Raw genomic sequence first — 72,089 nt, forward strand, 5'->3', positions numbered from 1 at the left:
GTAGCACTCTAGTGAACCACATTATCTCCAACTCTTCAAGATTACATCCCTCCCACGACCACCACTCAAGATACCAAGCCCCGACACTTGAACCTTTGTAGAAATGTAACCTGAAGTTCCAGATCCAAGATGTTTGCAAAAGAATGCTCTTATTATCACTACCCGTGCAAGCATAGGAAAGGGCACAGAAGAGGGAGAAGTCAAGCTGTGCTACACACACAAAACTAACTCCTCCAAGAGATCTGGAGCAAAATAGAACAACTCCCCTAGCCAGAAAGCTCAAAATCTAGTTCTCCACCTCTGTCACTACCTCTGACTACTCGTCTGTGTTCGTTATTACTCCAAGTAATGGTTTCTTGTTCCTCTCATCTGGTTCAGCACATCTAAAGCTTTTACAAGCCTAGTATCCATGAGGAGTAAAATAATATTAGTAGAAAATCTATGCTACTGTACAGAAGTAAAGTCTCTGAATTGCATTCAAGTAAGTGAGACATGCTAGCTTTTCAATAGGGAGGCATGGCCATTGCAGAAGGCTCAGAAGTGTCAGAGAAATGTAGGAAATTAAGTTTGTGGGGTTAGCAAATTTAGATTTTTATCAAATTTCATCTGATTTTAACTCAGCCTATGTTACTTGTTCTTGTAAGTTTAATATCTCATATGTTCTCTATGCAACTATGATTCTAAACGTTGTATAGCAGACCTGCTGGTTTTCATTTTTATTTTTGTTTTCTAGTAGCAGGGGTTGAACCCAGAGACTCTGAAATGTTTTATAACTGAGCAAAGTCTTCAGCTCCTGCTTTGGCTTTAAAGTTAACTATGGAGGAAATTCTGTTCCCGTTGTGTAGCTCTCTCTGCTGTCTTACCAGATGTCTTTTCATGCTAGCAAGGATGCCTTCTTAGCTTTATGGGGACTTTTAATGTATATTAATCACTGTCAGTTCTTTGCCATATTCATTGAGTGACAGGAATTTAAAAGAGCACCTTAGAATAGAACCTAGGGTTTTTCTGATAGCTACTCCTTGTCCATTGTAGTCAAAAGCCCACTACACTGGTGCCAGTAATACATTCTTTTCCATTAGTCTGCATCCCAATTCAAAAAATGTTTACCAGCGGGGTGCCAGAGTTTACCCACGCTCCACTCATTGCCAGCCAGACCGAGCATGACCCTGGCCCAAAGCACCGCCTCCTCAACTGCTGTCTCAAGGCACTCTGGACACCATCTCTGCAGCTTCGTTTCTCTTTAAGTAGTTTTTGTTATAGGCTGCTCCTGGGACCAACACCTGTGGAAGACAGGGGAAAGAAGCAGTTTGGAATGAGGGAAAAAGCAAACTGAAATGTAGGCCCCAGTACAGCTTTGAATGATTTTGCTCAAATTTCTGTGGTTGGAATGGTGCATGGGAGTTGTCTTACATTGGGCTGCAAGAGCCTAGTCTTTATATTCCTGCCTCCTGTGAGGCACCTCAGGAAGGCCATGACCAGAGGTAATGTAGTTTTGTGCAGACATCATGCTCGCTGCTTATCTTACTAGTCTTTCCGGTAAAAGGTTTTGTTTTATTGCATTCAGTTATTCAAATAAGTCATTTAAAATGTAATAAATTAGTCAAAAAACCTAGAATTTATGAATCTGTTTAGGTATCGAAGACCTGGAAGGAAATGACCTATGTCACTTATATAAATTTTGAGATGAGTTTAGTTTAGATTTCAGCCAGGGCTTGGAGGACAAGAAGTCTGCACAACATCACCACCATCTATACACAAATGCTGAGCAGGCGCCTGAGGTTGACACGCTCAAACTGAATCTTTTCCTCTCCCTCATCTCAGTGATGACAACCCAACTGCTCAGGTCACAAACTTTGGAGTGACTTAGCTTCCGGAATTCTTGCATGTTTCATATCCAATCTTTCACAAACTCACACAGGAACTGCCTTTAAAATGAAGCAGGAATTCCTCCACCTGCCACCATATCCAGCACCACCTCCCTGGACTAGGCCACCGTTATCTCTCACCGTAGGTCTACTTGACTTTATTTTTTGATTGCTTACAGCCTATTCCTAAAATATCCAGTAAAGTGATAATTTTATAATAAAAATTCTGCATTGGATTCCCATTTTACTCTGAGTGCAATTTAAAACATTTCTCATGACCTACGAAGCCCAACTGATCTAGGTTCTTCTATCTATGTGACCTTGTTTTCTTATATTCCCTTGCTGCCTCATTTGCTTCTAGCACACAGGTTATTCTATCACATGTAAGAAGCAAGAAAGAAAACCACTGCTGGATGGAGCAGAGGATAAAGGGTGTTGTCTGACCCAGATGTGTGACTGGACATTTTGCTATTTAAGAATAGTGGAGATGCACTCACATGGCGCACACACCTATAATCCCGGTGCTTCTGAATGCTGAGGCAGGAGGAATATGAACTGAAACCCGCCTGCTTGGACACCTGAGTCACTTAGAGAGACCCAGCCTCAAAACAAAAACAAACAAAAAAGAACGGAGCTGTGGTGTTGCTCAGTGTAAGGGCCTTGGATTCAATTCTCAGTACCATGAAAGAAAAACTAATAATAGAGCTCATCATCATAACAAGGTAAGCCAGGCATAGAAATACAGAAGTAGCACATGATGTCATTCATATGTAGAATATAAAAGAAATTGATCAAGCGAAATTTAACAATAAAACAGGAGTCATCGTAGCCTGGTGGGAGGAGGAGAGTTTGTCCCATGAGTACTAAGAGTTCTGGGTTATTGCACAGTAGGGTGACTATAGATAATAATAAGGAACTGTATTTTCAAAAGCTAGAAAATGAGTGTGAATATTTTCACCATTATTAAATGTTTGAGGAGACAGAAATATTCAAGTTGATTAAAACATTACACAATGTACGCATGTACAGAAGCAGTGTCCATAGATATTTATGATTTTTATGTCTATGTATAATTTTAAATATAAATTTAATTTAAAACCAAAGAGTAGTGAGAAGCCTTTGAAGAACTACGAGCAGGAGAGTAAAATGATCCACTTCCTTTGTAAACAAAACCTCATAACTCTCATAAAGATGTTACAGTAGTACTGATGATGGGAGATAACCTAGGAAAGAGGACCAGGAGCAGAGATAGGAGAGAAAATATAGTCTGAGTTGTTGGGGCTCAAGAGTGTACAGGTTTGATGAAATGTATGATCTGCAGAGAAGAGGAATAAAAGGGATTTTCAGGGTTGTGGACCACACAGGTGAGACCACATAGGTACTTCTGCAAAGCCATACAAAAGAGGAACTACATGGAGACTACAATCCTGTCTGTTTAGGTAGGGCATGTTGTGTTGAATGTACCACATTGTCCCACAAGTAAGATGATTGAGAAAAAAATGTCAAAGTGAAGATAGAAGTCATAGAACTAAATATCAGGAAATAAGTCAATTGTGGGCATATAGTTATTGGGAGTGTTAAAGGAAACACTTTAAAATAATTAAACAGTGGTGATTATTTGAAAAAGCAGTTTATGAATCACATAGCACTCTAAACCTGAAGAGGTTCAGAGGGCTCAGCATTGTTCTGTGAGGAGAGAGTTGTTATAAGCCAAACACAGAAATAGAGAAATCAGTTGGTTGGCCACAGCCTGGCTGCTTCCTTATTTAGGCATGGAGTGATGAGTTGGCTGCTTATGATTGGATGAGACCCAGATTCTTCTTTCTGGTTACAATTTAGCTGTTTATTATATTTCTGAAGTAGGCATCCATTTGTTTATGTAGTGAATTATGTAGGATGCAATCAATATGACTCCAAGTTCAGAGAAGGCTAAAGTCCTTCTTTTAATTTAATTAAATAGGAGTCATCATAGAATAGCACTTGAAATCATGAGGTTATGTGGAGAATATCAGCATTTCACTACAAGTATAAGAAAGCCTCATTGACTAAAACTTGACAAGAAGTTGTTAAAGTTCTGAGTACAAATGAATTACATTTTGATTCCTCCAAATTCTGACCAGTATTTAAAAGATAAGCAAGGAGCGGTAGATCACATTACTTACATCTTGATAACCGCTCCTCAGAAAAGTTCTATTCATCTAAAATCTTCTTAAATGTTTCCCAGCACACCAATACGCTTCTGGCTCTATCTGGTCTGTGGATGACACTCATGGCACATTGAAGGCATCAGAAGAGAGAAAGAAGCAGTATTTTTTCTTTCTCTGTAATTTGGGGACACACGTTGATCATGGCTGAGATTCCCCAGTGGTTCCTCCCTCTAACTGGGTGCTTCCTTTCTCTGTGGAATGAAGCACTTGTCCCTACCTGATACTAGCTCTACCAGACAAGACCATCCTAACCCCTGGGCTTTATTGCATCACCTCCTTCTAGCAGCTTCCCAGTGTCATTGGAATATCTTTCTCTATTCTTTTTGCAATGCTCCATTTGACTTGTCAACTCTTCTATCACTTGTGTAACCAATAATTCGTATTACATTTGCATTACCTACAGTGGTCTCTGTTTTCTTGAAAGAATATGATGTTGACTCATACACTTTAAAATATTAAATTCAAAATATTGATGACCTTCTGCTAGCTCTATCTCTTTGACAATAATCACAGAAGAACAAAAACCTTCCATTTTTTTTGCTACTTATCTTGATCAGTGTTTTGTGGAATATGGAAAAGTGAAAAGCCACTGTCTGGATAGGCCAGAAAAAACAGATGAATTTTCCCCATAACTAGGAAAAAAAAGTTGAATTAATAACATCTGTGGGCAGCATGAGAGTCATGAATCCTTTTAGTTCTGAGAAATTATTTCCTGGTAAACAAAACTCAGGTTCTAAACTCTCAAACCAGAAAACTCACTCCCAAGGTGAGTATATTTATCCTCTATGTTCTCCCTATGAAGAATAAGGGTGAAGGAAACATGTTATGCTCAATTTTACACCATCTTCAAAGAAATAGGACAGAGCAGCTAGTGTATTCCTTCTCTTGAAAGTTAGGGCTAGAAAAATTAATCCTCTCCTGAAAATGTTGTAGACAGGGTTTGGGCAAGAGAATACATTTACTACAGGACACATAGTTCATAGGATTATTTTATGATAATTACCCAAAATGTCAAATGCAAAGGAATGCAAGAAATTAACCACACACTAGGGGCCCAAAGAATCCTGCCAAGGGCCTGCATCCAAGCAATGTCTCACACAAGTTCAGCTAAAGGCTTAGAGTCCAAGGCAGTGTCTTCCATGCATCCAGCCAGTGGCCCAGAGCCTAAGGCAGTGTCTCTTGTTTGTCTGTGATTGAGAATCTGCATCTGGAAGGCCCGAAGGACAATGGTGGAAACCAGAAAATCTACAACAGTAAGATGAAGAATCTGTGCCACCAAGCTGAGGGATCCACATTGGAACCAGGAAATGATGCTTATAGTTAAAATCAGAGCTTCCCCAATGAAACAGCAGCCATTCTGGTGACAATGAAGCACTGAGCTCCTCTACTGATGAGAACAGCCTAGTTCACACCAGGAAAACCATTCACAGCAAGCTTCTAGAAAATCAGTAGGCCATGATCTTCCCCTCCAGTTCTCTTTTTATAACTGTTGGTAACAATCCTCGGGTGGATCCTCCATGCCCAGACCATGCTGATTCAGTTCAGCTCCACATTGCAAGTTGATCATTAGTTAATTCATGACAGCAAGTAACTGGAGAACCAGGAAAAATCAGTATGGTTGAGTATAAAAAGAAAGTGACCTTTATTGTGGAAAAAGTCAATAAGATGAAATGTCCCAGAAAACTCAGGTTTAGATGGAAATTGAAAATTAGTTATTGGATTCACCAGCTAGTGGCCTCTGATATGTTTTGACAAGCAACTTCAGAGATATAATAGATATAATAGGTATTGTAAAATTATAATAGATATAATATCACGAATGACTTGGAAAGTGAAAAATGAAATTGGTTGGGGAGTTCTTACCCCGTATGAAGAGAAGTAAGGCGAACAGAAAATGTAAATAAAAATAAGGAATTTTTTAGTTGAAAATCCTTTATGTATACTTACATTCTTTATCTTTAATAAAGACTGAAGATACAGGTGAAAAATAGATTTGCTTCAAAGACAAAAACACGCTAGGGCCAAGGCAAATTAATGCACTGTACGGTGAACAGGAGAAACGTGGCAGGAATAAACGTCACCCTTTTGTAAGAAGACATTAAAGGATGCAAGTATGAAAAAATTATATTTTAAAAGAACCCCATAATAAACTATATGAAATGATTTTCTTCACTGAAAAATATATTGAAGTACTTGTTATTATCTTAAGACAATTGTACAAAGTGCAGTGTTCACCACTGTGACTAGATTAGAGAGATTTCTAAAAGTGACGATCACACAGGACCCAAGATCTAGGTAGGGCCTGTTGGCACTCCAGTCCCTGCCTCTGTAGAAAGGCATGCAAAGAAGCCTCTATCTGGGCCTTTCTGGTGAAGACGGTTTTGTTGATGTGAACATCTGCCCTGCTGTATTTCACCAGGGCCTTAAACTTCATTCTCCGAATCACCATAAAAATGTTCATACTGAAATACTAGCAACAGAGCACCTTGTCAAGAAGATGAAAGCAGAGATTTGAGCATGAAAACTGCTTCCTACCATCAATACACAAAATCTAAAATTCTGACACACAAAATAAGACAAGAGTTTAGAGCAACAGGATTTTGACCATTCATTGCTGGTCAAAATGCAAAATCTCCTAGCCAGTTTGAATGACAATCTGACAATTTCTTAGAAAAGTAAATGTAGTCTTGCCGTTGGATCTAGCAGTCTTATTTCTTTGTATTTATTTATGCAAAAGAGTTTATGTCTCACACAAAAACCCGCACATGGATATTTATAATAGCATTATTCATAATTGCAAAAGCTTGGAATCAACCAAGATGTCCTGTGGGTAAATGGAGAAATCATGATTGAGCTCTTACCAATTATTTCTTCAGGCCAAACAGTGTTGTCAACTTTTGGTTTTAATCAATCTCCTACATTAGAGCACATCTAACTCCTGTATGCTTTACACTGAGGGTCCAACACAACAAAATCATGGTCCAATGGGCACCCTGGTTCTATTCTAACCTGCCTCATTATTTGGTTACAGAGAATAAGGCAATTCTCCTATAGTTTGTGTCATCTGAGAAATGAAAGATTTTGACAAGATTATCTTCAAATTTCTTTTAAGTGAAAAAAGTTCTAGAAGAGCTCCGTTACTTTATTTTTAAAATATCCTCTCTGTAGTTGTGGCAATGTATGAGACATTTTCTCCTTATTCATTCATTGCAAGCTAAGAAAGGCTGGATATTATTAAAACTTAAGGACATTCTGTGAAAGCAACTCAAAGTATTTAAATTCTTGCAATCCATAAAAAGTATCTTATCTCCCTATTGCAGTATGCCAAAAGATTTCCATTTTAAAGCCTAACTCCAGTCTGACACCTTCATTAACCACTCAGATGTGTTGTTTGATGTGTTATTCCCTTCCAAAAAATCCCAGCATCCAACTGCGCAGGAAAGACAGATTGAGAGTGAGGCCAAGGAGTGAATTTTATTAATGATTGCTGCCTCGTTTGTGTACATATCTCAGCTCCCATCCTGAGAAATTCTTTCTCACTCAATCCATTTCTATTACTATAATGTATTGTGTAACCACCTTATTATCTGTCTGAAAGACCTTTCAGACTGAGGTTTAACATGCTGAGCATTTGGGCTGCAAAGAAAGAGCAAGATATCTTTATTTTTTTCTAGCAGGAAATTCCTGGGAGGTCTCTGGCCACTTTTCTTTTATCACTGACAAGTTGGTTTTGATATCTGACAATGCGGAGATTAATACCAACGTAACTGTCAAAATGACTCAACACAAGAAGCTCTCTAAAGTTGTGTGAGGAATTATATACCATATCTTTAAGACCTATGGTATGAACTTTTCAAAAATTTCCAAGCGTTCCCACAGGGGATCCCAGGGAATATCCTCAAGGTATTAAAAGAATACATTTTTTTTTTACCTTGTTCTACACCAGACTCACCCCTGGTTCTCAGAACTGAGTGTAAATGGTATCATGGGGATATTGGGGATTCAAGAGATGCTGCTCTTATTTTAACTTGCCTATAGAAGAATGATATCTTAGGGGCCACACTACTGTAAAATTTTAACAAATCATTTCAATTGTATTTGATCTGTCACTCAGGTCAGAAGCAGTGATTGGAAGATAATTTTTAGTTTTTTTTTTTTGAAAATGAAATAAATATTATTTAATGACTCAGTTTAAATGTTAGCCCTCGGTGTTATGCTTCTTGATCATAGTGGGGGCATTTTTCAAAACACTCTGAGCTAACACTGAAAAGGGTACATTTTATCCAGTTGTCATGGCGCTGCGTGCTTAGGATCCCAGGATTCAGGAAACAGACAGGAGGATTGCTAGGAGTTAGAAGCCAGCCTGGGCTACATAGCAAGAACCTGTCTCAAAAAATAAAAGCAAACCCAAAAAAGAGTACATTGTATCACATAAATGAAAAAAAAAAAACTTTATTTTTTATCCTTTCAAATCAAAGCAGGGGTAATACAGCAAAGCTTTAGAGCTAGAAATGGGATCCTGAAAAGTCTCTTTCCTAGAGGGACAACAGACCTTCGTACTCTGGGAACATGGTGGGGAAAGAGACCATCTTGATTAGAATGGAGGAAGCAAAGAATCTCAGCAGAGAGAGTCTCTGCTGTGCTGCAGTCAGGTGACTAAGCAAACACAATGGCCCAGTTATTTGGAGGGAATAATGACGAACACACTGACAGGAAGCAGAACCGAAAAGCTAACATCACAACTGATACTTCATTCCAAGGGGACAAAACCGAGGTGGCTTAGGACTAAGGGACAAGGTGGAGTTTACTTAACTGGAAGTTGATGCAGAGCCTGAGTTGTAAAATCAAGCCAAGGCTGGATGTGTTTTGTTCTGTTTCTAAAAGGTCTCTTCAAGCCATGGAGTTCTAGCTCCCTGCTCCGTACTCACAGTGTGAACTCGTCATGCTATTGGACATTTTCTTTGCATCAAAATGAGAACCCTGGGAGAGATCCCCTCCTAGTCCCTTCTGGTTGAGAAAGCCATGTGAAATGAAGAAGCACGTTTTCTCTCTTCTCTAATCACTGACTCACTGATATTGCTAATGTTGGCATATGCAAGCCTTCTTTGAAATTGAAATAAAAAAAAACACTTGTTTATTACCCTTAAGCCTGCCTGCTTTAATTTCTTTCTGTGAAGCAAATAAAGATATATAGAGAGAAGATGAATCTGCTTCCCACCCTTTCAGTTTTGCCATTTTACTTAGTTCATTTTGAAAATGGCAGGTAGGAAGTGTAGATTTTAGACAGGTTGGATCCGTTCTTGGCTGCGTAACTGTTAGGTCTAAGCCGGGTTTCATCAGTTTCACAAATGGAGCCGTGGCTTATGTCTAGATGTCACCCCAAAGCCTCAGGTGCTCATAGGTGGGTTTTAATGCTGAGTGTGATGTTTGGAGGTAAAGCCTGGTAGGAAGAGGTGGTCAGTGTGGAATATATATCCCTCTTTCTCCTTTCATCCTCCCCTGCTTTCTGACTGCCAAACCTCGAACTGTTTCTCCTCCACCTTGTCCCTCTGCCATGCCACTCTGTGTGGAGCCAGCAAACTATGAACTGAAATCTCTGCAAATGAAAATAAATCTCTCCTCCCTGAATGTGTGGGTGCCAGATATTTTGCGCCAGCAATGAGAAAGTAACTAAGACAAAATGGAGATATGTGGAAACCAAGTCACTGGGAAGACAGAAGACATTTGAGTAAATCACTGCTTCTGCTGATATCTGTCCGAGGACTTTCATACTAGCATTTCCTTTGATCTTCCTAGTTTCTTTTTACACAGAAAATGAATTCTTTGCTTCAAGATTTCCTATGCCCAGACTTAGAACACAAACCTGAGAACATGGAACTGTTTTAGGAAAGCCCATAAGTAAAAGGTGAAATTGACATATTTAAACCAAGAATCACAATAGTGGCCATAGTCCTGAGAATTACTGGGAGACTTTGTGAAATATAAGAATTTTCAGATCCTCACAACATATTTTGGATCTAGAAAAATCAAGCCTGGGCTTGAGCATAGTGTCATCTCTTGGTATCTGCGGGTAACTGGTTTCAGTAATCCTGACAATACTCATGTCTGAAGATGCCTAAGTCCCTCATACAAAATGGCAGAGTGTTTGTATATAATTTACCCATGTCCTCCCTTATACTTTAAGTCATCTTTTGATGGATTACAATACAATTATAATTTAAATGCTATATAAATAGTTTTTATTTTTCATCATCTAATGAATAAAAACAAGAAAAGGTGTATATTTTTGCTACAAACATAATTTCTAAAAATATTTTTGATCTGCAGATGTTTGGATCGGAAGATGTGGAACCCACAGATAACAGAGGATCCATTGTAATTCTGATGTAAGATTTACTGCTTTGCTTGAGAAAGAAGAGGTCATTTATTCAGGCCACATGTAATAATTGTGCCTCATTAAAGAAAGTAATATGGTAAGTTGGATGTGGTAGTGTAAGACTGCAATCCCAGCACTTAAATGTGAGGCAGGAGGATAGAAAAGGTCAAGTCCAGCCTGGGCGGCTCAGTCACTCAGCAAGAGCAAAGCTCAAGGAAATGACAGGTAATAGGTAGATAGGTAGGTAGGTAGAGAGAGAGAGAGAGAGAGAGAGAGAGAGATGGCTGAGGATGTAGCTCAATGTGAAGGCTGAAGTTCAGTCTCCAGTAGAGAGAGAGAGAGAGAGAGAGAGGAAGAAGATGGACGAGGAGGAGGAGGAAAGGAGGAAGAAATGAAATAAAAGGAAGGATGAAAGGAAGAAAAGAAAGAATAGGAAGAAAGGAGGGAGAAAAGAAGGAAGGAAGGAAGGAAGGAAGAAGGAAAAGCCATTTAGTCATTTTGAGTTATGGGGAGTGACATCAAGAGAGAACTTGAAATAAACATTGTCTTCTACTATATATCTATTATAACAGCTAAAATATTAAATTGACAATACTGAGTAACACCACATACTTGAAAAATATGTGAAAAAATAATTCCTATTTATTTCTGGTGAAAACAATAGAGTACCTGCTTTGGAAGAGACTTGGTCAATTTCTTCACGAAACTAGTCATGAGTTCACAATCCAATCTAACAATTGTGCTTTGAAATATTTGCTCAAACGAGTTTAAAATTGATATCTACATGAAAACTTGTACATAAATATGTATAGAAACTTTATTCATAATTGTTCATATTTGGAAGCACTCCAGAAGGCCATCAATGGATAAACACAGTGTATGCAAGCATATAATCGAATATTTCTCCAGAATAAGAAGAAATGAGCTAACTAGCCATAAAAGTGATAGGGAAACGCTAAATTCTATTACTGAGTGAAAGAAAGCAATCTGAATACAGCTACATGGTATATAATGTCAGCTGCATTGTATTTTAGAAAAGGCAAAATTAATTGTTGCCAGGGGAATATGAGGTATGAACAGATGGAATGCTGATGATTATTAGTGCAATGAAATTATTCTGTCTGATGCCATAAGAATAGACACAAGTCATAAAAATTTTGTTAAAATCGATCTAATAATAATAAAGCAAGTTAACCTCGATGTGAACTATAGACTTTAATAATGTTATATCAATATTGGTTCTTCATTTATACCAATGTACTAGACTCATACAAAAATATTAATAATAAGATAGACTATGTCGGGGGTGAGTGGTACTGAGGTCATACATGGAAACTCTGTACTTTCCATTTGACTTTCTGTAAATCAACAAATACTCTAAAAAATAGACTTTGGTCTGTTCACTTGAAGAAACAAAAGTTAAGCTTATATCATTTAAAAGCCAAGCTTTTTAAAACCCTACCTTAGATTACCTTAGAAAACCCTGTCTTTCTCTTGGTGTTGAGTGGTATCTGACTGTGGTGCCCTTAAAGTTTGTCTCAGGGAGTCTCGAATTGTTACAGCTCTGGTTCTCTTAGGTACCACTCTGTGAAAAGCCTAGGAATAAAATCCCTTTCCAAGCATACTGAGCTTTCCCACCTGTTAACAGACATGTGCTAAGTGTATCTCTCCCATATCTTTCTTCTTCCGGGGATTCTGATAGAGCTGTCTATCAACAATGCTTTGATCTTTTGCTGCATAGTAGGGCCTCCTTTCATTTCTTGTGCACGCAGTGAGATTGGACCAGGGAGTAGAAGTCGACCTAAACTGGACCCATCACAGCACTTCCATAAGACTTACATGGAAAATTTAGAGGGACAGAGAGAGCGAGGGAGGGGAAGGTGGGGGGTGGAGGGGAAGAGAGGGAGAGGGGAATAAAGAGGAAGCAGAATTGAGGGAGAAGAGTGGAAAGAAGAAAACGAAACAGGGATTTTTTTAATGCCCATCCAGACAATCTGAATAAAACTAATTACAAAAAAAGGATGGAGAAAAATAGAGAAGGGAGAAAAGAGGCATGGAAAGAAAGAGAAAAAGAGAAATCATTTTTTATCACTATGAGTTTTAAAATTACATGAGGCAATACAGGTTTTTTCCCCTGTTAGTTTCTAGGTGTGAGTTTCTGTCATTTTCAGTAATCCTACCAATAAACGGGCAGCATTTATTCCCTGGGTGCATAATTATTAACATCTTTCCCATGTCTGAGATCCCTGCACAGGCTGAGCCTGCCTTCGTTCCAGCACTGTACAGTCAGAACAGCCATCAACTTCTGTTTCCAGCAAAGAGGAAGAAACGGGTTCATTACACCTACCGGGAAGACACGTTCTGAAGAAATTTTAACATTTAAAGATTGAACAAACTGAAGGAGACTGGTACCACATAAGAAGCCAATGTTGATCAGAACGTCAAAGGCGAGAGTCTAAGAAGCACAGTGGGCTGAAATGGTAGTCAGGTTCGGGAAGTAAATCAGCCTGGTAGTTGGATTCATATTTAAGGAGGGCTGTTACGGAAGAGATGCCACTAAATAGGAGGCAAAAAGGGAAGGGAACTGCATGACAGACAAATAAAACTAACAGACGGAAGGCTCGCCACTGCTCACTTTCAAATGCACTTTTAATTTTATGTTTAAATTGCACATCTTGTAGATCTTCCCAGGCCTGTTTTACATGTGATGAACTGAAGGTGCTGGAAAGATAAATAACATGCCCACTAATAGAGGGCCAGATCAATGTGTTTCATTAGATTTAGCTGCATTACAGCCTGTATGTTTTTTACTGCGTTGTGGTGGGTTGAAGGGAGGTAGCAGATGGCTGCGGAAAGGCTTTATGTACTTCTGAATTCAGTCTCATGAAGTTAATAGTTCCTAGCTTTTCTCCCCTTTTGTATCTGTTCCTGAAATTAGCAAACCATTCTACAGAGATTACTGTGTGTTCAGGGTGAGGGAGGGGGAGGGGGAGGGGGAGGAGGAGGAGGAAGTTTCTGGACGTCCCCCGAGGACCTGTTGTCTTACAGGAAAGACATAATTGCAGGACAGTGTGTGATGCAGAGTTATGCAAGTAGATGAAAAAAGCCAGGGACATGGAAGCACAAATGACTTGCCCTTGGTGGAACATAGAGCAAAAAATTCACACAGGAAGTTAGATTTGCAATCGTTCTTGAAGGCTGTTAAGAGATAGATAGATAAAATTTGACTTCTTATGGATTTATAGTGTTAAAAGAATTTCTGTTTTTGGTTAACCTCTCTGTGCTGAGCATATATATACATATATATATGTATCTCTCTGAAAAATTTTCTTCTAGGAAAAACTAACATTCTTATTCTCTCAGCCCATAAATTTTATTTCTCTCTAACCCCTGCTAATAAATCAGAATAAGACAGTAATTTATTGAGAAACTGAGCCACGACTCAAGTTTGACCAACTAAAACTCACACTCATGAGTTTTGCTTTCACTATCTGTCAGACAATAAAGACTTTCTCAGGACTTTAATTTGGGAAAATGTGGGGAGGGCTTGCCTGAGAATAAAGTGAATTAGAGAAGACACAAAAGAAAGAAATTTTTTTTGATGATTTCTTTTACATACATGAATCTATTAGCACCAGTTTTAACTCTGAATCCCATAGGCAAACTGGCCAATAAAAGTCTAATTTAAAAGATACTCCACTCTAATATGATGGATTCTATTTCAGTAACATGTATCTAATTTATGTGGGACTTTCTAGAGGCACCTTTGTATGCACACTAATGGTGCCACTTTTCTATACATAGTAGGCCTTCAAAAAGAAATTATCAGTGAAGTAATAGAGCATCATCTCTTGGGCCTACAGTGTGCAAAATGCTGACATTGGCCTCAAGTTGTAAACCATATCCGTAAAACGCAGAAACTCTCTACCCTGTGTCAATGCCAGTTGGTCAGTTTAAAACACATGTGAAAAGCATGTTGGAGTTTAGTGATGTTTCCATGTGGATGCTGTGCCAATTTTACCCTGTGGAAAAAATATAGACAAAATAAATTTGATTTTTAAAACAAGAATTTGCCAGGAGTGCAGCTCACTGGTAGTGTTGGCCTAGCACATGTCAGGCCCTGGGTTAGAGCTCCAGCACACCCTCCACAACAACAACAACAACAACAAAATAATCAAAAACCAAAGAGTACATTTTTCAGTTTTAAATTTCAGAAGATGATTTGACAGTGAGTCAGACAGAAGTTGCCTGGAGATAGGGCTTAAACACAAGGTGACAGTGACAGACCACAGAGAAGGGGCGTGGCAGACTGTTACAGTCATAACTCGGGTAAGAAGATGAAGGAAGAAAGCAGAAGGGGGTGAGAGGAAGGAGGACAGAATTTTAGGTGGAAAGAGGGAAGACATAGTTTTTATGCTTTGTGTGCACAAATTCATCTAACCTGCCAGGAAGTAGAGAACTTGTATGAACTTGACTCAGATGCCTTTAAGTAGGAGCCTCCCACAGGAGGAGTTTCAGTAACAGGCATGGTTTTTTGAATAGCTCACGGAGAGCCTCTCTTCTGTCCATTGTAACCAGAAATGTTTCCTGAAGACACAGGCCTGAGATAGTTTTTGTACAGAAATAGCACATAAGTCTCTCAGTTCAGGCTCCACTGAAGTTCCTACAAGGCAATCATGGTCATTTTCACCCTACACACACTTGTTATGGCAAAAAGACTGGACTCGACTGTGCTCCTCATGCCTTCTGCAGGTGATTGTCCCATGAGGTTCTCACACCTACCCCAGGAGTGAACAGTACAACTTATCTCCATTTTACAAGCTCAGTACATGTTCACGTGCAATTTTTCTCTTCTTCTACGAAAATTACCTTGTATGTGCATATTAATGTCTTCAAAAAACTCCAGATATGCTTCCACATTTTATGCAATATTTGGAACTGTATTGTAACAATTAAATAATGTTCTGGCCAATGCATATGAAATTTGGGGACTTTATATTCCTTTTATGATATTGTAAACAACATGATTGTAAGCATCCTCATTTATGTAAGAATGGGACTCTGCTTCTCTGAGGCAGTGAATTCCTAGAAATAGATGACTGATAAAAGCCATGCCTTGGTCATGGCATCTTTTTTCCAAGTTTTGGAAAGAGTGTCTCAAAAATTGTGCTGCAGCTCAGTGATATTGCAGACAATCAGTTTTTTTTTTTAAAAAAAGGTGGAAGAAAATTTCTTGGGTACTGAAACAAATATTTGTAATACAATTATGCTTATTACTTATTTCTTCTGATTGTCACCAAACCTTGAGCCTTAGACAAGAGATTTCCATTTCAAGAAATAAAGAGCTTAAGACCGTGAATCAGAGAAAGCTAGACGCTTCTTTCCTTAGATTGTAAATCCCCATTTATTTTATTTGACTTAATTGCAATATATGGTTTAACTATGAGTATTTGATAGTTTTGTAAGCCAGGGAAATTGTTTTAGAAAACCACACAGAGCAGTGGAAATGCCACCTAAACATTCTCTCCATAACATAAACTTCTTTCAAAAGGAATTGTTTCTATTTCTTCATGAGTTAAAAATTGTATAAGTTGTATTACAGATTTAGATGAAGATCAGTCTTTCAAATAGTTTCGTTGGTTAGAATTTCATTTTTTTGCAGTTAATTTGCATTGTTTTTCTCATTGCCAGGATTTTGGGTTTATTTTATAGTTATTCATCTTCAGTTCACCTTGAGTTTTTTACAAGCTTTCAATTAAGGGGAAATTAAATTTATAGAAAACTTACAAAGATAGAAAAGAATATTTCAACATGCTAGTCACCTACTTTCCCCTAATAATAATTATTTTCGTAACCATTTATCAAAACTGAGAAATGAGCATCCATACATCCCCATTAACTAATTTACAGAGCTGATTTGTGTTTCATTTCGTTTCCCGCTAAGAATAGATACTCTTCTACTTCAGGTTAGAATGCAGAACACTGTGTGGCACTTTGTCCATTTTTGGGTTTATCTAACACATCACAGCTCTGGTGCCCTTACTTTGTTCCCTTGAAATGTGGCTAGCAGGGGCTCACACCAAGTAAGAATTTCGTCTCTTCTGGTTTGTTGCTGTTGCTGTTGCTTGCCTTATCAGCATTATTTTCATCACTTTCCTTTCTTTTGAGGTATTTAAAAACTGGGCATCATTTAAATGTAGTTGATTTCATCAAACCCATCTTAAATAATCCCCAGTTCCACTTGACCCAGCAGCTCTAAACTGCGGGACTTCACAACACAATGGCAGTGAACAATCGCAAACTCATGGAGCTGGAGAACTCGCCCATCTCCCACCCCGCAGTCTGCATGCAACATTGTTTAAGATCTGAGACTGAAAACCGGAGAGTCAAATGGTGCCAGCTCCAGTTAGTGACTCAATACTATAAAGAAATGCACTTTAATACAAATGGGTATACAGTCATTTGTATATATGAATATAAAAATAAGTTCCAGCATTTCCTTTCTGTCTCCCCATTCATTTGCTTATGTGCCCTCCTAAGGGTCCTTGCCCCTGCCAGGACTCTTCAGTACTTCTGCCAGTCCTCCATGATACTGGCAGGAGGGAATAGTGCACACTGGGGCTGCCCCTGCCCTGTGCTTTTCTTTTTAGTCCTCACCTCTTTGGAATGCATCCTTATTAAACCACGCTCACAAGCTCAGTGTGTCTGCTCTGAGTCACAGAAAATGCTCCTGAAATATGACATCTGCAGTGTTCAGGGGAGCAGGACTTTGTTGTGCGAGATTTAAACTTTCAGCAGGATCATAGAACGTCTGTTATTTCAAGTTGGACTTGATTATTTTTTTTTAAACTGCCAGACTTTCAGACCACACAATACCAGCTTTCTTCAAATGTAACTCTTTAGTTCCTTTTATGGTAAAGTTTAATACTGTGAGCATATGGAGGGTCTGAATGTCTGCCAAATGTTTTAAAATACAAGGTTATAAATACCCCAGCAGCGAGCTTTGTTCCTTAATGTATGTCTCTGTTACTCCAAGTCAACATAAAAGATAAATCAGAACATAGAGCTGGCTTGGGCATTAACTTGATATTTCTGGCAAGTATTCATGGCATCTCATTTGAGAGAGAAAGAAAAGTGGTTGTTCTGAGGTAACATTAAGAGTGCAAAAAAATTAAATTTTATAAAAAGCTAAAAGCAGAATAGGAGCCTCATTGAAATGTCTAAAAGTGTAAATGCACAGTCCAATTTCTTACCAGTAAATAGAATTTTAAGAGTCATAATAACAATGTCTGTGGAGTGGGTGATCCTATTTTTTCCCCCTTTCATCTAGATTTGGAACCAATACCTCTCACTTTCTTTGGTGGTGCATCGCTTTATTCCACCCTTCGCCCACCCCACCCCCGCGCAGCTCAGCTCTTCGCTATTTTTCACTGTCTGAGTCTCAGCTTCTCCCCCTTCCGAATGTGGACTCCACCCTGGCTGACTCATCTCAGGATCCATTCTTCTCATCTCTGTGACTCTGCCATCTCTCTGGACTTAAACAGAGATTCGCTGGCCTGCCCTCTTCGCCCCAGGATCTGACACCACTGGTCCCATTTGTCTCTGGGCTGACAGCTGGCAGGGAGCTTGCCCACTTCCACAGCAGAGACTTGGCCTAACACGTCTTTGAGACGAAACGTCTAGGAGAGAGAAACTGTGGCTCGATATGAGGAAGTCCTCTGAATGGACCTCCCACGTCACTAGGACAGTGTTTAATAATTCACATCCTCTGCATCATAACTTCACTTGTATCCTGAATGGCTTACCATGGGTCTAACGAGTGCAGGAACTGCGTGGGATCAGTTCATTTATGTAGCAGGATATGACTAAGGACAAAGAACTAAAAGAAAAATTGACAGAATTTTGCTAAGCTTACTTTTTTTCCATTTCCAAAATAAAAATATTTTTTTAAATGTGTGCTGTGATAGCCTAGATGTTTCTGTCTCTAAAATGGGAGTGTTAAAAACTCTGATCCTCTTTATGTTTTAATTTTTATTAGTACATGTTTGTAGTACATAGTGACTACATTCATTGCGGGGATGTTCTTAGAAGATTAAAATGTAACTCAAGCGTCACTATGTATGAGTGGGCTTGTGGAAGTATCCCCTTGCTATTTGTGCTAAAGTGCTAGATTTTGCTATTGCAACAAAGAACTTTCAAATCCCACTAGCTTGGCATCACAGAGCTCACACTCACTATGTGTACTGATGTTGGTTGCTTGCCACTCTGATCCAAGATTCTTTTTCTCTTTAACGTCCTAGGTCACACTTTACATGGGATAATGTTTTCTGACAGAAAGGATAAAAAGCCACAGTGGAACCTCAAGGTGATTCTTGAACCTCATGCTCAAGGATGAACTGGGGTTCCCTGCAGCTCAGAGCTCATTACCCAGCATAAGTCATGAACAAATCTGACTTTGTTTAGGTGCAGTGGTTCATTCATCTTACAGGACGCATCACTAGGAAATAGGGAGAGAGAACAACTACTCTCTATTACTTTGGAAGAACCAATGACTATTTTGAATAAACAAAAGTGTAAAACTTAATGCAGAGTTAAGACCCAGGCAAGTCACTCAGAGATGTTCCTCAGTTACTAGCTATCTTGTTTAAAACACAAAAGTATACAAACAATTTGTATTTCTTTCTTTCCTGTGTTACCATTAGTCCTTAAACAACAACCTTGAGATAACATATAAAGAAAGAATTAGCCTGCAATAACATCAGCACGGAAGAAATAGAAAGTGAGGAATTTAATGTAGAAAATTAGAGAAAAATATAGGATATGAAAACAAAATAATGAAAGAAAACAAAACAACATGCCTGAGAACTATGTCACTAGGATGACTGAAGTGGTTTTATTTTATATCGAAAGCATTAGTGCTGCATTCTTAGGAAAAGATGCATTCACACACTCCATCTGTCAGTGACTGCCACCTTGGCTTAGACTTGGTGTCTCACTAAGCTTTGAGTACTTGGATATAATATGAGAAAAATTCAAGCAAGTACATCTCACAAATTTCAATGAGACAGCGAAGTGAATGTGTGAATTATAAATGGTAAGATAGAAATATATATCAATGCAACATTTTTAGAGAGTTGCTTATTAGGTTTTTCTTACTCTTAACAAGAATTGTGTTAGTTTGATCCAATAATAAACAATGATTGTTCTCTTTTACCCATCCAGCCCTCAGCTGCAGAAACATTGATCCAGTATTCTAACTTAAGTTTCCCTGCACCTGAGATTTTAGTTTAGTTTTGTTTTTTGTTTTTTGTTTTTGTACCGGAGGTTCAACTCCAGCCCTTGTGCTTGCAAGGCAGGCAGAGGCACCACTGAGCCAAACCCCTGGGGCTTCACCTGAGATTTTAAAAGAACGCAGGGCACAATGAACATAAAAGTATTTACTGAAGACTTTTTGTCTATAGCCACATGTAATCATGACCAGTGTTCAGTTTATTGTTATAGTCTTCAATATTTCCAGCTGTGGAGTAGATGAAAGAAAAACATATAGGCAACAGGTTGCATGAAGCTATATGTTGTCCTTTTCTTAGAATACATCCCTTCTCTGTCCCTTGAGGCCTCCCTCCAGACGATTAGGGGTCCTTCTGCCTAGAAAACAACCCTGTAGATTATCACACCTAACTTTCCCATACCTTTCAACTTTCTACTGAGATACACTCTTGTTAAAGACACCTTTCTTGAAGATCTTACAGAATATAACATTCTCATGGATAAGATTTTCTATGTATGTACACGTATACATAATGTTATGTACATATATAGTCTCTTACTAAATGCAAACTCCGAGGATAGAGACTATGTTGTTCACTGATCTAATTCTTAGTGGCTAGAGTATCATTTGGAGCAAAGTAGGCACAGACAAAATGCTTTGAATGAAGCCAATTGTTTATTTCAAGCTAAATGCTTGTATTCCTCAGCTTTTGCTCAAATAATGATATATAACCATCAGTCCCTAAAATCTCAGTAGCTGACAAATATTTACTAATATATCTGTAGGTAGGCTGTGCTTGACTCCCAGCATATTCCATCTGTGTAATTTTAATACTCTGGCTAAAGATGCTCAATAGATTTAGGGCATGATCTTTCAATGGGGGGAGATAGACATGCAAGAAGCCAAGTCAAGCCACACACACACACACACACACACACACACACTTTTGTGCACACATGCAAATACACTTACATTTAACACTTCCTCTTGGCTATGACATGTATAATGATTGATCAAATTCCATTAGTCAAAAGAGTTCACATTCTGAAGACCAAGCTAAATAAGTATATTGCCCTCATGAAGAGAGGGAGTGTATTAGAATTCTCCAGAAGAAAAAAAATCTATATTCCTCTGGAGAATCCTAATACAGTGTATTTTTTTCATTGGCTCACATGATCAGAGAGGCTGAGAACTTCCCCATTGGCCGTCTGCAGGCTAGAGAACAAAGAGAACCGGTAGTTGCTCAGTCCAAGAAGCTTGAGACTTCAGGACCAGAGAAAAACTGAGGAGACAGGCTGAGGCCTGAAATCCTCCTGGAGATCTGCTGATCCAAAGGCCTGAAGAACTTGGAGTCCAATATCCAAGGGTGAAGGTAGTAGAAAAATTCACCCACTTGGGAAGGGAGACTGTGCCAAGGAGGCTTCTCCCCTTTTGTCTTTTAGTTCCGACCAATTTTCTCACCCACATGCCAGTCTTCTCTGGAAATAGCAGCGCAGACATACTCAGAAGTAAGGCTTTACAAGTCTCTAGGCACCCTTCCATCTAGTCCATTTGATACACAAACATTAACATCATAATAAGAAAATGATAATATATGCTAATGTAGACAAAATCTGCCAAAAGGCTTCTTTTCATCCAGGAACACTCTGCCAACTCCTTGGACAGTGTTTCCCTGGGGCCGAGTCTCCTGTACATCCGGGCTTCACTGCCTTCCCAACTGCTTCTTGACCTGCTAACCCTACATCTTTTTTAGTCTCCTGAATAACTTTTCCCCTCTTTCTCTTCTCAGAGAATGATATCTCAACTTGGACCACAGTTTTGGTGGTCTGGACTGGCCTGGTGTTATTTTTATTATCGACAGGGAGTCTCAGGGCCGAGAAGGGCTTGCACTTTCCTCTGTCCTCATACCTCGTACAGCAAAGCGCGTGGCTATGACACCATCAGGAGCAGCAACTGTGGCTTTGAGAGCTTCTTCCCTTCCCACATTGAGCTTATTGCTAAATTAGTTGTGTTTGAGGTAGCTATTATCATCATTTGGCTTCCCTCTTGTAGACATAGATTCTTGCCCCCCTCACACCTTCATGATTTATGAGTGGCTACAAAAAAAATCAGAATCATTTCACAGTCAGAGAGAGAGAGAGAGAGAGAGGAGTCAAAGAGTATTTAAGTAGTGTGTGTGGGCAAAAGAAGCCTAAAGTGCATCAAGTTGGAGAGCTAGACTAGATATTTGGAAATGGGCAGGAACTTGTATGTATTGAAAATTAGAGGGTTATGCATCACTCCTCAAAAATAAGAAGTCACGGAGCATCTCAGAGACTGGTGCCTAAGTTGCCATCTTCAAGTCAAAATCTAAGAGCTAGTGGCTGCTAACTACAGTGAACTAGGTATGAGAGGGCTCCTCCCGCCACCACATCCTCACCATGAAAATTTCAAGATCTTTACTTGACACAAGGAAGTAAATTTCAACAACATCTGAGATTTGCTCTCTTTTCCCAAGTGGGTAAAATTTTCTGCTCTTGTCAGCCTTGGACATCAGACTCTGGGTTTTTTAGCCTTTGAACACAAATTTGCACCAGCAACTTCTAGGCCTAGACTAAGTGAAATATCTGAAATGATAAACTCTGTTTGAGAAAGGACAGCCAGGATGACATTTTTTGAAGGCCACATTTGGGATGAGGGGGCACTACCCACATTTGGAACACCACTCATGCAACCCTCATAATTCCACACGCTTTTCCTGTATCTCAAAGGACTACATATCCAAAATTTGATCATCTGTGGCCAATCCTGAGGCCTATCTTTGAGAAAGTCCTGGGCCACAGGTTTCAATTCTCTGATTGTTCCTTGTGGAAATCCATGGTGTGAAGCCTATTCAATCTCTACTTCTACCCAACTAAGATGACCAGTCTTGGTTGATCTTTCTTATCTTTTAATCACTAGCATCTCTGTGTGGCTTTCTTAGCCTTCCATTCGGATGTTGGGAAGACACCAACTTTCTTTTATAGGCCATAAGGTACATGAAACTGCCAAAAAATGCTTATGCAAAAATTTGCTAAAACCCCTTCCTAAATGTAAGCTCTATGTGTGTAAATGCCCACCACTGGAAAACTGGAGTTTAGGAATAGAAAAGGGAGAGAAATAGAAAGTTTAACAGATTTTAGTTTGGAAAGTCTCAAGAAAGAAAAAAAAATGAAAGGAATGTTAGTATCAGAACTCCTTCAGCTGGCACAGAAAACTAGAAATGAATTACATCTTTTAATGGTGACTCATACCCCAGACGCTTCTCAGTAGTTTTATTATCTATGACAAAATAAGACATATTTGGGCATATTGAAGCTAAAGAGAAAGACGGTCTTAAATATCTGCGACTTTACAAGGACCTTATAAGAAAAATCATAATATAGCATCAAATATTATTATTAACAGGTGTAAATGCTTTTATAATGTATTTTTAAAACGAATCTAACTAACCTTGTTTGGCTTTACATTTGTGAATTTATTCTCTCAGAGAGTTTCGAAGAACCATTCTGCACACGGGGGACTGAGTGCTCTAAGTCAGATAGTTCTGAGGTCAGACCCGGCACTAGGGTTTGGCCTATCCACATGAGCTCAAGTTCTGACAATCTGTCACTTAGTAGCTGAGCACATCTTACTGAACAATTTACTTCCCCTTTCCATGGTCTTGCTTCTTCATCTACAACATAATAAAAATAATAATAGTGCTAATGTATGAGTTGGTTAAATTAAAAAAAATTATAAACTTAGTTACCAAATGTTGAGTGTGTCATTTGACATGATTTTTTTAATCACAGCAATCTTGAATTATAATTTTTAAATTTAAATTTGTTAAAATTGTTTAAATTTGTAAGCATTAAGGATCAGTTTTATTTGTCCTTAGTTTTATTGATTCTTGGATATAAACAACAGAATTCACAGTCATGCCTAAGATGCTACCATCAGCGGCGGCATCTTTATCTTCTCAATTCTTCTTCCTTGCTTTCACTTTTCCATGTCTATCTATTCAATGCATCTCTGTAATACAGAAAGAAAAGAAATGTCAGTATATACGTCCATATAGACCCCTAGCTCCCTGGAAGAACCTGTTTGAGTCAGATAGTCACCATCCACACCTGTCTGTGTGGATAAACCGATGAGGTCAGCCAGTGTGTATGCCAGAAGCATGCAAGGCAGCCCATTAAAAAGCAAATGCGACACCTGCCAATGGAACAGGACAGACATAAACCAAAGATGTACTCGAAAGTTCCTGTCCATGTAATGCTCATAACTGCAATGTACTACTTAACACCAATGAGAATTTCTATCCTTACTCATCACCGATAACACTGAAGTAGTAACTATCCATGTCTCTAACATTAACCCATTGAAGTGAGCTTCCCACACCAGATTCAAGGCTATGTCAGGCTTTGAAGAGCTTCAGTTTACGTCCAACCAGCGCAGAGTTTGGAGGAGTCGAGTAGGTGGATAATATTGCTATTTGGTTATCAGTGTGACCCCTACAGAGAATGAACCCTTAAAATTTATAAAATATCACTTTAATCTTTTCATTTCTCTCCACTCTGGCCACCATGGGAGTTGCAAAAACTTGACAATTATAATTTCCTATACAGATTAAAAAATTAAATGAAAAGTACGTTAGGTTATAGTGCAAGTGTTATGGTGAGAAAGTTATTTTTAAAAAGCATCAGTGGTTCCCACACAGCTGGACCTTAATAAATGTTTAATAATGGCTATATTACTTTACTTCCCATAATGGTTTCTGCCATTAAAATGCACTTCTACCTTCTGGAGGAAAATAACAAGTGATACCTCGTTGTGAGAAAATGAAGAAAGCTAAAATATTGGAACAGTCTGCTGCTAAAATGAGGGTAAATGACATATTCTAAACAAAATATCTCAGGAATTATCACTTCTGGGCACCTTGTTTCATCACATATGTATTTCGTAGGAGGAATTTCAGGATTCAGAGGTCTCCACCACAACTGGTTTCCTATCATCCCCATTGTTATGGTTTTGAGTAGTCAGTGAAGAAATCAGTTCACCACGCATTTATAGACCTCCTACGAACAAATAAATGCATCTGAAGATGTGAGTAATGCAAGGATAAAAACAGCACCATTGATTTGTTGGGAAGGAATTTTGTTTTATCAAACAGGAGTCAGATTATGATTTTTATAGTATGTGTGTGTGTGTGTGTGTGTGTGTGTGAGTGTGTTGGGTTTCTAAAGACCCACATTCATGTAACACACAAAACTCCACTTTTTTGAGATATACTAACAAATGTCTATTCAAATTAATACTCCATTCTAAACCCAATCACTTGGTGAGAATAAATTCTGAATAGGTTGAATTCCTTATTTAAACATGTCTAATGTGTCATTGTACATTGGACTTTTGTGTTAACCTGCACACAAAAGTTGTCAGCTTCTCTTTTTCTTGTTCTTTTTATTTAACCAGCCATGTAACTGACATTGTTAAAAACCACAAGAACTAGAAATTGTAACTAGTCAGGGAAACAAGAAAACATGGAAAGACCATTCATATTTATCAAGTATTAGTTATTAGAATCCTTAGTTTTTTCACTAGATACAGATATCTGACATACTAGTCTATTTCATTGTTATTACAATCTCTAGAGTAACACACTGTGGTATATAGTGTCCTTCCCGATTTATAGCTAAACTGTCTCAATGCTAGTATATGAAAGATCTGAAATCAGAGCTTGTCTTTCAGTCCCTCCACGCAATTTGATATTTTGAAATGTTTGAAGATCTGCAAATGGTTGTCTGCCTATTGTCATATTAAATGAATGTAGAGGAAAAGTAAAAAGGGAAAAGAAAAAATACACGAAAAGGAAAAACATGGAAACAATATCTTTGTAAACAGGGAAGGATGGAGGGGTTGAAGGAAGGGTTGGGGAATGGGGAAAATAAGAAACAAAATAAATCATGTAAAGGTACAAGATCCCAATGACGAATGTAACTCTATTGAATTACCTAAAATGTAACAGTAAATTTAATAAAGATAAAACATAAAATTAAATGCATGAAGCGATAACTGAGGTAAAAGTGATGGACAAAAGTTGGTGACGGGCGCTTTACACATCATTACATAAGGTCAGCAATAGGTAGGCAGTGGAGAATTCCAAAGTCGATAATGCTCCAATGTGTCCCAAACATACAACTCTGATGATTAGACCAGAGGCAAGAGGGAGTAGACAAGACAGATTAGTCAGAGAGCAAGATAAATGAGTGTTGCAATATCACTGAAGAGGTATTTTTGAAAATCAAAAGCTATAGTACAAATGGAGAAAACACTGGATTTGAGATTTTCCATACTGCATGAAACATGTGACTCTAATTTGGAACTTTGGCTTGTTGATCTGAGAAATGGAAAAATTATACAAAAATACTCATTATGACACATTTTTTAAAGAATCTATGGTGCATGGGAACTACATTATGTTAGCAGAGACTGGGCATTTGTGAAAGTCTCATGTTTATATCGGTTTAATATCTTGATTATGAGTAAGAGTCTATCTCAAAATTGAGTCTCAGGATCCTTCTCAACACAAGGCTTTAGCTGCCATTCAGAAAAGACTACAGTATTACAGAAGATGAGTTTTATTTTCTAACCGAGTGGTAGTACAACATATGTCCTGTGAAAAAAATGTACACTTTTCTTTACATTTTGGTTTCTCACACCAGAGAAACAATGCTGTATTTAAGCATGTGTGTCTAATTTATTTCACTCAAGAATATGGCCTCAGGGTGCATCAGTTTAGCTAGAACTGTCTCATACTTATCTTTCTTTATGACAGAGTAGTACTCCATTGTTTTAAAAAGCCCACCTTTTTATCCATTCATTGTTGATGGATATTTGAACTGTCTCCAGGATTTAGCTATTACAAACTATACCACTATAAACATGGGTATACATACATGGCTGTGGTACGATGCTTTTAATTCTTCTGGGAAGACACCAAGAAGGAGAACTGCTAGATCAAATGAACCCCCTTGCTTTAGTTTTTTGTGGAATCTCTACACTGATTTCCACACCAAAGTGAATGATTGACAGATATTTAAAATGGGAATAAAATGTTCAGATGAGAAAGGGAACAATGGAAGGGGCAGGGGAAAGGACGGAAGGAACAAGAAATAAAAGAGAATAGAGGAAAAAATCCAAATAAAGGTTTTGTAAAGAAAGAGCAAAAGAGAAGTTGGGAGGGGATGAAAAAAAGAGAAGCAAGATGTATCATGTACCTGTACAAATTCCTTATGATGAATGCTATCATTATATATCTCTAACATGAACCAATCAGAATAAATGAAAAAGGAGAGAAAAATCACCTTTATCTTAAAGTACAGTGGACTCTTGACTTACAAAGTCAATTTGTTCACAAGGACTGGTCGTAACTCAAGTTGGCCAATTGAATGTTCAGGGCCTCTACACAGCCTTCACAGTCCCTCTCCTATATGATTTTATCTACATTTGCTTTCAGGAAGATCTCAGTGTCCTTCGACACTCAATGGCTCAGGACTTAACAGTTAACCCCACACAGGAAAGAATGCTGTAATATCCCTTCCAAAACTCTTTAGGGGTTAAATCTGTATCTGAGACCATTTGGAAGAACAAGTGGCTGGCTTTTGGGTCATAACTCAACACTTCGGTCCTAAGTTAAAGCTAAAATTGCAGTCATAACCCAAGCTGTTCATTTGTCAGGCTGGTTGTCACTCGAGGATCCACTGTATAACACTCATGTAAATCAAAAAGTAAATGTTTCTGCAAATATTTAAAGGGAAAAGCTATAATAAGCCATGAAGCAAGCCTCAGAAAACTGAGTAATTTCTGAAGTTCTATCTCTAGATATAATTATCTCAACACACTCTGTCTTGATACTGTTAAAAGATAAGGACCTGAGAAGTTTCTCTGCCTAGAAAATCTCATTCATTCTCTGAAAATCTATTTTTAGTGTTGAGATAATTAATAATAATGTTGCCTCAGCAGTAGGTGTTAGATTAAAAAGGAAGTTAATATTTGAGTGTGTTAATAGGTCAACAGTCATACTTTAGGACACTCCACCTGGTGTATTTACACCTTCTGTTCCCACTTAACTTCTACCACACACCAGAAAACTAGAAAAAGAAGCATCACAGAGAATTCCATCTCAGATCGCAGAAGATGAGGCACAAATCATGAATAGAGCCTAAAAATAAAAGCAAAATAAATAAGGATTCATAAACTGTTACTAGCTCTCAGGGACTATAGAGAGAGGTTTTTCAACCAGCAAATACAGTAAATGAGCCAGCCTTGGCTCTCTAGAAAATCACAGTGGTTTAGACCTCTAGCTTTCTGGACCAGACCCACACAACCCTTACCAGGTTCCTAAGAATCTCTCATTGAAAGGCAGATGGTACCCACTCTAAAACATGGGAGGAGGTGATTTGCAGTAGAGAACTTGGAAATGTGATCAGAGACTCATGCTGGAAGTGTCTATAAAAAAATGTCTGGAAAAAGAGAGGCCTTAATTGGTCACTACACATTTAAGATTTCAGGGTCAGAAAAGCAATTGGAGAATTTAGTGGACTCTTCAAATGTAGTCAGATAACAGGTCCCAAGGAAATGGAAATGTCCCTAAATCCCCAAATGATCCTTTTCTTTGTCTATTTTTTTTTCAGTCCAAAAAATGTACATTTCAAAGTAAGAACTGTAAAACCAAAACATCTAATCATGAATAAAAGGCTACAGCTCAGCTCTTGAAGAATTGCCCTAACTGGCTTGTTCTAGCAGTAAGAACAAATTCTTTTCATCAATACTCTTGTCAAAAAGCCAGCACTTTATGCTGAGGAGGGCAGGAGCATTTGAATCCCAGAAGAGACTTTCCCGACTTTAATTTTTAATTAAATCTTTGCTTGCCAGCAATAATATAGTTTAGGGAAAGGTCACCCACAAAAGTTGTGGTTTTAAGTGGAGCCAAGAGAATGAGGGTAGGAAACGTTTAAACTCTAATTCCTTACAATATTTTTAGAGGGTGATACAATGTTTAGTTGAAAGATATAAGTGTTTATCAAGTACACACTGCGTTTCAAATTATGTGCCAGGTGTTTCACATATTTAATCACCTATTATCTTCTTAAACCCCCGTGAGACAGATCCTAATTTCATTCTGCTTTTCCAGAAGAGGAAGTTAAATTTCAAAAGTGTAGTATTAAGTAATGTGTTTCTGGTTTTGCACCTAGACAAAAAGCAGACCAGAAGTTAAAACTTAGACTTCAGAATTGACTGCGTACATTCTCAGGCAGATTTTTCTTAGTGAAGGAAAAAGAAAAATGAAGGAAACCTGGAAGAGGCACAAACCTCCAGCAAAACATCCACCCAGAAAGTGATAGAAACAAATTCAATTTCAGTAATAATTTCTCAAGATGTATCACAATTATCTTTGCCCCTCTTTTTCAAAAGGAAACTATAATTCAGTGGCTTAATAAAAATTCTTATTTTACTGATATTTGATTTGTATTTTTTTCTCAGTAAATTTATTATTTTTGAATGCCTGTGAATATGAGTGTCTAACTTTGCTTCAAAAACAAAAGGGCCCAATATTCAACACTTCATGCATTCTTCAAATTTGTTATAAAGAAAAAGAGATTTTACCATGACAAACTGATTTATTAATTCTTTTCTTTTAATGCTAATAATGCTATCAACAAGATAAGACTATTCAATCCTTTGTTTCGATGTGGAATGTAATTAAATATCACTCTTAATTCATAATGTAGAAGAATTCTGCTCTGGCTACCATTTTTAAATTTCTAATTGTGTAGTAACTAATCATTCATTTAAAAGGGAAATTTTCTAGGGCTGGGGATTTAGCTCAGGGTGATGCTGCCACCTGCTTCACAAGCACAAGGTCCCGAGTTTCATCTCTGGTACAAAAAAAAATAAAAATAAAATAAAATAAAATAAAATCAATTACCCTAGATATTAACTTAATAATAAATATTCAGAAAAATATTAAAAAACACAAAACTACAAATTTTTTAAAAGGGGAATTTTCTTTGCAGCAAAGCTATATAACATGCTAGAAACACATGAATGAAAATACAGAAGAAAGTAAAGTATTTATGAAACTTAGAAAAAAGTAGTGAATAATTACTATATGATTATGGTGATTTTGGAACACTCAGAAACCTGACACACACTTAATATATTAATAAGATCATCATTGTCCCTACTCCAGCAGGGTGCCCTGTATGAACTGCTTTTCTAAACCAATCAGGACAACAGTTATCCATTGGAAATGAAAAATAGTAGCAATGTCTATGATTCCTACAGGGCTTTCATATTTTTAAGAGTCTATAATTTCATATGTCCTAGGAAAAACCCTAGGAAGGTAGTAATTATCCTTCACCAGGAAAGAAAAGAGAAATCTAAGGACCAACACTCACTGTCTAGTTGGAATTTGCTTGCTAGTGGCAGATTATAATATCCTCAATTCCTGACGTCAAGTCTATTGCTACACCTTCATTGTGGAGCACACATCACAGTTTAGTGAACAGACCTAAGTCTGAAACAGTTCTGTGTATCCGTAGTCGTCCACAGTCATGAAGTGAGACAATGAATAATGGCCCACTACATGCACGGGAAAGTGCTGAGAATTGAGGATTAACCATGTGGAGCAACACCTTTCACCATCTAAAGGGACACAGCTGAAATATCTCATGATTTCTCTTACATGAGAAGTCCAAACTGCAAATAAATCAGAGCCAAGTAAGTCAGGGGTAATAGGAAACAGATAGAGAGAGAACTTTTGCAAATGGAAAATAGACCAAGAGATGGAGGGAAGGAGGTGAGAAAGGAGGGGAGGCGAAGATGATAAAGAGTTAAGATTCATTATGTGCATGTACTGACTTCCCACAATGAGTGTAATTAGGGACTGCGAATGTGTCTCAAGAAAAATAATTTTAATGAAAAGACAAGTGCATTTTAACCAACACAGCCCCTCTGTACAAATAGCTTGGTTATAACGAGATGGTCAGGTAAGAAGCTGATTAAATGCTCAAACTTCTAAGGAAAAAAGAACAATTTAGTGGCCATTTGAAGAATTTAGATGTGTGAAGAAAGCCATGCATATGAAGTATGTGGGACTCAGAATATTCTAGAATAAAGAGGTAGAAGATGTGAAGACACCGTCCTACGAGGGACGTCAGTGGAGACGCCCACGGTGGTTAGAGACTAACCAGTCCATTAGGCCATTAAAATGTATTGTGTATCAAAACCAGGAGGAGGCAAGTTAAGATTGTTAACAGCTTGAACAGAGGAAGGACAATATCATTTCATGATAGACTATCAACAAAGAATATTCCAAGTTGGCATCTTCTGAAGGTAGCTAATGATATAAACATCATGCCTCAATTAAACTTTGCACTGTGCAGTAAATGGCTACTGGGTCAAAAATCAAGCCCCTTCTGTCTCTTTTTAACCAACAGATAGTCTTATAGTCTACAAAGGCTAGGACAAGACCATGGTACTTCTTACTAAACTCTACATATTAGGGTATAAAAGAGTGTACTTGATTTCAACAGTGAATATAATCAGAGAAAGGTTACAGTCCTAGCCGTTTCACTTTCCAGGCCAGGAAACCAAGGGTCAGGTTATCAAAACTCACAGAGCAAGTGAGTGTCAGGAGGGTGATTTCTCTGGCTGCCTGAGCATTTTCCATTACTAGGGAGATAGGAGCTATTTTCCAGGGGGACTAATTGCCCCTCTTCGTTCTGCACTGCAGGCAGCCAAGATGCTATGGCACTTTCAGATAACAATGCTCAATGGCTCTCTGACGACTGGTAAATATCCAGTTCAGTAGCAGTGGGAAAATTAAATGCAAGAGGCATGCACACATTTATGTATTTTCCATATCAGAAAATGACCTTGTTAACTGTCATCTTCCTACTGAAGCATCTCCCTCAGCACAACATATATTAAATTTATGGATACTAGGTATAAATATAGTCACTAGCCATTCATTCAGCAGCATGGATTAATCACTTGTATGCACCAGGCTTTAATTCAATTAAATTCAATTCTCTTTTACAAGAATTTAGAAGGAAGCAATAAAAAATATCTCACCAAATGCAATTTGGAACATTGATTTCAATATTTACCAGCTACAATGTTACAGAAAACATGTAATCCCAGTAAATTTCTGTTTCCTCATCACTTAAAGAAGGATGACGAATAATCATAATGGATGTAGGCACATCGGCCTACACTGCAGTTATAGACAGGAAGGTCTCGCTACATACTTGACACACGCTGCTTCATAAATGTCACCTAAATGCATGAGCAACTGAAGAAACGCTGTGGGTTGATGTTTGGTTGTTGTTGATGTTATTTTGTTTCGTTGGGGGTTGTTTTTGTCTCTTTGCCTTTTGATGATGATGTTTCTGGACAGATACTTTGGCTATATCTCTACTCGGGGACCTGTGGAAAAAAGAAGCCATCTACTACTTGGGGCCTGCAAAATGATCCCATTACTGTAAAGTACCCTCAGGGACTATGAATTAGAGCTGGCAGAGAGGCTGGGCTGTGCTCTGTCAGGCTTTAGCACATCTTTCCAAACTGGATGGAGACAATGGTGCTCCTTACACAGGCACTGAGAGGTGCTGCTCATATGATTATATTTTTATCATAAAGCAAAACTGATTCGAAGCCTTCTCTGCTCCATTCTTGCCACACAGTGATTTGGCCCCGTGGTGAACCGCTAACTGGCTACCCAGTGGGACTATCTGTGACCTAGAACTTAGCTCAGCTAGAGAAGTTGTGATGTCTAATTACATTAGCCATCACTGCCAGTGACAAGGATAGAATCCAGGAGCTGCTGGGACAACCATTTGTGACTCATAATCCATTGCCCTATATGCCAGGTTCTGTCCAGATTTTTTTGGACAGTGCTCACCTTTGAAATAGGGGAAAGTTTCATATTGGATCATAGTACCTGCTGTTTGATGAGTCATCCACTATTATTCCTCTAAATATATATTAAAAATCTATGGTATCATGGTGTTTGCACAAGCATAAATAAGTGTCTGGTGTCATGAGTAATACACCGAGCTTTCAAATCCCACAGATTGATATACTGAAGAAAACACAGGGCTACGAATTCATTCCTTGGATTGGAATTGACCCTAAACTCAACCTCTTGCCAATTTCATGGTTTTGAGAGGCCCTTCCTTGAGAGTCAAGTCTAGAGTGGAACAAAGGAGGTGGCTATGGTATAACTATTAAGGAAACAAGAGAGACCCCAACAATATCCTTACATTTTGCACCCTAAGCATCTTGCCTGCCTCCTCCTAATGCTGGCTCTGGTTCTGAACCTCAAGATCATATGAACTGAGACATTTAAAGCACCTGCTGCTCCACGTAGCACAGACACCTAGTAAAAGGTAGGCTTTACCCAGTAACTTTCACAAACACAAGCTTCTGCTACAGTGGAGCCACATCCAGATGTTATATCTGAATCTCTCCTTTGCAGGACAGAGTGGGTGTCCATGACCACCAGCCAGGGATTCTACCAGCCAGCAACCACTCACCAGCAGGAAGAGGCGCCCAGGCTCACATTAAACAATGTGGTGGTTCGTATTAATTGATAACTTGATTGGTGTGAAAGAAGCCAAGGAGACTAAAAAAGAACACGTTTGGCTATGTCTGGGTGGGTCCTGGGGCATGACTTTTGCCCCTTCATCTTGGGCTCTTTCCCTGCTCTCTGCTTCCCACAAGCTGTGAGGTGAATAACTCTGCTCTGCCATGCCCTTCTACCATGGCCTTTCAGCTTTGGAGCCAGCTAACCCCAGGCCCAAACCTCTGCAACCATGAGCCAAATGAAAACTCTGCTCCTTTAAATTGTGGATGTCAGGGTTTTGCCCCAGTGTTGGAAAAGCTGACCAACACAGAGAGTAACACATGAGCTTTCGTGGGCAGTCCTGCCAAGCCAGTCCACCCACAAGCAAAAGAAACCACATGGGTTTTTCTATAAAATGGAATACTACTTAGCCATAAAGAATGATAAATTAGAGTCATTCATAGGAAAATGGATACATATTGAGGATATACTTCTAAGTGAAATAAATAAGTCACACATGTGTAAATACCAAATAGTTTCTCTGGTGTGAAAAAATATAATAGTACATAAGATCCTAATGAGATAATTGATAATGTGAAATAGGAAGAAAAGGGCTAAAGGTATAGGGAAAGTGGGAAGGGTAGGGGAAAGGTAATAAGGGAAAAGAAAAAATATGAGAAAAAGAAAAAATGGAAATAAAGTGTTTGTAAAGGGGAAGAGGAGGAGGGGGTGAAAGGAGGGAAGGAACAAGGGGAAAAAAATGAGAACCAAGACCTGTCATGTAGAGGTACAGGATCCCAATAATGAATGTAACTGTACTGTATACCTAAAATGTACCAATAAACTCAGTTAAAAAAAGAAACCACATGAAGCAAAGAAATTTCATAATAACAGTTAAAATATTTTTCCTGCTCATTTGAGTGTGTTTTACATGACAAATTAATCACAAATGATAGCAAACCAATGTACCACAAAAGAGAATCACTGTTCACCTCAGAGGTAGTTTTGCCTTCTATTATTCACACTCACATGTAATTAGAATTGCATTCCACAGCAAAGTTTATTTTTTTGTTTCTTATGATTACATCATGACTATTGCTCTATGTCATAAATGTTCTTAAAATGTAATTGTGAATAGCCAAAAGGCAGGCCATTTCACAGAAAATGTAAATGATTTTGTCTGAATGAGTTTTATATATAAGTCTGTAACACAACATATTTTGATGACTGCCATTTGTCAGTCTATGTTTACATGTTAATATTTATAAATTGACTTCTACATCAAATATCACTTTAAGGTGTCTGATGCAAATTGCTGAGTTTTTGGAGGGGAAAGTACCAGTTTGCATAACACATGGTTAGTATTTTAATATGTGTCACCAAAAGACATTTGCATTATACAGTGATTGGAAACTGAGGGAACAACCGAGGTCTTTAAGGTCTTTGTTCATGGGAAAACCTCAGAGCTGTCATGGTGTATGCCATACGAGCTGGTCTTCCTCTGTTTGAGAGCTCTATTTGTATTCTGTGTTCAGAGATAATACATCTAGATCTAACCAAAGGAAGGGCATTATTTTCTTATCTGTTCTTCACAAAGAAGCAAACTAAAATCTTGACAGAAAGCAACATAAGAGACATTCCAGAAATTCAGCCTTGCATGCTGCAATCAAGTACAGCTAGCCAAAGGGCAAGAACTTTCAAGAAATCCTTAAATATAATAAGTATATGCTGCTTCTCTGAGGATTAAGAGAAAATCTTTGAAAAGGTTTATCTGGGTCCTTCATTGTTACACTTATTAAGCACATGTATTTTACTTTGTTAGGTTTTATTGAGAACTTATAAAGTGCGCAATTATCATTCTCAGATGATAAAGCAGATTTAGTGAAATTCAGCAGTGCTACCAAGAACAATCAACTAGTTAACAGTCAAGCTGGATTTCAAATCCAAGCCTGACACAATGATCTTCTTTACTTACAACATTCTCATCTCTCATGAAGAACTCTTAGCTCCAGGAAAACTGATCTGGATCCTGGACGTAGAAAATAGATGCTTTTAATCCTTCTGATACAACACTATTTTGGATTTCTTATTTTTAGCTTTGATGATCTCTCTGAAGTACTTCAGTTTAGCCTCACTACCTCTAAAACTAATATTGATAACTTGTTATTCACACTTCCTCCAACAACTTTACATCTTATTTTCAACTTATAAATAGTGAAGCAAAGACCCAGACAGATTAAGAAGTTAGTCTATGGCTTCACAGTGATTGCAATGGGATATCTGATTTCCTTACTCAGACCTGCGAAACTATGGTCTCTAGAGAGCTTCCTGGTAGCACCTCATCTCATGTTACAGATGCAAAGAACCTAAATGAGACCCCTGTAACATGCTCACAGCACAGGGTTAGTGGGTGACACTCCACAGGAAAGGTGTTAGTTCAATCTTAGAACTGAGGTTTATCAAACACAAATGAAAAGCAGTTGCCACTCTATTCACCTGAGTTATATTTTACCACCTCTTTGGTACAGAATTCCATAAGTTTGATCTTTAGTTTCACACACACACACACACACACACACACACACACACACACACACACACTGCCAGCATGTATATGACCTCCACCTGGCCCCTATTGCAGGGATACATGCTTTATATTAACTGCCTGAATGATTTCAACCAAAGAATGGCAGATGAATTTAAGCAGCCAGGCATCCAACAAAGAAATTTCTATTAATATTCACAAAACTAAGAGTGCAGTAAAGCACAAAGTCAAATTGATGCTGGTTTCTATCTGTTGGTGAATACATTTCAGGGATCCTTAGTATCATGGGGAAAGGAGATACTACCTTGATAGAACAGAAAGCCTGTGCTCTGCTAAGGACAACACAAAGTTTGTCTGCATTATGTCCTTCAGCTTAAAATTAAAGTCTTAATGTTTTTAAAGACCATAGTTTTGTCTACATTCTGCTGCAACACTTGAGTGGAAGATAAAAAATATAATGTTTTCTTCCAGAAATATTCTTCTTCTTGAGTAAATACATGTTTCAATGTCTTCAGATATTTGGTGATATAGCAAAAAAAAAAATAGAATGATTATGTGTCTCCTTTCACATCTATGCATTTTATGGGGGATATCAAAGAGTGTACTCTAAGGATTTACTTCTGGTTTGAATGAGTAAACTAACCCATGATCATTCTTCTATGTTCTCCAGTAAGAGAAAATAGTCATACATCACACAAGCTCAGGGCTCAAGTTGCTCCACTTGGCCATGGACAAATTAGATATATTGTTTGGTTAAAAGAATAGAGGTTCTATGTGGTGAGGGGAGAGAAAATGTCATTTCTTTTTAATATGTGAAAAATTGGAAGTATATGGAAAAAGGATTGGAATATCTTGGAGAGATAAAAGAGTCACACAATTCTTTCATTTCTCATCTGTGTAACCTTGAGAAAAAAATTACAAAACCTCCCTGAACTTTGATAGGAGTGCCTGAGAGGCTAAAATTGCTGTTAGGACTGGTGAGATGGCATAGATAAAGTCACTACTGATACAGGGCATTTTATGTTTGTAATTTACTTTTTAACACACTATGCTAAGTGAATTCAATCACTTGCCTTCGATACATCCATATTCGGTAGGGATTATCATCTTGCAAAAGAGAAAACTGAGTTTCAGAGGGTTGACATATTTGGCTTTTAAGTGACACAGCTGAGACTCAACCTCAGGCAACTTGATCCCAAAGCAATGTTCCTAACTAAAATACTGGTTCTTATGTGTCATAAGTGATTCACACCTGGCTTTCATTGCAGGACGGTCAGTTGAAGAGATGACCAAGTTCTCTTCCTAAGTACCTCATAGCCGTAATACACAGGAGTGTGATCCCTGATGGTGGTCCGCAATATCCAGACCTGGGGTCCAAACACGCAGAGCACCTCAGCATGATCCACCTGAACATGTAGGAGTATGAAGATAGAACTAAAGAAAACGGGCTCTGTAGCCACTCTGCACTGGGGCCTGAAGCCCATTATGCAAAGTAGAGGCTGAGAAGCCCTTGAAGAGGCTTACATTGTTCATCGTGTTGTCACAGTGAGTCATTAGCACCATAAAAATAACTCAAGTGAAATTCAAGAATTATTGCTATTCTTGGTAGTAGCGGGCACTCCTGTGTTTATAATAATAGTAACAGTACTCTAATAGCTATAGCTGCAATAGAAACCGTATTTGCAACAGAAAACTTGACATTAGTTTAGTATGGCTGCCATAATAAAATACCACAGATGGCTTAAACAACAGATATTTTTCTTCTAGAATTCTGAGTCTCAGATGAAGATGTGAGAATGGTTGTTTTCTGCTTGTAGATGGCCATCTTCTTTCTGGAACTTTACCTGTATTTTTCCTCCCTGAAAGTCTGTTGGAATATCCTCCTCCTTTAAAGGACATCATCCGTATTAGATCTGTGACTACCTTAATGACCTAATTTTAACTTAATTACAACTTTTCAAATCCTATCCCCACATGTGTCTGACTCTGCATGTGTTGGGGAAACATAATTCATTCAACATATTAAGCCTTACACGTCTCATTTTCTCATGGGCCAAGAACCTATCAGAATATTTAATATTATGAAATTTAGGACTCTTCCCCTTAGAATCATGAATTGTGTCTTGGTCCAAACAAGACAGGATCTTGGGTTTTCTGTCTAAAAGTGATCACATTATTAAAGTGACTATTGAAAAGGTCATGGAGAATTTTGTATATGCGTATTTTAAGGATGGTAGTGCCAAAATAAAACTGGAGTTTTAACTTAGGATGCAGCGCAAAAATAGTCCCATATGATAAATAGCTATCTTGAGCCTGTATGACTTTTGAAAGTCTACCAGGTATTCAGATGGAATTGAAACCCCTTGTAATTCAGTATGCCTAAATTCAAGTTCATTTTACCTATGGACAAACGGAATTTATTCCATTCCTTAAAAAGGCACTGAATTTTTTTAGGAATACAACAATGATGTAAATTGAGAAAGATAGTCATATTTTGAACTTTGACAAAAGTTTACCTTTATAGAAAATCATAGTTATGAAAATACCTTTATTGACATCTATACATCCACCAGGGTACAACTGTTTTGTTTTAGTCAGTATTTTCAGCAGGCCCCTTCACAGTTATTTTGGACATGGATGTAGGTTTATTTTGTTATATTTATTTATAATATAGTGTCATAATTTTTGTTGGAAATAATTGTTATTTTATTAAAATCTGTTTTTTAGACTTCTTTTGGAATTACCACTAAGGTATTGACACTCAAATTATGTATGTAAATAGTTTATATTACAGTTTAACCTTGGCTTACAACCTTGCCCATGACCCTGGAGAAGATGGCTATAGTCATATTCTTCTCCAGATGTGGAGTTTGTGAATGGAAACAAAATTTTGTGGAATGCTTCTGTTCACAAACCAAATTCTCAAACAGAGGTGTTCATGAACTGAGGTATTATTGTATCTCTAAATTTAATTTCAAGGTACTAACGGGTATTATTAAAAGATATTTGCTATTAAAAGAGGCAGTGAATCAATAGGATTCAAAGCAACTACTCTCACAGTGCCCGCTCACACACACACACATACACACACACACACACACACACACACACACACACACACACACACACACACAACACACACACACACACACACACACACACACACACACACGTATCTCCTGGGTCAAATGCTGGATCATTTGTCCTCGAATTCAAATCAGTCAAAGCCAGAAGAGGAAAGTAGGGTCTGAGAAGACAAACAACTGGCCAAAGTTGTAATCAGAAGTATGCAGCCACATTAAATTGTGGAAATGCGTAGCACCTTAGAATTCATAGCACCTAGAAATGCATAGCACCTTTGATTCTGGATGGGGCTTTCCCACATGGCTGTGGCAAATGATGCAATCTAATGCAAATTATGATCAGCAATAAAAGCTTTGGGTTTGGGGTAGAAAAAGAGAGTGACCCACAACTTTAAGTGACTCTTCTATTAGTTCTCCCTGGAAACTGATGGTCTTGTTTGCTCATGGCCTTAAATTAATTTTTTTTTTCATTTACTCATTCTGTTTAGAACTCTGTGAAGGAAGTAGATAAAACACAGTAATTAGTTTATTGCCCTGCAATTATTAAAAGACTATGATGTCAGTCCCCATAGGAATCTCCTATTTTTGTAACAGGCTTGAAAGGAAATATTTCACTATGCTTTCTTTCACATATTCTATGCTATGTCACAAAGCTCCCGCCACACTGGGTTGGGAAAGGCAGCCCCCCTCTCTTTAGTGTTAGATACATTGATGGTCTGTCAACTTCACAGCAGTCATCAGTGGTCCAGTCAAATGGCTCAGTAAATTAAAGCCACTGATTGGCAAATCACATTCAATCAAAACCTACAGCAGTCCTCTAATACATACATGATGAAAACCAGATTACAAAGACATTTAAGTTTCACCCATGGTGCAATTTCTCCACTTTCTCAGCTTCATTTCTCCTCCCGTTTCTTACCATGCTTAGCAAACCCAGCCACACAAACTACCATCTAGTGTGGCTTGTTACTGAGTCATTCCCATCACTCAGATTTCCTGATCGCCTTGGAGCCCAATGTTAAAGACTTCCCTCCAGTAAGACTCAGTTGCATTTCAGCATCTTCTCCCCTTTCCCCTCCATATCCCGCTGCTTCCTGTCATAGCACAAGTCACCTTAGAGTGTCTTTTCGATGACCTTTTCTTTGGGATTTCCTACTCAATCAAAATACAGTTGTTTAAAAAAGACACACCATCAGTATTTATCTTGTAGTCTCACAAACTAGGATAGTACTGAGGACACTGCAGCTTAGTTATGTTCAGGGGACAGAATAACTAATGAGTGTAGAATATAGAACATTAGATCTCCTTATATTTTCAACAGTAATTAAAATATTTTTACAGTATTTTGTTTCTTCCTTTTAGAATGAACATTCTCATTCATTCAAAGCCAAGAAACCATGTCTTTTTAAATATACCACACACATGAGGTGAAGTCTACTTACAAATGAGATCAAGTCTACTTAGCTCCATGTAATTGTAGGCATGGTTTTATACTAATGAATATATCTCTCTCTTCTCTCTCTCTCTCTCTCTCTCTCTCTCTCTCTCTCTCTCTCTCTTTTTCTCTGATTCATCTTTTAAGTAGGGCGTTAAAGAACTTCGAACAATGAAGGTTGCTTATAGAATCTTGTGAAAGTGCTATTCAGGTGAAAGTAGAATTTCCTCAAGTTACGCGCTTGTAAGTCAGCTTCAAGGCTAGTACAGGCATTTGAGTCTTGGGCTGCTTCTTGGGCTTGGAATGGATGCCTTCTTATGAGGCTGTGGGTACTTTACCAATGGCTATGGTGCTACAGTGATCTTTACTGCAAAATTACCAAAGTGGCTGAAGGAATTAGGAGATTCTCTCCTGCACCACTGACAAGAAAGATGGACTGTGAACCTTCTGGAAAGTCACAGAGGTTTGTGAGTAGAAAATTGTATTAATAGAGATTAATATAATTGTGTTTGAATTGGTATGAGGAAAGGAATGAAAAGGAAGCCATATGTGTAACAATAGGGATAAAGTTAAATAAGTTATAGAACACTTACACGATAAATCCTGTGTAACCATGAAAGACTTCATTTATTTATTAAAAATAAGAATATAATAAACAAAAACACAAATTGGCAAGTTTTGATCATTAACCAAATTCATCCTTTTGTCAATTTTGTTTAGTTATTATCATTCTTATTTTACAGACAAGGATTCTACACTAAAAAGGATGTTTAAAGTCTTGCTTAATATTACATAGCTAATAAAGGTGAAATTGATAGTTAAGATCAGATGTGTCAAATTTAAAAGTTCATATTCTTCCTACTATACTGAATTACTTATGGAAGTACTTTAAATGGAGTGAGAAAAATGTTCAATTTACAGTGTGGCATAACAGAGGTGACAAAGATGATCATAGAAAGTTGTGTGGTGTAGAAGAGAAAATAGAAAGAAAAAATAAAAGAAAGAAAGTAGTTTTGGGTTAATTTTATTCATTGTTCTCTTTTCTTTTTATCTTTCTGCTCCTCCTATATATCTTAAGATAAGCATACAATACAGATACAGTATTTTTTTTTTTTGCTGCTTTTTGTTTTTGGTTTTTTTTTTTTTTTTGGTGCCAGGGATTAAACTCCGGTCTTTGCGCTTGCAAGGCAGGCCACCAAACCACTGAGTTAAATCCCCAGCCCCAGACAGTATTTTTTAAATATAGGGAAAGGAAATAGTCCAGTGTCTGTTTTGCAGATACAAAGATATGATAGCATCCACCTTTCATCCCCAGGCAGCATCTTGATGAACCTAATGAGGAAACCTAGGCAGGAAGACCTGTTCTTGGAAAGAAAGTTCAATATTGGTTGTTTCTAGCAGGTTCTGCTGCACTTATAATAACATCACAGAAAGAAATGAAGCAGAACAGGTTAGGAGGGAATGGGTAGTCAGTGTGACAAATGATCCAATCTGGTCAAAGGGAATAGCAACAAAGAAAAGCCATTTGATTTGGAGATTAGAAGGGTACCAGCAGCACATGCTAATGTCAGTGGGACATCAGGGTCCAGAGCCAGACCACAAGTGGGAAATGAGACAGAAAGGAGGAGAATGTCAGCAGGTAGGTGCCACTTTCAATCAATGGGAGAGTAATAGCATGTCAATTGATGTGTACCAAGTTTGGATGAAGGTTGCCCATTGCGATTTAACAATCATTTCAAATTTCTTAACCACAAATTTGAAATTCATATACTGTGATGTGGGGTAGAAATTGGTGTCTCTGGGTTCTAAGGAAAGAAATAAGGCTGAGCTATTTTGGATTGCCATGTCAAAATTACTCTCTTCTGGAATACAGGAAATCTGCATTGTCCTGAAATGGTCTCATCTTAAAATTGGGGTTCTCAGTGCCATGGGAGACTTGGTACTAACACATGATTCGGATCCTAGCAAACAAAACATTCTTGCTCCATGTAAATTTCTAAAAAAGGAATACTATGGGAAAAGCACATGCCGTTAGCTCAGTTTGCCCTCTGAAGATTTAATGAAGAGGAAGAACCTGGAGAGAAAATAGCTTTTTTTCAGATAAAAATCTGGACAACCCGTTCTCACCAGCTGCCCCGTCCTCACTTGTGTAAGCCAGATCCATTTTTCTCCTACACCCAGCAAGCCTGCCTGTCTGCTTTCTTTTTCGTAAGTGGCTGCTTCCAATTTAACATACTTATTGGTGTTCTCAAGTGAGCCTTCAACAGAACTCAGCCATTTAAGGGTTTGCCCTCATCTAGTTATAAATTAGTTTTGAATATCTCTCAGTATGCATAACATTCCTCAGCTACCCAAGTTAGAACTCCTTATTAGACTAGGAAGAATTTGCGTTTTAATTAGTTTTACCTCTGGTGTACAAAGCCCACTGAGATTACCACACTTAGTAAAATTTAATTAACTTGACAAAATATCCTAATTGTTTTTGTGCCACTGGTCCTTTGCAGGGCTAAAAATAATGCCCTCCAAATGAAGCGGCCACCACACAGCTTCCTTTGCCTGTCCTATATTTTTAAAAGATTATAATTCATAGGAAGTTTTTTTCTTTGACCAACATTGGGATTTTGGTGTGGAAGTAGAAATTTACAAACCCTTTAAGGAGGAACATATGGCAATGGGGATGGGTCAAAAGAGTGCAGGGAAAGAGACGCCCCTCTCACAGCCATTATTGTGGAAAGCTGGGTGGAAACGGGATGAGGAGCATATCGATTTATTCAATTCCTCAAAGACTCAAGCAGACAGAATTCACCACCTGAATTAATAATGAAAGTTTATAAGTGAAAAATGCTGAATGAGTGCATATTCATTCATTTATTCATTTATCATTCATTTACTCCTTTAAGATGCATTTCCAGAGGACCAATTCTGGGGTCAACTATTTATATTGACAACATTCTTTCCGCAAGCCCCATGTGCTTTTGCAGTTTCATTTCCAGTATGCAGCTTTCTGTATACCACAAGTATACTCCTTCTTTCCTCTTCTCTCTGGCTAACGTGACCTAGCCTTCAAGACCAGAAACACTTTTGGCTCCCCTTTTCTGTATTTCTAAAACACTTTGTCTTCTTAATCTACTCATATTATGCTGAAAGCAAGTATTTTGGCGTACTGCGCTGCTACTGTGGGCTTCTCTTGGTTTCTGTGTGGCCCTGTAAAAAAAACAGGCTGTCACCTTAAAGTTGTTTGACCTTGCCAAAGAAAATCTCCTCGGGCTGGGGATTTAGCTCAGTGGTTCGGTGGCCTGCCTTGCAAGCACAAGGACCCGAGTTCAATCCGCGGTACCGAAAAAAAAGAAAAGAGAAGAAAAAGAAAGATAATCGCCTTGATGTTTCAGTACTCTCTCAATAAATGAAGAAATTATAATAGTTTCTCTTGGTGAAAGATGGAATGAAAGTAAAGTAAAGCAACTGGACAAGGTTTTACATAGAGTCAATGCTCGGTGTTATAATTTGAATTGCACCTCTAAGATGCAGTTGTTACCTTAACCCTGATCCTAGCAGGGCTAATAACCTTACCATTTCTCTGAATTAGACAGATTAAAGAAATCACAGGCTTCTAAGTCTTGGCATATTTTTGCCTAAGAGCATACTTTTTAAATTTGAGAATATGTGTTGTCATCTTTTCTACTTACACAGTGAAAAATTTCATATCTATCAAATTTGACTTTTTAAAACAATGGTTGATACTGAGGATGGGCGACAACATTTAAAAAATTCTCAGTTTTGCTTTAGTATAAAATCAGACCATTCTAACTCATGGTGGAAGACTGTGGCTATGCTCAGAGACTTATTTTGTTTTATCCCTCTACATCCACTCATTAAAGATGACAATGAAATATGGTTGGGTGGTTCAACACTCAGAGTGATGAACGGCCTAGAAGCATCTACCTCCCCACTTCTAAAATGTCAGTCTCCTGATCATCTCCAGTTTGGTAAGAGCCCTGCACTCCAGACGTCCACTTTGGGTTCTGCCATTCCTCCACTCCGTGTAGTCGTACTTAGGCTGCCAGTGCCTGTCCTCAGTCCACTGAGTGTGGGCTGATGGCCCTGGTCTCTCAGGATGCTCCATCCCTCTGGCTGCAACGGCCACACAGTGATGTCTGCCCACAGGGTACACCAAACACCTTTCTTGTTGCGGGTTGACCATTTAAGCTCTCTACTTCCTTCAAGTCTAGAAAGTTAAAATAGAGGACCATGAACCTGGATCGCTACGCCTGTGTCTCTGTGTGACAGCTACATGGAGAGTACCTGACTCTAAGGAAAACACAGAGGACAGGCATTTGGAAAATCAACACAAGACATAAAGAGAAGGAAAGAGAATGAAGAGAAATGGAGGAAAGAAAGGAAGATGCAATATTCTTGAAGTGATTAGAGACGTTTCTTGCAGCCTCTGACTTTTTCGTTAGCTGATAAAGTAAATACTTTCTTTACCTTTGTTTAGCTTGAGTCATATTTCTGCCAATGGCTACTGCAAGTCTGCTCCCTTCTTTCATACTTTCAACTGCCCTTTCTGGTGTCTTGTTTTGATTTCCTGGGCTGTCTTCAACAATCACATGAGCAACTTCTCTGTCCTGAGCCAATGCACGGTTTTATGAGAAAATAAGCCAAACGTGACATCCATGATGGTGTTGTCTTCCACCCTGCCAGCAGCCTGTGCACCTACCACACCGTTTGGGAGGTTGTTTCTGGAGTTCACAGCATGCACGTGGATGGATCAGTTCCAGAGAATCTTAGCATCTTTCAGACCTGAGAATTTTATAAATTTATAAATGCAAAGGATAGCGGGGAGGGGGGATGAAGCTTCTAACCGAGTTAACTCTGCGAGTCAGATTTATAGCTCAGAAACAGACTTGTTCCTCCAGAGGGAGGTAGATGTTCTTGGAAATTTCCTCTCCCAAAATCAGCATGAATTTTGAATCATGCAGTGAAGCAATACTTGCTATTCAAATAAGGGCAACCATTAGCAGAAAGTTAATGAACAATGACAAGTACATAAAAATGGGTATGTGACTGATATTTACACCTATAGCCCTCTTCTCCCTCAATATCCACGTAGACTCTTCTAAGGAGACCTTTCTAATTCCAAATTTCTGAGGGATCAGATTATAACACTGAGGTTATTATAGAAGATTGTCCCTAAACCTTGTTTAAACTATCCATAATAGCTGGCACTCAAGAAGTATTTAAGGATTATCTATGTGTGGTAAAATATGACAGGAAAACAATAATATGTAAGAAATAACTGTACCCTTAATTTTTGGTCTGTGTAGTCTGCCCACTACTTCAGTAGTGATTAACGCTTATAATTTTCTCAACTTTTGCAACACCCTTTGCTTCCTCATGTGTCTTTGTCCGGGTTTTTCCCAAACTTCAGAATCTATGAAATCATCTCTGACATATGCAATGTGTGTTTTCTTTTGTATTCAAAATTCTCATAGAACATTAGTCGTACCTTTCTTTTGACACATAACACAATTAGTCATCTAGTAGTTATGTACATATTTAGTAGTTATGTGCACATGATATGTACAATGCATATCTGAAGTATTATAAACAGTGGGATTGTTTAAAGTTTAAAATTTCATTATGGTAAAGGACACATCGCCTTTAATCCTTTCTGAAATACACCCCATTGCTCCAAACCTACCCCATTTGTTCTTGCCACTTTCTTAAGAAGTTCTGAAACCCTTCTTTGGTATCTCTAGATGTGCTGTTGTGGCTACCTCAATGTCCCAAATCAATTACACAATTTATCTTTCCTGGTCATTTCAATTTTGGGGAAGGGGCAGAGGTCATTGGGTGCCGGATTCAGGGAATGAGACTCACCATAATGTTTTTCTGGCAGAGATTGTCATACCAAGAGTGATGTGTAACGCAGAGCGCTGTCTTAATGGAAGATGAAACTGTCTACATGAAACAAGGCTTCAGAAGTGCTTCCGAAAGTGGCACCAAACACAGGCTAACTGTTTTCAAAGAGAGGGGGAGCTTCTGATGGGGATTAATGGTGATGTCTCTTACTGTCATATGCATTTTTTTATTTAAACATTCATCCAATTGTAGATTATCTTATATTCTTTTGTGTATGCACATCCTCTCTTACCTACTATGGGTGCTAGCGTTAGTACCTAATCTAATGCACTGTAGGTGTGTCAAGAAATTTTAACATGTTCAGTGACTATAAAAATGACTGGACTCAAACTTCTCGGGAGCATTGTACTCATTGCAATAAGAACCACTTCATCAGAGAAAATGATTCCTTAGGAATATGGCATTTTTCAATGAAAATGCTGAGGTCTGTTTATGCTGGACAGAATGAATTGCTCCCCGCTGAATGAGGCATCTCTTTGAGGGGTTATATAGTTCCTGTAATGACCACCCCAAAAGATGGCATTGATCTCTGAAATTGGCAGGTATATATTTTATAGACCGGATATGTATTTAAGAAAATTACAAGGATTGATAGCACAAGGGTCATCGAGGGAGACGACAGGCTGTAATTTCATTGTATGGCCTGCCACCACTTACTGAAAATGGGAAAAGCCCTTTTGTTACCTCTGGGTGATAAATCTTCCACATGCCTCTTTTTATTGAACATAAAGCCATTCCAGCTGCAGGCCACTGAGGTCTGGTCATCCTAATCTGAGTAGTATGGTGTGGTTTAGCTTATGATCAGAAGGACTATCCAGAAGAAAAAAAAGTCCAAGTAGCATTTGTTGAAAGCACTATGTATTTGCCACACCTAGGAAATATGCTTTCATATAAATGCTCTTAAATCTGATAGTCACAATACCCTAAGGAGCAAGTGACGCCATTTATACTATTCCGATGGGACAACTGGAGGCTGAGAGAGCGACAGAGCTTAGTGAGGGCTGGTAGATATGGAGATAATTAGGATGGAAAGAAGAATCTGAGGAGTCCAGAAGCCCAAAGTCTCACCACTCACTAAGCCGCACGGAACAAAGGCATTTTGGAAGACCGATGCCAGTTAGACTGAGCCCCAGAAATTTTACCCTGACTTCCAACTGGCTCAACCACTCTCCTTTGGGCTTCCATTCAGGGGATTTATTCTCTCACCCCCTATTTCCTCATCTGTGAAATAGGACACCAAGGAGGGGTCCGTAAGTACCGAAACACTGGGAGTCCTTAGAGTTTCTCTATATCATCCTTTAAAATGTCAGAAATTTATGTACACTTTCCAGTGGAAGAATATTTTTACTGAAAAGATGAGGACGGTATTACATATTAGGCAGAGGCCCCTTTCATATTTTTTATTCATCTAGCTAATTTATTTATGATCCAGCCCATTAACTTTAACAATAACATTCAGAATGTAAACCTTTTTCATTTAATGGAAACAATGAAAATAAATTTGAATACTTGGTTTCCCCAAAATCTATTCCTAAAGTCTCCCTTACTGTGCATTCACTGAGAAATATACAGTCATCCAAATAAGTGTTTCTTCAACATTTTATGAGTTGTCCTTGAGGAAGAAGAGTTTGGTAGAGAAAGGATTTAGATTAAAACAGAGGTACAAATTCTATATATTCTTATAAAAGCTGGGAGAACTAAAATCATCAAGTGAATTCATCTGTAGAATGTGCTGACTTCATCTATCAAATGGGAGCTTTATCTAATATACAGCTTTATTTTAAGTATCACTAAAACTGACCTAGGTAGAATTCCTGCTTGGCATTACTTAGTAGTCACAAGCAAGGTGGTTCTTAAATTATTTAAATTAGTTTTGAGGTATTAGCATATCTGAGTATATGTGAGAAAAACACCTGAATGATGTATTTTGGGGATAAAAAAATCTCTGGTCCTTATAGAAACTGACTTTATCTAAACTAACCAGTATACAGACAACAGACCAGAATAATTGCTTATGCAGCCAGCACACACCCTTGATGGCAGTGAAATTTTCTACTTTGTACTTTCTTCGGCCCTGGAAAATCCTTAAGACAGAAGAAAAGATGACAGACATAAGGACAAAAGTCCTACACTTACAAAAATTGCACTGCAGGTCAGTCCAATCTTCTTGTGAATATGGTCCTTTATCTTGGTAATCTAGCACTTTTTCTATGGTGAAAATGTACATCATCACTCCAGTGAGTTGTCACTAACCAAAATAGTGCAAAGGTTTTCATTTTCCATCATACTACTAGAGATGCAGTTGATGATACAGTAATAACAATCTGCTTATGTGTTCTTTTTATTGGGAGCACATACAGTGGAGCATTTCATGCTCATATCATGGAAAATAAAAATAAAATCTGAGTTTCCTGGAAGCTTCCCAAATTGCTTATGGTCACAGAGTTGGTTAGCAGCAAATAAGGGGCCAAATTTGGCTCTGTGTTGTATCTGTGATGTGTGATACACTGCCAAACTGTGCACTGAGGATAGTCACCTTTCACAAGAAAATGGACCATGGGTGGCTGAAGGGAGGACATTAACACAGATGAAATTGTCACACTGAGATTTCATGTGCTGCATTCTTCTTAGGAGATTATTTAACAGAATCCTGGGAAAGAAGTGTTATTAGCACTGATTTAAATGTAAGTGGGGAAATGCTGCTCACAGAGGTCAAACAACTGACTAGTGATGCATAGCTCTTTTAGATAGGTCTGGAGGACTTTATCACACACTACCTCAGTGCTTTGTTAAAGGTGTTCTATACTTATTCTTATATCTTTACAAAATGTCAATCCTCTGTAATTATGGTCAGCGGAACCCTAAATATGTTGACCACAAAGCAGAAATGAAGTCTGAAGGAGGAATAAGCTGACTTGAGTAAAGGAAATATGGGGAAATGAGAGCAAAAATTTGTATCTCTGCAAGAGGACTAACGGCGGCATGTTGATTTGGAGGGCAAGAGACTGTGACTAAGCCTGAGCTTAGAACGCAGAGGAAGGCTTCTGTACACTCTTGTTAAGTAAATGAACAAAAAACCATTGCACTAAGGGAATTTTTTGGAGTATACAACTCTTGGTGTTCAATTACTGATGACAACAGGAGGATTTTCCTCTTGCAAAGGGAGGCCAGGAGAAAGCCAGCAGCTCCAGACAGTGAGTCCTAGATAAAAGCACGGAGGTACATGTGTCACATACCAGGACCCTGACAATTCAGGTGAAAGACACCAGTCTCCTCCTCACAGGTATTTTGATGGCCCCCACAAGTCTCTGGGGGCTGTATAAAAATCAAAATTCAGGAAAGCGAAGAGTACCTGGAGAAGCATTGGAGACAAAATGACCAGGGAGCAATACACATTGATTCCTTTCTTTGTGTCAGCCCTGTGCTAAGTGTGTTATATCATGACACCTTTGATCTGTCCAAATATTATGAGGTGAATTCTTTGTTCTTACAAATGAGGCCACCACTGATGCAGAGAAACAATAAGATTTTTCCCCCAAGTTTATGACCAAGAAAATGGGGATCTGTGCTTTCTGAGATAGTCAATATGCTGCTTCAGGCTACAGATTTTCTCTCAGCACTTGGATGTCCTACAACTCTCTGTCTCCATCTAATCTGACTTTATTCATTATTAATAACTTGAGGATGAGGGAAAAGACTGCAGACAATAACCACACTGATTGGCTGATAAGACCCGGGGAGATGGTGCGCAACCCAGCCTGAGGCCTCTGGATGTGCCTTCCTAGGAGGAGAGCTTGGGAGGAGGAAGTGCACTCAGATGTAGGAGCTGCCATTACTGACAATCTAAGGAGAAATGGATAGGCAGGGACTTATATAGAGGTGGTAAAACCACTAGTTCCACCTGGGTCTCTGCTGCAGCTATCACCCTGCAAGCAGGGTGACAGAAAAAAAGCTTTCTGCTCATCTCTGAAAAGCCTTTTGCTTATCTCCCTGATATTTCTGAATTCTATGCATTGTGTCTGTCTGATCACAGAAGCAAGCCCAGCTCTCATAACAACTGATGAAGATCACTGCTCATCCTGCTTTCCTACCTTTGCCCTCTGTGTTAGCCTTTCTGCATTTCTAAGATACTAAAATATTGTATGTCACAGCACTTTCTTTAAATAATAAATTTATAGCTCAAAATTGGAACAGCCTTCAAAGCACATTTCTTGAGATGAACCCTGGCTTGATGTATTACAACATTTAAAGCAGGGATTCTGCACACAAAGGACTCAGTGAGACCTGAAATGATAATATACTTATGAAAAGAAACAATAATGGGCAAGGCAGGCCCCTGGCTGATCTTTGCTTCCCACAATCTTATTCCTTTTTTAATGGCACCTACATCTCCTGCCTAACGACAGTTTTTCTCCTATGAACTTCAGTCAGGAGAAGAATGCACCAGAATAAAGGGTATGTCCGTATCTGGATACATCCAGAGCTGTATTAGCAAGGCAGAAGGGCAAAGTATCTTAAAGGCACATGCTTCTTTCCCAGGAAGGGAACGAAATTCCATCTATCTAAAGGGCACAATAAATCACTTACAAATTGGCAAAAAGAGTGTGATTCTTTGCTCCCACTTAATGTGTGAGGGAAATTTCGGAGGAGCATTTCAAAATTGCCATCTTCCTGTATTTTAATACGCTAATCAGACATGGGGAAAAAAGAGTGAGCATCCTTACTATACCTTTTGGAGATCATACACATTTTCCTAGTTGACACCCTAAAATGGAGGTGGCCTTTTTGGGCAAATGATGGTGTCTCAATTCCATGCTATTGTATTTTTGTGGCCTTTGAAATGTCATAATAACCTATAATTGATTAGTTTAGTGAGTTGCATTTTAATTGAAAAATATTATGGCTAAAAGCTATTTTAACTGACGGTTATACAGGCATCCAGCAGCCAAGTTAGTGCAGATTCAACATAAATAAATATATAAATAAATAAATCTCGCAAATGATGTGCCAACTCTGCTGGCGTGTGCTATTTCAGGACAGAGATGTGGTTTGAGGCTCAAGGGGCAGTTAGAGAAGGACTAAAAGGGGCCCAGCTCATATGACTTGAATTGCAGTCTAGAAAAATGTGGCAATTTGAACCAAGTTATCATATGCCATTGAATTTTCTTCATTCATTTATGCAGCTGCAGTTTCAAAAATAAGGTCTTCTGAGAGACATTCTGGCAGGCTGTAGGCAGCAGTGCTCAAGAGAGGCTTGGACAACCCAGGATTTGCAAGTACACAGCAATGGGGAAAGGAGTTTAAAACCCAAACACAGGAAGGCAACTCAAGAAGAAGCCCACCAAATGACTTCTAATATCAGAGGTGTTTAGAGAAAGAAGCAAGGCTCTTGATCCTGGTTCTATTTACATCTTGTAAAAGGATCAAAAGCCTGAGGGAAGAAGTCAAGTACAGCAGCAGTGCCCAGTCTAGCAGTCACTGCCCTGTGCTTCAAAGGGAGACAACCCACCACAGAAGGCATGTGCAGCACAGGCTCCTCAGTTTGGGGCACTAAGGAAGGTGAATCTACACCATCACGTAGAGGGAGGATGACTGTATGACGATCGGCAAGCCCTAGGGACAGAAAGAAACAAGATCACAGTCCTGGACAGGGACTCAGAACCTGGCATTGAATTATCCAAGGAACTGTGAGTTGCGGGGGTTGCAGCAGCTGTGACCAGTGTGATCTGGGGGTGGAGAATTCGCACTGGAGCAGTGTCAAAGTGGACACCCTGTTACCGTCCCACAGATTCTGCCAAATCCTATGCCTGTGTGGAATCTTGGTCACCATCTCTCAGCAAAATGCCAAGTGTTAGGCACCCATGTTGGGTACATCCAACTGCCCACCAAACGTTCCTGAGTTTGGTGCCCATGTCAGTTCCCTCTAACTGGCTCCAAATGCTGATGAATCTCAAGCAGAAGGACCCTACTTTCTTTATCCCAAACGCTGAATCTGTGAGCTGGACAGACACTATTTAAGAGATATGAACAGAGAATTTGGTAAAGGCAGAAAGTCAGAAAGGAGTGAGTAGTGGGGTCAGAGGATATTGATCAGCACGCTTACCTCAAGAGGCACAGAAAGAACTTTCATAAGCAGTTGAAGGAATGTAAATGGCAGGAGAGCTTGGAGTGAAGTTTTTCCAGCCCTACAGGAAAACAATTGCTAATCCAATCCAGATTATTATATCCTACAAAATTATTTTTAAAAATTGATGGGGAAAACAAAGGCTTTCCACTTATAAGAGGACTCAAAGATGTTTATGACCAGACCACCAAATCAGCATTTTAAAAAGTGCTTCAGGCAATCCCAACATCACTAAACAGACCAAAAGGAAAAAAAATGCAAATATAACTGGGAGAGTAAATAAATTAAAGGAAAAAAATACAGAAATCAGCACTGGAAAAATAATTCAATAACAGGACTAAGTAAATATCTTTCACTAATACTATCCAATGGTCTTAACTCATCAATCAAAGACACAGACAGGAAGATTAAATCAAAAAACAAAACTCAACTGTATGTTGCCTGCAAAAGACACACTCCATGAACAAAGAAGCACATAGATTGAAATAAAAGAATAGAAAACAATATTTCATGCACATGGAGCCCCACGCCATCCAAGAACAGATCTCCTATTTTCAAAGTCTAATCAAGCCAAAACTGATCAGAAAAGACAAAGAAAGTCACTACATACTGGCAAAGGAAAAAATTCAACATGAGGAGATAACAAATATAAACTGCACTGATTTAGCTCAGTGCTTCCCCTGCCTGCCTCACAAGAACAGGGTCCCGAGTTTGATCCCCAATACCAAAAATAAATAAATAAATAAATAAATAATAAATATACATGCACCAAATGTTGGTTCACCCAATTTTATAAAACAAAACTATTAAACATAAAGGGACAGATAGAAATCAATATAGCTTTATAGTGGGTACCATTAATACTTCACTCTCATAAATAGATCAACCAAAGAAAAATGACCAAAAAAAAAAAACCAAAGTTGAACCATACGATTTAACATATTAACTTAACAAATATCTAAAGAGTGCTTAATTTACAATAAAACACATATTTTTCACAACAGCATATGGAACATTCTGCAAAGCAGACTATATCTTATGCCATAAAGCATGCTTTAATAAATATAAAAATTAAAATAATATCTTGTGTACTCAAACTGTAAAAGAAACTAGAAACCAACAGAAGGGAAAAACCACAGAAACTACACAAATATATGAAAAATAGATAATTGTATGCTTGAATAATCAATGGGACACAGATACTAAGGAAGAAGTTAAAAAGTTCCAGAATCAAATGACAGTGGAAATAAGATATGCCAATATCTACAAAATACAAAGAAAGCAGTTCCAAGAGGAAACTTAGCTTTGAATGTGTACATTCAAAATAATAGAGAAATCCAAACAAAAAACCTGATGACATCTCAAGACCATTGAAAAACAAGAGCAACACAAAACCAAAACTTATAGAAGGAAGAAATTATAAAGATTAGAAAGAAAACAATGAAATTGAGGTTTTTTAAAAATGCATATGATGAACAAGAATCAAAGAACTACTTATTTGGAAAAAGTTACAGTTTAGATATAAATTGTTCCCCCGAAATCTCACAACCAGAGGCAGGGCCTGATAGGAGGGGAAGTCATTGGAAGTGTGAATATTTGTCCTACCTTCTTTCTCTGTTTCCTGGTTTGCATGCAGTAACAGTTTTCTTCTGCTATCCCATTCCGCCATAGGGTTGTCTGCTTGAAACCGGTGAACCAATGTCTATAATTTTGTTCAGATGACTGCAGAACATGGAAAAGCTGTTGCCACTATTGATGCGTAACATACTGCTATTATTGGTCTTTTTATATAAATATAAATATATATATATACATATATATATATGTATATATATAATTTGAATTTTTGGAAATGTTAACTGTTCTGTCAGCTTTGGAAAAAGTTATCCCAGTTTACTGTGTTGAGTTGGCATTGTACAGAAATTAACAGCCATATTGGTCTAGATATATTAATTTTTTCCCATTTGTACAGGGGTAATGCACTGTATTAAATATGTAAGGTCTTATCTACGTGGGTTTGATTACAGAAGCTAATAAAGTATTCTCTAAATAATGAAAAAAAAACTGGTGAACCACAAACTGAACCAACCTCTCCTTTAAATTGTAGATGTTGGGTATTTTGTCCTAGTGATAGGAAAGTGATTAAGACAAGAGGAAAGAAGAGTCTCAACAAAATTATAAAAGTAAAAAGTGAAATCACAAACAGACACCACCAGTGTGAGGAGTATTATAAGAAACTATTTCAAGAATGTATATTCCAATAAACTGAAAAATTTAGAAGGAGCAAATTCCTAGACACATATGGATTACCAAAAATTAAACAGAAGCTGTAGGCCAATTACTTTAATGAACTTAGATACAAAAATTCTCAACAAGATACTTGCAAGCAGAATGCAACAACTCATTAAAAAATATCATACATCATGACTAAGTTGGCTTCATCCCAGTGGTATAAGGATGTTTCAGCACATTCAAATCAATAACTATGAGGCACAAATAAATAGAAGTAAGATTTAAAAACCAACATGTTCATTTCTATAGATGGAAGAAAATCTTGGACAAAATCCAATATTTATTTATGATAGTAATCTGAAGAAAATAGGTATAAAAAGGCCTTACCTCAAGCTGATAAAAGACATGTATAGCAAACTCAGAGCCAACATCATACTAAATGGGGAAAAACTCAATATATTCCCACCAAGATCGAGAACATGGAAAGCTTGTCCACTGTCACCACTCTTGACACTTTAGCCAGAGCAATCAGGGAAGAGAAGAAAAACAAGACAGATACAAATAGGAAAGGAAGTTTCCAAACTATCTTTAGTTGCAGATGACATGATACTTTTCACAGATGATCCAAAAATCTCTGCCAGAAGACTCACAAAACTAAAACAAGTTCAGCAATGTGGTTGGATATAAATTCAGTACTCAAATATTACTTCCAAAAAGTATTTGCACTGAGAAAGAAAACAGGAAAACAATCCCATTCACGATTTCTTTACAAAATGTCAAATACTTAGGATTAATCTAACCAAGAAAGTAAAAATAAAATCTATATAATGAAAACTATAGACTTATAAAAGGAGAGTGAAGAAGACATTAGAAAATGGAGATTAATTCCCAGTTCCCGGAAAGGCAAAATGTTTTCCAAATGGGCATATTAGTATAAACAATATGCAGATTTAATGTAATTCTTATTGAAATACCCCCCAAATTCTTTGTCACAGAACTAGAAAAAATATTCTCAAATTTATAATTTTAATTTAAAATTAAGAACAATTAAATTAAATTAAAATGCTTGTTGAACCAGAAGAGACTCAGAATAATCAAAGCCATCTGTACAATAAGAGCAGCAGAAGTGGGGCTATGATCTCAGTTTTCAAGTTATACTATAGAACTACATAACAAACACAGCACGACACTGTCAGAAAAAGATTGAACACTGGTCAATGGAATGGAACTGAGGATTCCAAAGCTCATGTACTTTCAGCCATCTGAATTTTCAAAGGTCAAAAATATTCGCTAGAGAAAAGATAGCCCCTTTAACTATTACTATTGGGAAATCTGGTTATCACATGCAGAAGAGTATCTCGCATTCTGTATGAAAATCAAATAACAATACACTAGAAAGCTGGATATGAAAACAAATACTGAGCCTGCAGGAATATAAAGTAGGTAAGACTCTTGAAGACACAGGGGTAGGTCAGGGTTTTCTGAACAGAATGCCAGTTACACAAGATGTCAGGAATGAACAAATGGGGTTGTAGCAAATTAGAACACCTCTGAAGAGCAAAGAAAACAAGCAACACAGCAAAGCAACAACCTACAGAATGGGAAAAAGAAATTTCCAAGCTACTCCTCAAAAGACTCATCCAAAACTGGGCAATTTAAATGAAGAGACTTATCAGAGAAGCAGCATAAGTGGCCAATAAGTACATGAAAAAGAAATTTAACATCTTTGGTCTTTAGAGAAATGCCATTCAAAATAACATGAGATTCCCTGTGACTCCAGAAAAAAATAGTTATCAAGGACTCCAACACTAACAAATGCTGCTGAGGTTGTGTTCTAAACAGTTGGTGGTGATGCAAACTAGGGCAAGTGCTATAGAAATCAGCATGGAGAGTCCTCATATTACAGACAGCTAAGTTAGATGGACACATAGGCAGTCAGGCAATGCTAGGCCCTGAAATGAGTCACTGCAGAAGACAGGAACACATGACAACTATGGCTGCAGGTGCACTCATCTCGAAGGCCAGGCCTCAAGATAAAGATGGGATACCTATATATCTCTGCCAAGTGCCTATATACCTCCTTGATTGATAAGCAGTATACTATGATTAGTATTACCTAGTCCACTAAGTTTAGATAAGCATCAGTCACTTGGGTGTCTAACCAGGACCTGATGACTCATTTTTTCCAAAAAGGATCCTTGCTCTTTGCATGTACATCTGCTATGAGACTTGCTTCACCCATGGGGCCAATGTTACCTAAAGAGCTACACTAGTAATCCTAGTGGCTGATCATACTTTTATCCCATGTTGTACTTCATGATTTTGTACCTACCTCATGATTTTATTCTATGAAATTTCCTCTTCAAGGGATTCACAGAAACCCACTGGGGTCCCCTCCTGTCTCTTTTAAGAGCTGTATCTTTCCCTCTCAATAAATATTTTATATTCTTAGCCTTTGTCATTCCTCAGAATTCCTTCTTTGACTTGGAGAATACTAATGTGACATATCAGACATCTAGCAGGTTGGGAGTTACATTATTTCCCCCATATCATTTGGAGGTCCTATATCACTCAAAAAGCTAAAAATAGTAATTCCACTGGGCCAAGATATTCCTCTTCTGGGTATCTTCTTGAAAGAGTTAAAGTCACCAAATCATGGTGATTCATGCATACCCATGTCTATTGTACAATGCACAATAGCTAAATTACGGATGTAGCCTATACGCCAATCAACAAATTAATGAATGTACACAAGGGGGCCTACTCGACCATTAGGAAGGATAAATTTGAGTCTTTGTAGGATGGATCTTAAGACCACAATGCGAAGTGAAAAAAATCAGTGCAGCAAGATAAATATCACATGCTTCCTTTTATATTAATAATACAAATCATAAATGATTTAAAGAGCAAAATAAAAGAGAGATGGTGGAAAACAGCAAGGCAGACTGTGTGGAGATGTTCCGGAAGGCAATGTGAGACAGAGGAGGAAGAGAACATGGTGGAAGGGAAGTAAAAGTGATCACAATGCGATATGTATGTGTACCAATTCCCTAACACGAAGACAAGTGTTACATAACACAAGTATATACCAACAGTAAAACACACACACATACACAGTCTTCTGACATAAGTCGAGCTTGGGTTTGGAATCATGGGCTCTTTACAGTGAATCCTATGAGCGTGTTTATTTGGACAAGAATAGAGATCTAAAAAAAAATCCTATGAACGTAATACTTCAAGAGTCTATTTTGCAAGAATCTGATTTCTCTCAATTTGGACCACAATTACAGTAGAAATACATTTGTCATTCAATTCCACATTAAAATATATTTCCCATATGTAAATTATACTCATTAAAATAAATAAATATTGGTGTGGAAAAATGTCCATTCAGATTCCTTTGTGGCTACTTTAAAGTAGTGCTTTATTACACAAACAGAAAAGGGTTTTGGTGAAGACAGCAACTAAATCAGTAGTGATAAAACAGTAAGTTGAAAATTCTATTTTTAAGACCTTATTAGCATATATCTGCAACATTCATAGCATTAATTGAAAAAAGGATCCAAGAAAAAATGTCTCACATAGAAATCCTTTCAAAGTCAATGACAAGAAATTGCACGACTTTAATTTTTGTGGTAATTAGGACAGGGATAAAAAAAGAAAAAAATGAAAGGGGTAGGGGCAGAAAGCACAACTCATTTATAATATAGTTAACCAGCCAATTACACTGTTAGTCCACAATGTCATATTTCACTCTGAATATCACTTAGCTCTTCTTTGTTCTTGGTACTAATTTTCTTCCAATTTGCCACTATTTCATAAAATTTCATCAATCATAAGCTTTTTTGTTTAGAATGTTGAAATGGCAAGTTAATGGTTTACGAGAAAGGAGACAAACACCGGGGGAAAAGCAGCTGCAGCATTTCAACACTGATGGAGAATGCCAATGTAATGAAGGAGCAAGCAGGCAATTAAAGAGAAGAAAATGCTCCTGGAGTGAAATTCTGAAGTGTAGGTTCTCTAATTTGTAAGTCTTTGGAGGATTGTTCAAATATGTTCCTTTTGATCAATAAAAATCCTAACGGTTGTTTGCATTCCCACTGAATGTCCCTAAACTGGCATCTGCTAGCTTAGCAAAGTTGAGCACAAAGGAATTCAAGGCAAACCCAGAGTGCTAGAGTATGCACCATTCCTACAAAACTTTGAATTCAAAAGCAAAACTGATATTAAATCTTAAAGTTGGTGAATTTGCAAAGATAAAGGGGAGTAAAAGGTATCTTAGAAGCATTCTCCTTGGATTTCCCTACCAGTCTAATTTTTTTTTTTACCTATGCTATCTGAAGAAAGAAGAGTGTGATATGAAAGATGAACACCAGTATTCAGCTCTCTGCTTTAGGGAGCCTGATAAACCAGATATGCATTTGGGGGAAGAAGGACGTACCTACTACAATGCACTTGCCAGAAACAATCTGCCTGTCTTTGTTTCCTCTTGTTTATTCTGAATCTTTTGGGTCATTGTATCTGTTCCGGATAGCATCAAATAAATATTTCCTCTGATGCTTCCTTCAAGTTTTCCAGGTTTTGTATTAAATGTTCTCATGGCTTAACTCACACGGCATTTCCAAAACTTTCTCATTCTCATCATTTGATGGGCTGTGCGTGCGTGTACGTGCGTGACGGCATGTGTGGTCTCACAATTTATTAATAAGTTATGAACTCTTTCTGGACTGATTCCTCCTTTGCCCTTTTTTCTACTGCCTTCAGGTTCATGGGATTTTTATCTTATCCTCATCCATCTGTTTTCAGGATATCTTTTTCCTTTATTAATCAAAAAGTAAAACTGCCCAGGGACTGTTACAATAAAGTACATTCTCACCTCCTCTGCAAATGAAGGAAAGCTGGGTCAAAATGGATGGGTAAGAAACTGGGAGGCCCCTTGTTCAGTTGGGCTGACAGCTCCAGGCGCTGACAACTCCGGAGGGATCCAAGCACCCTCTCCTTCCATGTTGAAAAGCAAAGGGATGACAGCATGGCCCTCTTTCTCCCCGAGAGATGGAAAATTTAGCTTGGGCAGATTTGCAGCAAGGCTTATTCTCTACAGTGATAGGTGGTTAGACAGGAACTGGGTGATTTCTTTCCTTTATTCATTTTCAAAAGCACTTAAAAATCAGATGAGTAAACGTTCCCCACAGAATGCAGATTAGAGAACCAAAAGCATCTCTCTCTGGCTGTTTACAGCTGGGAAATTTGAGGACAGTTTAATCCAAATGATAAAGCCTCTCATGCACATTATATGTCTCATCCATGAACACACATCCAGTACAAACACAAATAAACATTTTCATTTGCAAATGTATTCATTCTGTGCCAGTCCCAGGGCTAGGTGCTGGGGACAAAGTGATAGAAAGATGTGAGCAGTACTTTCATGGATCATACAGCTTAGCAGCAGGGATACTTCTTAGATAGTTAAGACAATAGTATGTTTTATTTGCTTTTGTCAAAGGTGTGGGAAGGCGTTTTTTTGATTTTCAAAATTCAGAATCATAACTGTCTTTTCTGGTTACGGAAGTAGTGTATGTTCATTCCTAAAGATAGAATCTCACTACGTGAGCTACTTTCCACCTTCCTGTCACTCAACATCAGTCCAAGTTGGCTTTTTATCATCACTTGTCAATGGCTGCATGGTACTCCATTTTATGAATGGAATATTCTACCTACTTTTAATTTATCTCTTTAAGTCTTAATATTTGTACTTATATCAAACTTTAAATTTGACTTTGGTTTTGCTGTATGGCTTGGAAGCAATGTAGACAAGATATTTCTAACACAATGCAAATTATTAATTTTCTATTTCAAAAGCACATTGATATATGTGCTTCATATAAATCTTGATCAAATCCTGGCTGTACCGATCAAAAAAATGTTTTAATCTATCAAACATATCACAGTCTTCACATTTGCAAAAAGAATATCTATAGTTCAAAGTTCTTTCAAAGGTTAAAGGTGCCAATCAGCTAAAAGCTCTGTCCCCTACCTCACATACAGGAAACTTCCAGTGTGCAGCATGTGTTCTTGGTTGCCACCACTTAGTCTGGACATCATCATCATTTCCCTTACATTTTCCACTCTCTTGGTCCCTCCTCTGTCCAATCTGTCTCCCTTCAACCCAGGTGAAGCTTACAAGTTAGTATGTGCGAAATCACCTAGGCTTTCACCCACCTTCAGGTGAGTACATGATCAGTGCCATTTTTTAAGTGGAGAGGCTTAGAGAAATTACATACATTGTCCAATATCATCTTGTCTGCAGATAGGTCTATATAGTGGTGCATCAACCAGCAGAAGGAAGGTCGTAGTTAAGACTGGAGAGGTAGGCAAGGAGTAAATAACAGAAAATCCTTTGCACTGCTATGTAAAACATGAGTTCCAAGATCTCAGCTCCAGTACAACAATAAAAAAGTAGGGCCTAAGTAGATAGAGTCATCTCATAAGATGGAAATATATTTCTCAGGAGCAATACAGGATGACTGAGGCTCATAACCATGTCACATTGACCTGACCACTGTGGTAATAATACTGGTTATTTGTTGAATATATGTACAGGCATTGTTGGATTTGGAGATAGAGTTAAGGTTGAATAAGAACCAAGCAGGACTGCAAAGCTCACCAGCTCTCTCCGTTAGTCCTACGTGAACTACAATACATTTGTAGTATTGTTCTATTTGTGATTCTCGAAAAGAAAAGTTAATTGTGGTTTCTTTGATTAGAAATCCCAACAAGAGAAAAGAAGAAATTAAATTCCTGTTTATTCCTGTTACCTATACACCTGACTCTGAGGTCCTAGACTTAAAACTCTCTTACAAATGTACCAGAGTTCTCAGAACTTTTCAAGACAGACAAATGCTAATATAACACAGTCATGTGTGTCTGAGTAGCTTGATATGCAGTAAGGGGAAGTCTATAGATTATGACAGAAGAAAGCCTAAGGAGGGAAAATTTGTTGGCCTGTGATAACTTCTGCTTTTGATAATACATTAAAATCCAATAAGAAATCCCTAAGGAGAGTGGTTTGATGGGCTGAGGTAGAGGAAAGCCCCACATAAGTAGCTCATTGTGTATGAGCTCACGTACTGAAGAGTTATTTTCGCTAACCACCAGCTCATCTGACAACAGAATGGAATAGACCCTTTAAATGCACGTTGTGTGAGTAGGGGTATGTCTCCAGGGGACCCCATGGTAATGCTGCTGATGTAGTTTCCGAGAACAGTGTTATGACTTTATCCTGGAGAGATTCTGGGTTACAGAAATGCAGTTTTCCCACCTACTTATACCCATTATCATCAAGAAATGCTTTCACATTGGATTGCATTTTAAAATGACTGATTAGCACTGTTATGAAAATTTTATAAATCTTTCTGGTTTCTTCTATCATGTACATAAACTGGCAGAAAAACATCCCTTTTATGTAGAATTGCTTCTTTAAAAGAGGATTCTATAAATGATCAAGAATATCACCTAATCTGGTTTGGAATGTTGGATTTTTAACTTTGTATTTCTGTCTTGATATTGACTATGTCTGACACCAAAGTTTATCATTGCTAAGAAGATTCCGATGTAGAAATTAGAATTTATTTATAAAAGCAATGGTCAAATGGTAGTTTTGTAGAACTCTTGTTGTTCACTGGCATTGATTTATGGTAAACATTAGGTACAACTATTTTCATTTTATAAATAAGGTGACAGATATGGAACTATAGAAGTCAGAATTAAAAGTTATGTTCACAAAGTCTATACTCAGTACCGCATTCTCTCTATTAGCTCTAAATCCTGAGTGGCTGTCTGGGAACTTCCCTGGAACAACGTCCTTGCTGGTCTTTGCCAGACCTTAGTGATGAAAGGTGCTCATGATAGCTCTCCTGTCTCCTGTTCAGGAGGGGTTCTAGTAGAGCTGAGAGAGGTAAAAAAGGAAGAACTAGGCACAGCAAGACAAAGAGAACCTGAGGTGGGGCTAGCTAGCATCTCAGAATTCCAAATGTGCCCTTACTCTCCGCCAAAATGCTGAGAATACTGCTGTTCTATCAGTAAATTCTTTACACACTTCACAAGAAATCAGACATTATGAAATGTATGCCATTTACCTCTCCACTTAGAACAATGGAGCTACTTAAGTTTTCAGGCAACTTTTCAAAGACAGTTTATTTCTAATCCCTTAAGAAATTCCAATTTTTATCATTACATGTTTGCAGTACATAGAGGTTACACAACCAGTACATGTACACAACACATCTTACTTACTAGCACCACTTTTTAGATTTACTTTTAAAACATGCAGATACAGGATACTCCATTACCTTCCAAGACAGGGAATATGATTTGCTACACAGCAAATTTGCTAGAAAGTTCTTGGTTCTGTTGAGATGAACGTAGCCACTCTCGGTCCCAACCCTGTCCAGAATGTGACTCCCCTCAATCACTACATACATTCAGGAAAACAGTAGAGGAATCACCCTCCTTCCGCTGATTTCCTGACACAAAGCCGCTTTAAGTCAGCCAGCAAGTTCTGAACAATTTCTGGTAGAATGGCTTCACTGGGGAGTCACCATGGGAGAAAGTCTCAAGAAATAAACTGGAGAGACTATTATTTCAACAAAGCTTAACAAGAAGAAAGGGATCACATGCCTTTTACAACTGTTAGGATGAGAGATAAACTCAACAACCTAAAAAAAAAATTTGTCAACACCAGGGTGGATGTTCTATGCAGGTGATTTTCTTTACAGAACCGTAGAGATGAGATGAACAGGCATTCAGAGAAACCACAGTGCAAATGAGAATAATGCTCCCCCTGCAAACACATGCACTTAAACTCCTTTTCAAAGCGTGCTTCTCTGATTTTCCAGCCATAAATGTTTAATTCTCCATTTGCTATCAATCAGCTCGCTGCTCTGGGATGGGCCTGTGGATAAAAGCCACCCAGTGTGGTCTGCTCAGACCTCAGAAGCACTCAAGGCACCGAGAACTTCTAAAGAGCTGATGTCAGGACCTGCCCTTGATTAATGATTCCCTCGGATATTCTGACACCTTTGCAGGGATGGGAGAGTTAAGAGCCCGACCAAGGCTTCCAGTGGAATGAGAAGCCTGCCTGCTTGAGAGGAACGAAGTCAAGGTCAGAAACATTGGGAAAGCTGCCCAGAAACACAGGTCGCAATTTTCTCTGGGGTCAGTGTAGGGGCCTGAGGAGGCCAAGAAGAGAGTAAAAGATCATTTTGTAGAATGGGATGACAAATAAGACACAACTAGATGGTGTGGAAAGGGAAACCAGAAACAAGAGAAAGAACTTACATACAGCTGAGGGAGACGGTGTCTGAGGATGTGTCCTGGAAAGTATGATTTCCTTTAAATCTGGATCTAAATCTGGATCCCTTGAGTCAGGGCTTGTTTATTCAACCCAAATATATACCACAAAGAGCAGAGCTTCTTCATCCGTTGAAGTTCTAATTTTTAAATGGCTAGAAACAGTGTTTTCTATAGTTTTTATTCTGGCTAAGGAAAGTTCTCTGGACACTCAGGCAAAGTGTGTATCTTAGACCAGGTACAGTGCTACCATTGACCAGCTCAAACGCAGGTGATTCTCACGGGAGGAGCAAGTGGGTCTCCCGAACGGCACCTCCTTGGTGTCTCTCCAATCACGGAGCTTCTCATCACATGGCTTCACCGGCTTGGTCATTTTTAACTTTAAATTATCACGAGGCTGCTGATAGGTCTCCCCAGCTATCCTCACACCTGGTGCCCAAATCCAGCGATCCTCAGAGGTTAACAGAGTGAGTGATAGGAATGGGGGTAGAGCATCCAGTGAGCACTGCTTTTTTTCCCTCATACTGGGGATCAAACTCAGGACTTTGAGCTTGCCAGGCAGTTGCTGCACCACTGAGTTCCATCCCTGGCCCCCCTGTGAGCATTCTTTAAAATCCTTGCAAACAGAATTTTATAAAAACCATACATGCATATGTATATAAGCATATGTTCTGCCTATGTGTATGTATATGTTGATATAGATCAATATTGACCTAGAGATGGATTCAAATATTTACAGCAGATTATAACACAAACATAGTGGTGTGTCCTCATCCCCCTGTTCATCAACTCTGGCACAGTGTGACTTCTGGATCTTCCCCAAAGTCATAATGACCATGAAAGGCAAACATTTTGAATAGAAAAGACACTCGTGACAAAGGGCTCCCACAACCACTGCAGAAAGTGGCAAGAGCAATGGGCTGAGTGCTCAAAGTGGGGGGCATTCTTTTGAGGGGGGCTGATAACATTTTGTCGTCTACCGCTATAGTGCAGGACGTGACTTTAAATTCTTTATCATTCAGGGATATTCACAATAACAAAGTTTCTGATCACAGAATCTCTCAAGAGCCCTTCCTAGGTGTCAGCTCCTCTGACCTTTACTCAGCCTGCAGTTAGGTATTTGTTAGAGGGAGCAATGTTGATCCTTTACTTTATTGTCGGAAGACTGGAACCCTGAGCAATGACTTCATTCATTTATTAAGCGTTCAGTGATTTGTTTAAAGGTATCCACCCCAAGAGATTCCTCGTTTATTAGAAGATACCAAGTAGACTGAAAGACTTTAATATGATGGAGTAATTTTTGAATAAGAGAGATACTCCTCCCCAGAAAAATCCTAAGTATGTTATATGAGCCAAACGAGATATGGAAAAACGTATACCGAGTCTAAGTAGTGTGTTCCTTAAAAACTATATTGTATTAGCACAGTGTTTAAAGCAAACAACTAAATGTATCCTGCTTGGAATGTATACTTCTCTAATTTTTGCTAAGCAGTAACCACACTGCACGAACCTCTCTGGGAGTCAGTGGATAGAGGAGAGAAATGAGCTCTGATTTAGCTTGTGAGGGGGGCCAAGCCAGCGGCACTTTGTTCTCAGCTCCCTGCCCACGGTGCAGAGTCAGTAAGAAAACCTCAAGAACACACAAGGTCCCATATAATCTTGACAGAAACAAGTCTATAGCATTTTTTCTCTACCATCAGGGCCCAGAGTGGACAGGCAAGACCCAGTTCTGATAGGTTAAAGAAGCCACACAAGCCACACAGACCACAGCCCTCCAGCCCTTCTGTGATCTTGCTGCTTCTGGCTTGAGAAGATGACCACCTCCTAACCCCAAGAGATGAAGCCAGCCAGAGGCAAGTGTCTTCCCACCCTTAAGCTGAAGCCAAAGACACCAGTAAATTCCCAATGAGGTCCCTACTCTCCTAGGACCCGGGACAAAAGAACAATCAAATCCAGAAATGACCAAAATAGTGTTTAGAAGAAACAGTTGAGAAGGAGCCTGTTTCATAGTCCGTAAATGGTACTGTAATGAACCCCTCTTGCCAACCGGCTTTAAAGGTGAGATGCTAATACACGTAAAGCCACATGCCACACACTAGAGAAACAGAAGCATGGTAAGTGGTAGCCTAGCCTTCTATCCGGCAGGAGGACATCCTACACTGCCTGATTTAAATCTGCATGATATTCTACCCTATGCTCCCTTGATGATCCCAAAGCCCTGCCTCTTTCTCCTCTCTCTCACCTTGTCCTTCGATAGCAGGCTGCAGCCTGATCCGCTCACTATAGTTGCTCCTCCCTAGAAGCGGGAACCTGCTAAGGGAAGAGAAGCCCGGATCCCAGAGGAGCCCTGCGTGAGCCTAGTCAACACCTCCACAGCTGCCAGACTGACGGGAAGTGCACCTGACAGCTCTCTCTTCCCAGGGGACCTCGGCTCACCAGCAGCAGGGATTCCTGCCCAGAGCCAAGGGTCAGACACTTGGCTGTCTTAGGGTTAGGGTTGCCGCCTTGCAGCATTCTGAGACAACTGCTTCTCCCTCCAGAGGTACAATGGTGTCATCGTGGACACAAAGATGGAGAAAGAGGTGAGAAATTAAGCGTTTTAAGGATCAGAATAACATGGTCGAGAGAAGTACAGACAGTCGGAACATAGAAGAAAAAAACCCATTGCCCAGAAATCCATAAAATTGTCCTTAGCTCCAATGACCTCCAAGTGCATGGATGCTGCTGCAAAATGTAATTGGACTCCGTTTGGAAAATAATAAAGAACGCAAGAATGAAAAGCACAGTATTCGGTCCTGGTATCAGTAGGTAGAATCTTCATAGAGTGCACAGGAAGAAAAATTATAAAGTTTAATCATGTTAATATCATGTTTCAAAATTTTAAATATGTGTTCCATGCCCATCGTACCTAGGGACTCACACTGAAAGACTCATGGGATAAATATGCATAGATATGCAGTTTCTAAAAATCAGCTCAGGATCCTTTTAAATACTAGCGCTCAATAAAAAACCTTCAGGTTTTTATTTCTAAAATGGCTTACATGTAGTCTCTACCAGTAGTGAAGCCCCATCTATATTTATTACATGCAAAAATACTAATATTTATTATTCAACAAAAATCAGACTAATTATAATTTGTCCCATGCAGAGCAACCTTCACAGGTATGTATACCTTCACAGGGAAATTCTAAAAAGGTACAGAACAAATAAGAATATCCTACTTTATTCTGAATGGTGCTAATAAGTCATAGGTGGTTTTTAATACTTTTTTCATTGCGTTTTAGGAGTTGAAATATGTACGTGTTATTTAGACCAGGGAAATAAAAGCATGGCGATTGACATAAGAGAAAGGAATAATATTTCCTTAGTGGATAGAGCAGTTGTTGCCAGTGGATATGGTTGCTGCCAGAGGCTGGAAGCCTAGAGGGAGGGATGAAGGAAGGTTAGACTATGGATGCTAAGTCAGACAGGTAGGAGCAGGACATTCAGAAGGGCAGCTATGGATTACAGTAGTGCACTGTGCGCTCAAAAATGGGGGAGAAATGATTTTTGAATGTGTTTATCAAAAAGAAATGATACATGTTTGAGGGGATAGAGATATTTAACATGATTTAAGCATTACATAAGGTAAACATGTGTTGAAACATCACATGAACCCCATTCATATGTACAATTTTTAAAGATTTTATGTATCCTTAAAATAAATTTAAATTTTGAAAAGAGCATTTTGTTGAGGAAACAGGTAAATATTTATTTATATCCTACAAAATGCCAGGGATTATACTAAGAAATTTTTACTATAAATGTTATTTATATTATTATAAATATTATTTGTATTATAAATATTATATTGTTTATATTATCTCAATTGAACCTTACAGCCTCTGTGGGGGCAAGTACAAACAATTAAGTATTGTTGTTTTCACTCACCTGTCAACATATGTAAGCCAGACAATGTCATTAGCCCTCCTCATACAACTAAAAATTAAAAGTAATTTATACATCTTTTGGGGATTTTTAAATCACTATAGATCAAATAAAAATAATAAAATGGAATATTACTCAGCCATAAAGAACGAGAAAATAGATTCATTCATAGGAAAATGGATACATATTGAAGATATACTCCTAAGTGAAATAAATAAGTCACCCATGTGTAAATACCGAATAGTTTCCCTGGTGTGAATAATATGCAATAATACATAAGATCTTAATAAGATTACTGACATTGAGAAATGGGAAGAAAGGAGCTAAAGGTGTAGGGAAGGTGGGATGAGTAGGGGAAGGGTAATAAGGGAAAAGGAAAAGCTATGAGATAATGAAAAGATGAAAATAAAGTGTTTGTAGATGGGAAGGGGAGGAGGGGGTGAAGGGAGGGCAGGGACAAGGGGAAAAAATGAGAACCAAGGCTTGTCATGTAGAGGTACAAGATCCCAACAATGAATGTAACTGTACTGTATCCCTAAAATGTACCAATAAACTCAATTAAAGCTGAAAAAATATAAAAATAAACCATCCCTATATCATATATAAAATGATATTTGAGAAAAAATTCGAACAACTTTATGTTTGTCTCTTCCCACTGTGCTATTTCAAATGGTTTCAAGATGCACATTCTTACTCTTTTAAAGCATCAATTTCAACATGAATTAATTTTATAATAAGAAAATATTTCTAATCATAAACTGAGAAGCAGATTACATTTTAATTCTGAGTGTAGATACACAACGATATAAATAAATGCTTTTCCTTATTCAGTTTTAAAATTCTAGGTTTGTGTGTGTTTTGTTCAGGAGAGGGGTGAGGAGAGAGGAGAGAAAGCAGCAGGAGCGTTCAGAGGCCCTGTGTATACAGCTATGGGAAGAAAACATTTACTTTTAGGTGCTTTTGACATAAGGATATCAATTTCTACTGCACACTAGATTAGCACTATTTGGGGTTCTTTTAAAAATTACAGAAGCCAGGTATTCACTCCCAGGAAAATCTGATTTAATTGGATGAGGAATGCGTCAATTCAGGGATTAATATTTTTAAAAAGCCTTCCTAATTGCTAAACAGGACTGAAAATCCTTAGGTTTTTTATTAAAATTGCAGTTTTGTTTTTTGTTTTTTTCAAAACTGGAATGAACATCTGAGTGTAGATGTTAGAAATGCTTCACCTAGCCAGGCATGGTAATGCACCACCGTAATCGCAGCATTCAGGAGGCTGAGGCAGGAGGATCAAATTGAGGTTATTTTGAGGCCAGCCTGGGCTACAAGTGCGTGCAAGACCAGGCTGGATTACAAAGCAAAACCCTATTGAGAGAGGTAGGGGAGGAAGAAAAGAAGGAAAGAAAGAAAGAAAGAAAGAAAGAAAGAGAGAAAGAAAGAAAGAAAGAAAGAAAGAAAGGAAGGAAGGAAGGAAGGAAGGAAGGAAGGAAGGAAGGAAGGAAGGAAGGAAGGAAGGAAAGGAAAAAGGAAAGTGTCCCTGGATGCTGGCCTCCCTCACATAGACTCAAAGTCTTTAAACTGAGCATAATGGTACCTTTATTTCCAATTTCCTCTTTTTTGTTGCTGTTGTTTTTAAAGTTTCAGATCACATTTGGAGGTTTTAAAATTTTTGATATCAACATCTTCCTTGAAATAAAATTTTTGATTTATGCTTCAAAGGACTTGTATATTTTTGTTTGAATATTTCTTGATGTTTCATACTTTGTTTTCCAAAGGCTTGTACTAGTGTTATTGTCCCAATACATAATGACTTATTCATTCACCACAAATTTCATTCATAAAAATTTTCCACTTTTTTGTCTTCAGTAATTGTAGTGGCTGAAATACTTATGTATTTCCTCAATTCCTATTGCTATTTATTCTTCCTTATTTGAAAATGTTTTCTTTACTAATATATTTATTCTGCTAGATAATGTATATTATACATAAGTAAATTCTGTAAATGTGATCCCCTTCGTGATATTTCTAAGCATGTTTTTGTCTGTTTTTATAATTATTTTTGTTTTATTTTATTGCAGAGAGATTTTCTTTTTCATTTTCGAGGGAAAACTGTCAGATTTCTAAAAAATGATCACTTTAAAATTTAAAAGTATTTTCTCTGCCAAAGAACTTGTAATGTGTTCATTCTATTTTAATTTTCAGTGCTCAGATGATTATATACATATATAAACTCTTTATCCATCAGGGATAGATATGAAGGAATTATTGAAACTGTTATTCCCTCAAAGATTAGCTAATTTTACAAATATCATTTATACCACGCTCCCTTCTCTCCAATTACACCATGCAAGTTTGAAATCGTAGGAGTATGTGCACGTATAGGTTTTCCCTTCTGTCTCATTGATCCACCTGTCTCATTTTGTGCATTACCATGCTGTGTTAATTTCTGCTGCTACATAATATCTTTTTTATATCCATACAAGCAAGCATCACCTAATTCTTTTTATTGCTTGAGATTTACATGTCAAAATATATGTAATAAAAATTTTTAATCTGTTGCATAATATTTCCTTTGATGCTTTATTTATAATTAGATAAAATATATCAATAAGTTTGGGACAAAAGATATATTAAGCATATATGGCTTTTTTTGGACACATCGAAATTTCATGCTATAGCGACATCTCCAGGGGGTCCAAGCACAGCGTGACAACCTTGTTTCTCTCTGATAAGAATTAAATTTCCAGTGTGCCCACTTAGGGACAAATTTCTTGCCCATCAGATGCCCACGTTTGAAATTTAGGAAGATTTTTCTCTCTGCTTCCTGACAGTGACATGAAGCAAACAGAGCAATAGCAAATCAATGACAGGTATTGGATTTAGACTTCAGCTGTGAACAAAGAGAGTAGTGCCACGCTGAGCTCTGGTGCATACTCTTGCTCTGAGAACAAGCAATGGGCCAAGCTGATTGTTCAGGGTGGTCACGGCGGGGAGCCAGCTTTGCTTCTTGCTCAATTCAAATATTATTGCTTTTAAATGTCAGCGTTCTGGCATCGAAAGCATGGGTGCTTATTAAAACTTCTCTTTCCTGAGACATTTCAGACAGACACCTTGAAGCGTGATATGTGTATGTGTAAATTTTAATCCTAACTCTAGGCACAGAGATGCTTCTGTCAGAACAAATTTGTTTACCAGAAGAGAGCTAACTTTAACTGAACTACTACACAGGAGATCTGTGCCACTTACTTCGCATATGGTGCCACATTTGAACCCCAACCACATTGGAGGAGGGAGGGATACTTCAAAATCCTGTTTGCAGGTTAGGGAATTAGGTTTCAGACTTAGATTATTGAAGTAGGCTTTGTACAATACTCAAGTCACTTCCTTGACCACTGACGCCTTGCACATCTTGTTAACGTTTAGAGGAATCTTTCTGCATGCACGTGTCTAAATCCTCCCAAGGATGAGGAGTATCGATCTTCCCCTGAAAACTGGTTTAGTCCATTGTTGGATGTTCCTGGTCTCGTCAGTTAAAGACAGACACACAAAAAAATCACTTTCTATATGGAATTAGATCCCACTTCCCTAGAATTTATTAGTTCTCCAAAGTCAAGGAGGAAGGGTCTTAGCTCTGTGCTTTGACACAGCTCCAAGGAAGTGAAGAAACTAGTGACAAGTGACACGGTGACACCAGGATCGTCACAGAGAGGAACTCAACAGAGCGTATCTTTTTCAAGGGACCATGCCCTTCAGAACAGGAAGGAATAAGGAAATTTGTTTTCCTCTCAGCTACCAAGCCTTTTACTGAAAAATCCCTGGACTACACCCTCAGTCCAGAAGAAGGTGGCTACTTCAACGTCCACTCTTTTTTTTTAACAGTGTATTCCATGAACATGTCACCTTCCCATTTCCTGGAAAGTGGAAAGACACCAAAATTGTTAAAATGTTGGGTTTTTTTCTCCTCTGCAACATCTCAGGTTATAACTGTTCAGTGTTTTGTTTGATCCAAGTTGAGTTCCCCAGAGAATGGATGGGTGACTCATCGTTTAGCAAGTCTTCCCGAAATCTAATTTCTCTTGATGAGAGACAAGCAAGAGCCGTTCAAGTTTACACCCTCTAAT

The 72,089-nt window shown here is 38.2% G+C and overlaps 1 long non-coding RNA gene across 1 annotated transcript; it reads right to left on the minus strand.

Annotated features, from left to right (window-relative positions):
* Nucleotides 1-23,611: 23,611 nt before the first annotated feature.
* LOC104853945 lies at nucleotides 23,612-32,538 on the minus strand. The gene is made up of 3 exons (XR_777934.1): nucleotides 32,377-32,538; nucleotides 32,034-32,211; nucleotides 23,612-23,748 (listed from the first exon to the last, which is right to left on the minus strand). It is a non-coding gene; the product is annotated as an uncharacterized LOC104853945 (long non-coding RNA).
* Nucleotides 32,539-72,089: the final 39,551 nt, after the last annotated feature.

This window comes from Fukomys damarensis, unplaced genomic scaffold (genome assembly GCF_012274545.1).
Source record: "Fukomys damarensis isolate Sample0158 unplaced genomic scaffold, DMR_v1.0_HiC HiC_scaffold_32, whole genome shotgun sequence".
Lineage (NCBI taxonomy): Eukaryota > Metazoa > Chordata > Mammalia > Rodentia > Bathyergidae > Fukomys > Fukomys damarensis.